Raw genomic sequence first — 66,199 nt, 5'->3', positions numbered from 1 at the left:
GCCTATATTATGCCATGACTTTATGACATGACTTTATGACAGCCTACATTATGACAGCCTACATTATGACAGTCTACATTATGACATGACTTTATGACAGCCTACATTATGACATAACTCTATGACATGACTTAATGACAGCCTACATTATGACATGACTTTATGACAGCCTACATTATGACAGACTACATTATGACATGACTTTGTGACATCCTATATTATGACATGACTTTATGAAATGACTTTACGACAGCCTACATTATGAGAGGACATTATGACAGGTTCATGACAAGTCACAACTATAGCAGCAGCTCAGTATAAACCATGTAGCCTTTGTGACCATAATTCCATCTATGGTGAGATACAATGGCCATCATCCTTCACTTGGCCAGGGCTGGGTGTAACTGATTACACACAGTTACTTTACCAGTAGAAATACTGTAATCAGATGACAGATACTTTTGAAAAACTAGATGATTACTTCTTGGATTTTTAAAAAATTCATAAAGGATGTTTCTGTAAAAAAAAAAAAAGATTATGACAGTTTTCTGTGTTCTGAATGACATTCAAATCAGCATCGAAAAAAATGTGAAAATTTGTTCCACATGAAGGGAGTCTGACCACAAGTCCGAGACCAACCACTATGATGACACACTAAATGCATTTGATGGATCCTGGACTTCCTCTAATGCCGCTCAAGGGGAATGTAATCCAAAAGTAACGTAATCAGATTACGTTACTGAGTTTGGGGTAATCCCAAAATTATTTTACTGATGAAAATGTTGGACAGGCAACTAGTAACTAACGGATACCCCAACGGATTATTATTATTTAGAAAGTAACCTACCCAACTCTGCACTTGACCCTGCCTCACACGGCACAGTGCATTGAACACAGACCTTAAACTAACTAAACCATAATCTATTATAGAACATTTTCCCCCGTGCACTTGTTTCAGCGCAGTTACCATCTCCTTTGTCATGCATGCTAATAGATGTTTCGCTGATTGGTTCACCCACCTCTTCACCACGCGGTCCAGGCTCCGTCGTTCACGACTACTGTCTGCTCCAGTTCAATGGGAATGTGGTCCTGTGGCTTTCCTCAGCGTCCCAGACCAGTTTGACTTCTGCCACGAACTCCGCTCTTTACAATCAGTTCAACAGCGAGGGAGGCGAATTGCCTTCTTCATGTTACGTCATGAAAGCAGGGACAGTATCAGTAGATTCATTTGTTTCCATTCATAAAGCGTGCTGTTTGAATGCACGAGATGTTCATAGTGTTGACGAAAGAAAACAATGAAAACAAAAAATAAAAAGCAATAAAGAAAATACGAGTGGACATTCAGAGAATAATAGCCAATGGATTTCTGGGAACATTAACCCACTAAAATGTAAATTAAATTATATATGCAGTGTCCTACATAAATTATATTATTATGTGTATTGTTACAAACACTTCCTTGAGCAGATTTTCTAATAAACTATTGAATAGCTTAAAATTGTGAATGACCGTAGAAAATCTGTGTTTGTTCAATTTAATGTGACTGATGCTGAATTTGTGTATGATAGCGATTCTAAGAACAATTTACGTGCGAAGGATGCCACACCTTGACTTCATTCTTATCCCAGTAATAGCTTTCAGTTAGCTCTGGTCCATGGTGTTAGTGCGCGTTCGTCTAGGTCTAGGTCTACTGGTGGAGAAACGCGTACTAACGCCCTGGACCAGTTTTGCCCCTGTTCCAGATTTGAGAAGTCTTTCTCGATAGCTACAGTAAATGAGGGAAACAAATAAAAAATAAATAGATACCTTCACTGTTCAGGTAATGGATACTGAATAATGACTAGGCCTAGGCCACTATATTCAATGCATTATGTGATAAATGTGTGGATGACGTTCACACGTTCACGGGGCGGCAGGTAGCCTAACGGTTAGAGCAGTGGGCCAGTAACTGAAAGGTTGCTGACCCAGAAGGACAGGTAAAAAGATCTGTCCTTCATGCCCCTGAACAAGGCAGCTAACCCACTGTTCCCGAGGCCGTCGTTGTAAGTAAGAATTTGTTCTTAACTGACTTGCCTCATTAAATAAAAAATATCGGGACTCATTTGATTGCTCTGAATTCCCTTGAGAAAAATATATCCTATTCTAATTTGTTATTAAGTCACTGCAGATGTTATTAACCTTTATTTAACCAGGAAAGTCAGTTAAGAACAAATTCTTATTTTCAATGAAGGCCTAGTGGGTTTACTGCCTGTTCAGGGGCAGAAGGACAGATTTGTACCTTGTCAGCTCTGGGGTTTGAACTTGCAACCTTTCCGTTACTAGTCGGTTAACACTCTAACCACTAGGCTACCCTGAAGCCCCCTGTATTACAGAAGTAGAGCATCCAGTTGAATGCACCTCACAGCAATAAAACCCAGAGACTAGGGTTTTACGTCCCAAATGGCACCCTAATCCCTATATAGTGCACTACTTTTGACCCGAGTCTTATGGGGCCTGGTCAAAAGTAGTGCACTGAATACGGACTAGGGTACCATTTGGAACGTACCCTTGGTATCGCTGACTTCAGATACCAGGTATTCTGGTTTCCTGATTACATATCCAGTTTCAGCAAGCACCATGGAAAGTGATGTCATCTTTTACCTCAATCAGCTGCTAAGAATGAGTGCCATTTGGGGACTAGGGGAAATAGCAGAGGGGAAAATCCAGTAGTTCTGATTGTTCTTCAGATCTTAATGTTGAACTCCGTACATGATACAAAGAAGGAGATTTGATCTGATTCTTTAATTCACTCATTGGTTGGTTGAAAGACAGACACAGGTTCACACAGTATGTTTTCATTTGGTATAAGTGTGTTAATAACAGTCTTCCAAGTACATTTTTGTCGAGCTCTTCTACTTCACCGTCAGATAAAAGGATGACTATAAGGAGTATGGGTATCTACAACCCTCTAGTGGCAAGAATGTCCATTTCTGCTTCTCTCCCATCTGATCTCAATGGCCCGTATTCATAAAGCATCTCATGAGTATAAGTGCTGATCTACAATAGGTTGAGTTTTGCCTTTTAGATCCGAATAAATAACATTAAATGGACAGGGACCTGATCCTACTGTAGATCTGAGACACTTTGTGAATACGGGCCAGTATGTCCTTGTCGCAACCCATGTAATCGACACTCTCCTCAACAAGCAACTGATGGTGTGACATTAATACCACAGTTTAGACACTGTCCGTCATACATTCAAACACTGTCCCTTGAGTGATACAAGACATAACCATTGATTCAAGACAGGTAAAACATGATCAAATCAATACAAAACAAAGGGAAATATATATTATAATTGTTTTACTTTCTGCTTTTATGGCATCACTTAAAGGTCCAATGCTGATGTTTTTATATCAATATCAAATCATTTCTGGGTAACAATGAAGAACTTTATTGTAATAGATTTCCATTAAAATGGGCAAAAACATATTTCTCAAGCAATATTTTTTTTTTTATCTAGGACTGTCTGTGAGTGGTCTGAGTGAGGATGGGAAAACTGACCTAGCTGTCATTGGTAGAGAGGTTTGGAACTCTCTTTGTTATTGGTCTATTAACCAGTTTACCGCATTGGTGATGTCACCATGGAAAGACGGAACTCCTGCCCATGCTAACGTGCTGATTAAAAGGTCCAAGTGTAGATTCTATTTTCAACCAGCAACTATCAGGAAATAATACTGATTCAAAAAAAAGTGTTTGATTTTTACAGTGATTTTCACACAATGTTTTTTACAGTGTTGATTTCATCAGCTGTTGACCATTATGATACAAAAGACAGGATAAACTGAATTTTGACTGCTCTGGACCTTTAAAACCCTAGTCCTGGTGATGAGTTTCTCTCCAATTTAGGTAAGAAAGATATTCACTTGAAAGTGTGTGTGCGTGTGTGTGCGTGTGTGTGTGTGTGTGTGTGTGTGTGTGTGTATGTGTGTGTGTGTGTGTGTGTGTGTGCGTGTGCGTGTGTGTGTGCGTGTGTTTAGAGAGGAGGGCAATATGGTCCATTGAAGCGTGGGGAACAGCAAGCTGTCTGAGGCCTGTTATCTGGAAGGATTAAATAGGTTGAGATTCAGGTCATTGGCCAATGAGGATCGACTTAACCAACACAATCACCATCAACACTCATAAACATAACCAAAGCATTGTTGACTAGGAGCCATCAAAAGATGATGCTTCGTTTAGGGTTAGGTGTCCAGAACCTAGTCAAGTCACTTAATCAATGATAACAGCACATTTAGTCAAATTTGGCAGATTTCCAGTACTGCACAGAACCATAATATTTTCTGTATTTCTACATTCAAATAAAATCAAATCAAATTCAGTGCTATTCCCAATGCTTGTCATTTTCCTCTTTATATCTTTTCAGATATCACTTGGGTTAGAGCTATTACTAATGCATAATAACAATTCGATGTTGTTGTTGTTGTTGTTCTCTCCATTTCACAAAACCTTGAAAGGGGACGACCAGCAACATCAGTAGGGCAGACAAATCTCAAAGCAAACAAACAAAAATGATATCCAACGATATTATCAAGAAACTTAACCACACAAATAAAATGGACAATGGTGACAACAAAATGTAGCAAAATGACTTTAAATAAACAGGAGTCAGGATCGATGATTACATCCCTGCCCGTGTGATAAAGGAAGCTGTGGTCAACAAACTCAATGCAAGATCCTTTAGCCAATCGGATACAGGGAAGAAGTTTGACCGGAATTATTTTGTTGTGTCTTCTTTTCCCAATGTCTAGATTCTGGAATGTCCATTAAAGGCCAAATCTGTGATACATGTCCTAATGTTCAATAGTCAATTCAATGAACTCTGCCCGTTGATTATGGAAGAATAGAACTTTTGCGAGTTGCTTAATTTATTTTTGTGAGCTCACTACAGCTGACTTCACCTATCTTAACCCAAATCTAAAGTAAAATGACCCCATTGTTCATGTTTTTTTGGTTCCATTTGAGCATTTGTTTGTAACAATGTATATCTTCAAAATATATTTAAAACCATCATTTCGATCTCATGGACTGTCAGACCATAACCCCATGAATTTTGGGAGTGGTCACATTTAGCTACGCCCTCCCCTTTCAATGGCTTCAACTCCCTCCTAGATATAGCTGCGTTGCTTGTTGTCCTGGCCCTTTCTAGCGTGAGCTTTGTTCTTTGTGTCAGTTGCCCTGTCTAGATGTGTCCTTTTTTGTCTATGTCTCTTGTTTTTATTTAGAGATTGTTTTTTAAATGAAATGTGCATTATAAATTCAATGTATTATTATTTTAAAACAGACTCCAGATTGTGACTTTAATGTCCATAGCTCATTAACACTCATCGCCAACATTGGTCCATTGGCATGAGGATGTTAGTTATATTTGCTACTATAAAGGCCTTCTTTCTTATTCAATATACATTACATTATATTCCATACATTATGGAACCACTATACCATCATAGATCCTCTGAATGAAGGGTGCCATGAAAACAAACAGCAGGAAGTAGGATGTTAATCACGGTGGCAGGGGATGGATCAGGTAGTTTTTAATATTCCTTTCTACCCGGCAACACTTTCTTGTGACCAGAGCACATCAGAATCAGCCCTTCCTGGGTTTCTTTCTCCCTTCTGTTCATTGAAGCACAGACAGATCTTGCCTAGGGCTTAGCTTGGTCTCCTTCTCAAAGTCTGTTTAAAAAAAGAGGCTGGGTGGAATGGATTAGTTGGATCAGTATTAGAAAAGAGAAGAAGAAGGAAAGAAAGGATGCCTTTTGGGACACAGACAAAGAGTTTAGAGTTTGTATGTGAACTCAGGAGAGGAATCTTTCCACTGACTCCAGTAGCTCTGAAGAACAGCTCCGCAGGCCCACCAGCAGTTCTCCCTCCTCGTGACTCATCATGGCTCCCTGCTTCTCCACTAAGGACAAGTTGTCATCTGATATTAAGCTGCTCTCCGACGTTGGGCTGATGATGATTTGCGGGATACTGGAGATGTGAGAAAGCTGGGCTCGTAAACTAGGGGAGTCCAAGGTGCTCCTGCGCCCGCTGCCGCTTTCGCTCTCTGTCGTCTCTCCTCCGTTGGTTAGCTGGACACTCTGGCTCCTCTTCGATAAGAGCAGCAGGGGGGCGGCTGCCATGCAGACGGAGCCAGACACTACCTCGTGTTCACTGGCGCTCATAGACTCCTTCAGTGCGTGGCTGGGCTGAAACACAGATACACAGATACATGGTCATGACGACAGTAAATACAGGGCTGAGGTTTCATGTGGTCCTGTGTGGCTCAGTTGGGAAAGCATGGTGCTTGCAACACTAGGGTTGTGGGTTTGATTCCCGCTGGGGCCACCCATATGACAAAAAAAAATGCATGTACTACTATATTTGGATAAAATGTTTTCTAAATGGCATAAAGGCACCACAATGTCCACCAATCAAGTAGTACAATTCAGATCAATGTGTGGTCACAACACGATGTTCAATGACTGAGGAGAAATACCAAACCAATGGCAAAATAAAAGGCTAACAACACCGCAAGTATCTCTGCTCTCTCACCTTCTCTGCAGCACAAATAATCTTGGTCTTGCAACATTTGTCTTTGGGCATTTTAAAGGACGAGGTGCTTCTGAAGGAGGAGTTGTTACGCTCTGGAGGATCCAGCACCACATCCCCAAACACCTGTGGTTAGGAACCATATATGGATTTAGTTCAACTGTTTTTTTCTCAACTTTTGACAAGAAAAACCTTAGGGAGCCATAATCTTCAAAAAGCAAAGAGGATTCTTCTGAGATGCCTGTGAGGGTAGCAGCAGGGTCGAGCCAAGAAAAGACACACATGGCACAATGCCTTGTCTGGGATCAGTGCTCATATTAGATAACATTTAATTTGTTTCACCTACAGCAACAGAAAACCCCCCATTCCAATATATTGGTAATAAACAGGGTCCTTCTTCCTTAAACTGAAGTGTTTAAACATTGACCCTGTGTACTCTATTTTGGTCTAAAGTACCCCATTGTTTATGTTTTTGGGATCCATCTGAACATTTGTTTGTAACAATGTAGAGCTTCGATCTCATATGGTTTTTGAATGCCAGTAGTTTACAGTGAAGTTCTGCTAGAGGGAATGATAATATTGATAATGATAATGTTGACCTGAAGTCAAACCTACGCCATTGATCTTACTTTAGCTCCAGGGTGAAGTTTCCCCTAGGTACAGATCTAGGATCAGCTTCCCCTCCCACAATCATAACCTTAACCATTCATGGGGGAAATGCACAACTGACCCAGCTTCAGCTTACACCTTACCATACTGGAGGAGATGGAGGATGTGGCGCAGAAATGGGTCCTTGAGACGGACGACTGCCTGCTGATAGTGGAATCTCGGAAGGATGACTCGCTGTTGAAGTCCTTTTTGTCCTTTCTCGGTGACAGACATCTCAAACAAGGTACCTTCTCTGCCAACGTGGCCCTGTAGATGACATGGAGGACCAAAAAACACTTGAAACACGTATTTATTTTGATTTTTTAGAGTAGCACAGAGCAAAGTGAATTTTCCTAGTCAGGGTTGATAAAACACATCTATTCATTCATTCAGTCATTTTGTTTGCTTATTTAATTATTCATTAATGAATTGGATTTTCGTAACACACAGTAGTTTACCTGTACTTTGTGTGTATAATGGCATAAATAAAAGGATTGTAGATGGTAGAGGCTTTTGCTATAACTGCAGGCACGGCTTTGGAGTAGGGTGATAGAATGTTGGCGTGTCTGAAAAGACAGAAGACAAGTAAGTCATCTCTCCATTATCCAGTAACGAAGGCAGTGTTGGGATTATCCAAAACATCTATCAACAGCTGGACCAGGGTTTATGTACCTTCCAGTGCAGATGGAGAGAAGTATTTAAATGTTATACAACGAAGCCTCTGTCTCAGTAGTAATGGGGGAAAACACATGGCTAAAGATTTCAGGACAATTTCATTCAATTAACGAAGAGAAGAGGTTAGTTACCTAGTTGTTGAATGTATTCATTTAAATCTTTCAATTTTATATATATATATATTTTTTTGTTTGTTTATTTTTGGGGGGAGGGGGTATTTGAACTTTTTGGGGGTGACAGAGATATATTGGAAATGAGAGAGGTGACAGAGAGAGAGGGGCGGTGGGGCTGGAATTAATTCCCAAGATTATAGAAAACAAGAAAATCCCCCCACATTTTTGGAAACAAGAACAGAAATGCCAAGTTTGGTGGTAAATCTAATCTTGAAAAGTGCAGAATACCTCCAGAATGATCTGAATGTAAAGCTAGTGAAAATAAAAATACCCCTCAAGGCATGTTCATCAAAATGACAACGTAAGACAAACATGCCCACGCACGGTACATCCAGTAGCTCTAGAAATATATTACAGTAATGATCTACGGACGTCCACGCACGGTACATCCAGTAGCTCTAGAAATATATTACAGTAATGATCTACGGATTTACACGCACGGTACATCCAGTAGCTCTAGAAATATATTACAGTAATGATCTATGGACGTACACGCACGGTACATCCAGTAGCTCTAGAAATATATTACAGTAATGTTCTATGGACGTACACGCACGGTACATCCAGTAGCTCTAGAAATATATTACAGTAATGATCTACGGATTTACACGCACGGTACATCCAGTAGCTCTAGAAATATATTACAGTAATGATCTATGGACGTACACACACGGTACATCCAGTAGCTCTAGAAATATATTACAGTAATGATCTATGGCCGTCCACACACGGTACATCCAGGCTACACTAGTATCTTGGAAACCTGGACATTGCTACATGTCAAAAATAATTACATATAGCCATTGTAGATATGCACCACCGTTCAAAATGTTGGGGTCACTTAGAAATGTCCTTGTTTTTGAAAGAAAAGCAATTTTTTTATGTCCATTAAAGTAACATAAATTTGATCAGAAATATAGTGTAGACATTGTTAATGTTGTAAATAACTATTGTAGCTGGAAAATGCATATTTTTTATGGAATATCTACATAGGCGTACAGAGGCCCATTATCAGTAACCATCACTCCTGTGTTACAATGACACGTTGTGTTAGCTAATCCAAGTTTATCATTTTAAAAGGCTAATTGATCATTATAAAACCCTTTTGCAATTATGTTAGCACAGCTGAAAACTGTTGTTCTGATTAAAGAAGCAATAAAACTGGCCTTCTTTAGACTAGTTGAGTATCTGGAACATCAGCGTTTGTGGGTTTGATTACAGGCTCAAAATGGCCAGAAACAAAGATCTTTCTTCTGGAACTCGTCAGTCTATTCTTGTTCTGAGAAATTAAGGCTATTCCATGCGAGAAATTGCCAAGAAACTGAAGATCTCGTATAAACACTGTGTACTACTCCATTCACAGAACAGTGCAAACTAGCTCTAACCAGAATAGAAGAGGATTGGGAGGCCCCGGTGCACAACTGAGCAAGAGGACAAGTACATTAGAGTGTTCAGTTTGAGACACAAGTCCTCAACTTGCAGCTTCATTAAATAGTACCAGCAAAACACCAGTCTCAACCTCGACAGTGAAGAGCCGACTCCGGGATGCTGGTTTTCTTTCAAAAACAAGGACATTTCTAATGACCCCAAACTTTTCAACGGTAGTGTATATGTCAAATAAAATAAAATAAATCAAATCAAATTTGTTTTGTCACATGCGCCGTATACAAGTAAACATTTCACCTTACCGTGAAATACTTACTTACAAGCCCTTAACCCACAATGCAAGTTCAAGAAATAGAGTTAAGAACAGATTTACTAAATAAACTAAAGTAAAAAATGTAATAACAAGCAACACAATGAAATAACAATAGCAAGGCTATGTACAGGGGGTGCCGGTACCGAGTCAATGTGCGGGGGTACAGGTTAGTCAAGGTCACCCAAGCTTTTATATAGTTTGTATATACTTACCCTGCCCAGGATATCATGGTGACGGTGGCATACGGCGACCAGGACAGCACATACACAACAATGACCACAAAGGCGATTTTGGCCAGCTTCCACTCATTCCTGATGCTCTTCTGTTGGATCAGTGTGCATTTCCTCACATGTGTCCCCAAGTTCTCCACTTCCCTGCAGGAACAAACAGAGGAGCCTGGCTGTTAGCTGGAAACAATGACACAAAGGACAACCCACATTAAAAAAAATACTACAGTTTGCTATATAATACTACAGTACTTACTATGGAATTCTATAGTAAACTGTAGTATACTGTAGAATAATATACTACACTCTGTAGTATCCCTCAATCAATTGTAGAACTTACTAGAGGATGTTGCATTCAGTGGAGGCTGGTGGGAAGAGCGATAGGAGGACGGGCTCATTGTATTGGCTGGAATATAATAGTTGGAACAGAGTCAAACGTGGTTTCCGAATGTGATGTTTTTCATACTGTTCTATTGATTCCCATTCCGGCCATTACAATGAGTCCATCCTCCTATAGCTCCACCCACCAGCCGCCACTGGTTGTAGTATACCGTAAAATTCTATGGTAAATACAATAGTATTATCCGCAAAAAAACACTGTAGTAAATATTACAGTAATGTCAGCAAAAATACAACAGTCTGCAAAAACAGTAACGTTTTTTAACGATAGTAATAGTACAAGTATTTAATTTGCATATACCCTGCCCATGCCCCTCCCCCACGTTCCAAATTGTGCCACCCATAACTGAGAAACCTACATGCCAAGTATAGATTATACATTGTGTTCCCTACAAATTATAGGAATGAGCAGAACTTTTGGATTATCTGTTCAGACCACAGGCTTACCTTTCTAAAGGTTATGGACAATGTGCTCTTAGTATTTGCCCAGTAGGTTCATTCTGTATCTAGAGGACTGACAAGTAAATTATAGTTTTTGTTCTTCATCTGTTGTTGTCTTGTGCTGTCTTTTTGCCAGCTAGGACCATCTACTTAAGTGCTGCCTGTCTTCCCAGTGTCCTACTTGGTGTGTGAAGTGCTGACTGCTCATAACTTGACACATCAATCCGGATTAAGGGGCAGGGCAATTTGTGACTTGTTTTGGTAAAACTATACGGAAGGGGGGGGGTTTCTCCTCTTCTAGGCAATCAGCAATTAGTGTTAGCACTTCAGTCTCTCCTGGTTTCTCAGCTGTAATCGGCGGCCTCGTTGGCAAAACTAAGACCGTCTCCAAAACAAAGACGGTTCTGCTGAGTTGTTCGAGGAAGGTAAGGGAGGAGGTCTCCACACCACTCTCTCACTCGAGTACCTAGTAAATTTCTGTTCTCATTTTGCTCTTTTGTAGCTTTGGTAATTATGTGTGTGTTTTCTATACCTGTTAATTCCTGTCCCTGTAGGCTTTACAGACGCTCTCCACCCACTGGCTGCAACCCTTCTAATTTAGTGTACCCTGCTCACACAACCCATGTGGAATCATCTCAACCTCCCGACGTCTGCCTTCGATTAATTTCTTTCCAACTCTTTCTTTCCCCTTCTAGCCTTTTTTGACCTCCCCTTTCTCAATCACCAATCACCTCCAATTTACAAGGCAGGCAATACGCTTGACCTCATCTTTACTAGAGGCTGACAGCCTACTAATCTCACTCCAAGTCTCTGATCACTACTTTCTTTACTGTCTCCCTCTCCTCTGTGCCATATTGCTTAATAAGGCCATGCTCATGAAAATAAAAAACTGTCCTCCCTCATCTTAAACGGCACAGACCGCCACTGGTGTGGAAGGAGGTGAAGCAGCAATAGCTGGCATTTCACTCCCTGACTGTCTCGAAGCATGGCATTTGATTAGCTACGGCAGGGCATTGCCGGAGTATTTACATGACATACATGTTATGTAATGTTTTTTGTTGTCGTCAGGGTTTAAAGAACAAATAAACTCGGGATGTCCTCTGTATTATGACCACACTATGAGATGGATGCCCAGCACTGTGAACATCCTGATAATTCATCCTGATTATAGTGGTCGTCTATGAGATGGATGCCCAGCACTGTGAACATCCTGATAATTCATCCTGATTATAGTGATCGTCTATGGGATGGATGCCCAGCACCGTGAACATCCTGATAATTCATCCTGATTATAGTGATCGTCTATGGGATGGATGCCCAGCACTGTGAACATCCTGATAATTCATCCTGATTATAGTGGTTGTCTATGAGATGAATGCCCAGCACTGTGAACATCCTGATAATTCATCCTGATTATAGTGATCGTCTATGGGATGGATGCCCAGCACCGTGACCATCCTGATAATTCATCCTGATTATAGTGATCGTCTATGGGATGGATGCCCAGCACTGTGAACATCCTGATAATTCATCCTGATTATAGTGATCGTCTATGGGATGGATGCCCAGCACTGTGGACAACCTGATAATTCATCCTGATTATAGTGATCGTCTATGGGATGGATGCCCAGCACTGTGAACATCCTGATAATTCATCCTGATTATAGTGATCGTCTATGGGATGGATGCCCAGCACCGTGAACATCCTGATAATTCATCCTGATTATAGTGATCGTCTATGGGATGGATGCCCAGCACTGTGAACATCCTGATAATTCATCCTGATTATAGTGGTCGTCTATGAGATGAATGCCCAGCACTGTGAACATCCTGATAATTCATCCTGATTATAGTGATCGTCTATGGGATGGATGCCCAGCACCGTGAACATCCTGATAATTCATCCTGATTATAGTGATCGTCTATGGGATGGATACCCAGCACTGTGAACATCCTGATAATTCATCCTGATTATAGTGATCGTCTATGGGATGGATGCCCAGCACTGTGAACATCCTGATAATTCATCCTGATTATAGTGATCGTCTATGGGATGGATGCCCAGCACTGTGAACATCCTGATAATTCATCCTGATTATAGTGGTCGTCTATGAGATGAATGCCCAGCACTGTGAACATCCTGATAATTCATCCTGATTATAGTGATCGTCTATGGGATGGATGCCCAGCACCGTGAACATCCTGATAATTCATCCTGATTATAGTGATCGTCTATGGGATGGATGCCCAGCACTGTGAACATCCTGATAATTCATCCTGATTATAGTGATCGTCTATGGGATGGATGCCCAGCACTGTGAACATCCTGATAATTCATCCTGATTATAGTGGTTGTCTATGAGATGGATGCCCAGCACTGTGAACATCCTGATAATTCATCCTGATTATAGTGATCGTCTATGGGATGGATGCCCAGCACTGTGAACATCCTGATAATTCATCCTGATTATAGTGGTTGTCTATGAGATGGATGCCCAGCACTGTGGAAAACCTGATAATTCATCCTGATTATAGTGATTGTCTATGGGATGGATGCCCAGCACTGTGGACAATCTGATAATTCATCCTGATTATAGTGATCGTCTATGGGATGGATGCCCAGCACTGTGAACATCCTGATAATTCATCCTGATTATAGTGATCGTCTATGGGATGGATGCCCAGCACTGTGAACATCCTGATAATTCATCCTGATTATAGTGATCGTCTATGGGATGGATGCCCAGCACTGTGGACAACCTGATAATTCATCCTGATTATAGTGATCGTCTATGGGATGGATGCCCAGCACTGTGAACATCCTGATAATTCATCCTGATTATAGTGATCGTCTATGGGATGGATGCCCAGCACTGTGGACAATCTGATAATTCATCCTGATTATAGTGATCGTCTATGGGATGGATGCCCAGCACTGTGAACATCCTGATAATTCATCCTGATTATAGTGATCGTCTATGGGATGGATGCCCAGCACTGTGAACATCCTGATAATTCATCCTGATTATAGTGATCGTCTATGGGATGGATGCCCAGCACTGTGGACAACCTGATAATTCATCCTGATTATAGTGATCGTCTATGGGATGGATGCCCAGCACTGTGAACATCCTGATAATTCATCCTGATTATAGTGATCGTCTATGGGATGGATGCCCAGCACTGTGAACATCCTGATAATTCATCCTGATTATAGTGATCGTCTATGGGATGGATGCCCAGCACTGTGACCATCCTGATAATTCATCCTGATTATAGTGATCGTCTATGATCCTAAGGTGTCCCGTGGCATAACGTTTCCATGTTACAGATACATTAGCAGATATATTCTTAGCCTTCATCGAGGTGGATGTGGGTGGACATAATGTATGCTAGAATAACCATTGTGTAACCATTTGTAGTTACAGTATATGTCACACAAGCTGACATATTAGTTGTTCATTACTTGTCTAATTACATATTCGTTATATGTCACAAAGCATGGCTAGGTTTAGGGACAGGTTCATGGTTAGGGTTAATGTCTTGGGTGGATTTAGGTGTCCCAGCCTGAGAGAGTGTGGCTTCTCAGTTATAATATGATGGGCGGCAGGGTAGCCTAGTGGTTAGAGCGTTGGACTAGTAACCGGAAGTTCAAATCCCCGAGCTGACAAGGTACAAATCTGTCATTCTGCCCCTGAACAGGCAGTTAACCCACTGTTTCTAGGCCATCATTGAAAATAAGAATTTGTTCTTAACTGACTTGCCTAGTTAAAATAAAGGTAAAAAGGTAAAATCAAAAAAATAACATGATTGTTATGATTAGTGGTGTTATGCCACCCAAGAAACTGGCACAATAGTCCCACCTGCTGGCAGTGCGGATAGCCAGGAACATGAAGAGGTAGCAGTAGAAGATGACTCCCAGTGGGATGAAGAAGGTAAAACAACACAGCATCATGGTGTAGCTCTGGTTGGCGTACGTGTATGTGACATAATCCCAAGTGCAGGAAGTCATGAGGCCCTCTGGGATATAGGAGCCTGTAAGTGCCGATACAAAACAAAGACACACAGTGTAAGTCCTGGCAGGTACTGGATGTCTTGGATAGGGTCGGATAGCATAGGATAGGATAGATGTTTCGTTTAATGGGTTGGGCGCAGCACAGCCCATGAAGCATTTTAGTGGTTAAACGCTTTGCTCGAGATCACAACAGCAGAAATATTGGTGCCAGCGACCCTCGATCCCATCAGCCTGGCAATCATACATTTTTACATTTACTTCTTAGCATATGAGGATGTGAATTTGAGTTGTTGGTGAAAGGACTTACTCCAGCCAATGAGTGGGGCAAAACTCCAGGCAAAAGAGTAAAGCCACACCATTAGTATTGCCAGGGTGGTCCGACGCCTTGACGACCGACCGAGGGCCTTGAGGGGCTGGGTGATGACCAGGTAGCGGTCTATGGAGATAGCCAACAGGTTGATCATGGAGGTGATGCCAAAGAGAGCCCCACAGAAGGCATACATTTTGCATCCTGCAGACACACAGTTCCAATGCAGGTCAAAACCAACAATGTTCAGAGATTCAGATTGTAACCGTTGATTAGAAAATGATCAATTATCAAACATGAACAAATAGCATCAAAATAATGTTTTGTGTTCCTCTTCGGGAGTTCACTGTCACCGTCTACTATGGTGGCTGAATACAATGGGCAACATTTTCGTAGTGCAAAAAATTTATTGTGCAAAGAAATACCATAAACCTCATTATAATCTCACCGGTTGTAACGGTTTTCTTCTATCTCCTCCTCTGATGAAGAGGTAGAACAAGGATCGGACCAAAATGCAGCGTGTCGATTGCGATCCATGTTTTAATAAACAAACGTAAAACACGAATCAATACAAACACTACAAAATAAAGAACGTAATGAACGTAACGAAAACCTAAACAGCCTATCTGGTGAAAACACATAGACAGGAACAATCACCCACAAACACACAGTGAAACCCAGGCTACCTAAATATGGTTCCCAATCAGAGACAATGACGAACACCTGCCTCTGATTGAGAACCATATCAGGCCGAACATAGAACTAGACAAACTAGACATGTAACATAGAATGCCCACTCAGATCACACCCTGACCAACCACAACATAGAAATATACAAAGTAAACTATGGTCAGGGTGTGACAGTACCCCCCCCCCCAAGGTGCGGACTCCGGCCGCAAAACCTGAACCTATAGGGGAGGGTCTGGGTGGGCATCTGTCCGCGGTGGCGGCTCTGGCGCTGGACGTGGACCCCACTCCATAATCGTTTTAGTCCACCTCCTTAGCGTCCCTAGATAGGTTACCCTCCTTAATGACCGCTCGGGACAGAGGGACAGCTCGGGACAGAGGTAGCTCGGGACTGATGGGTAGCTCAGCACTGAGAGGAAGCTCAGCACTGAGAGGAAGCCCAGGCAGATAGTTGGATCTAGCAGATCCTGGCTGACTGGAGAATCTGGAAGAGTCTGGTCGACTGGCAGATCTGGAAGAGTCTGGTCGACTGGCAGATCTGGAAGAGTCTGGTCGACTGGCAGATCTGGAAGAGTCTGGTCGACTGGCAGATCTGGAAGAGTCTGGTCGACTGGCAGATCTGGAAGAGTCTGGTCGACTGGCAGATCTGGAAGAGTCTGGTCGACTGGCAGATCTGGAAGAGTCTGTTCGACTGGCAGATCTGGAAGAGTCTGGTCGACTGGCAGATCTGGAAGTGTCTGGTCGACTGGCAGATCTGGAAGTGTCTGGTCGACTGGCAGATCTGGAAGAGTCTGGTCGACTGGCAGATCTGGAAGAGTCTGGTCGACTGGCAGATCTGGAAGAGTCTGGTCGACTGGCAGATCTGGAAGAGTCTGGTCGACTGGCAGCTCTTGCTGCTCCATGCTGACTGGCTGCCCCATGCTGACTGGCAGCTCTGGCTGCTCCATGCTGACTGGCTGCTCCATGCTGACTGACAGCTCTGGCTGCTCCATGCTGACTGGCAGCTCTGGCTGCTCCATGCTGACTGGCTGCTCTGGCTGCTCCATGCTGACTGGCTGCTCTGGCTGCTCCATGCTGACTGGCGGCCCTGGCTGCTCCATGCTGACTGGCGGCCCTGGCTGCTCCATGCTGACTGGCGGCCCTGGCTGCTCCATGCTGACTGGCGGCCCTGGCTGCTCCATGCTGACTGGCGGCCCTGGCTGCTCCATGCTGACTGGCGGCCCTGGCTGCTCCATGCTAACTGGCGGCTCTGGCTGCTCCTTGCAGACTGGCAGCTCTGGCGGCTCCTTGCAGACTGGCAGCTCTGGCGGCTCCTTGCAGACTGGCAGCTCTGGCGGCTCCTTGCAAACTGGCAGCTCTGGCGGCATCCTGCAGACTGGCAGCTCTGGCGGCTCCTTGCAGACTGGCAGCTCTATGCAGACTGGCAGCTCTATGCAGACTGGCAGCTCTATGCAGACTGGCAGCTCCTTGCAAACTGGCAGCTCCTTGCAAACTGGCAGCTCCTTGCAAACTGGCAGCTCCTTGCAAACTGGCAGCTCCTTGCAAACTGGCAGCTCCTTGCAAACTGGCAGCTCCTTGCAAACTGGCAGTTCTGAACAGGCGGGAGACTCCGGCAGCGCTGTAGAGAAGGAAGGCTCTAACAGCGCTAAACAGGCGGGAGACTCAGACAGCGCTGAAGAGGAGGAAGGCTCTGGCAGCGCTGAACAGGCAAGGCGCACTGTAGGCCTGATGCGTGGTGCTGGCACTGGTGGTACTGGGCCGAGGACACGCACAGGAAGCCTGGTGCGGGGAGCTGCTACCGGAGGGCTGGGGTGTGGAGGTGGTACTGGAAAAACCGGACCGTGCAGGCGCACTGGAGCTCTTGAGCACCGAGCCTGCCCAACCTTACCTGGTTGAATGCTCACGGTCGCCCTGCCAGTGCGGCGAGGTAGAATAGCCCGCACTGGGCTATGCAGGCGAACCGGAGACACCGAGCGCAAGGCTGGTGCCATGTAAGCCGGCCCAAGGCGCACCGGGCTATGCACCCGCACTGGAGACACCTGCGCACCACTGCATAACACGGTGCCTGTCCGGTCTCTCTAGCCCCCCGGTAAGCACAGGGAGTCTGCCCAGGTCTCCTACCTGGCGTAGCCATACTCCCTGTTAGCCCCCCCCCAATACATTTTTGGGGCTGCCTCTCAGGCTTCCATCCGCTACGTCGTGCTGCCTCCTCATATCTGCGCCTCTCAGCTTTCGCCGCCTCCAGTTCTTCCTTGGGGCGGCGATATTCTCCAGGCTGAGCCCAGGGTCCTTTACCGTCCAGTTCCTCCTCCCATGTCCATTTCTCCAGGTGGTGCAGCCTCTCCCACTGCAGCTGCTCCTGCTGCTGCTGCCTCTGTTCCTTCTCCTGCTGCACCTTGATGCGGCTACACTCCCCTGGTTTAGCCCAGGGTCCTCTCCCGTCGAGGATTTCCTCCCATGTCCAGAAATCCTTACTATGTATCTCCTCTTTTCGCTGCTGTTGCTGCCTGTTGACACGCTGCTTGGTCCGTTGGTGGTGGGTGATTCTGTACCGGTTTTCTTCTATCTCCTCCTCTGATGAAGAGGTAGAACAAGGATCGGACCAAAATGCAGCGTGTCGATTGCGATCCATGTTTTAATAAACAAACGTAAAACACGAATCAATACAAACACTACAAAATAAAGAACGTAATGAACGTAACGAAAACCTAAACAGCCTATCTGGTGAAAACACATAGACAGGAACAATCACCCACAAACACACAGTGAAACCCAGGCTACCTAAATATGGTTCCCAATCAGAGACAATGACGAACACCTGCCTCTGATTGAGAACCATATCAGGCCGAACATAGAACTAGACAAACTAGACATGTAACATAGAATGCCCACTCAGATCACACCCTGACCAACCACAACATAGAAATATACAAAGTAAACTATGGTCAGGGTGTGACACCGGTAAATTTTATTTAAATTATTTTTCAACAATGTACATTATTAGGAGACGATTCTCTAACTAGAGTTTAGTAAACTGAGCAATACGTAAATAGTAGCTTCTTTATAGCGAACATTGTAGGAGAAAAGTTGCACCAGCTGCTAGATTATAATGAGGTTTATGGTATATTTTGCACAATTCTTTTGAACTATATGACAAACAATGATTGAGATGGTGCGGTGAAAAAAATGAGAGAAAGGGGGATAATGACTTACCGTACTCGCCAAAAATCCACTCTTTATAGAGACAGTTAATGAAGAAGATGGGCGACTGTGTAAAAGCCATGAGGAAGTCGCTCACCGCCTGGTTCATGATGAAGTAGTTGGGCAGATTACGCAGTTTCTTATTACTGTAACACAGGTAGGTGGGAATACGTTGTTATTATATATTATTATATATTACCACATTTCAAATCCATGAGCACACAAATGGCATAGACCCATACAAATTAAAAACAAAAATGTTTTAAGTGAGAATAGACATTGGTCTGAAGCTGAAAAAAAGAAAGGAAATTCACATGAGCACCATGATGCCTATTCCACCCATGCTCTACCAAGGTTTTCCAGCACACAGCTTTGACCTACTACAGTAGCTATGTTGGTATTGTACTTCAAACTATGTGTATGCAGGTTGCTTAGGATTCAAACCTTCTCAAACAGCCTAGTTCATACTCTTAGAGGAGGTGCTTCCACAATGATGTCATTTGTACCTCATCCAATAATTGACCTTGATTGCGCAGCATACAGTTCACACACCACAGTAAGACATTATCCCATTACACTACAAGTGAAAGCAAGCTTTGCTTTTATTCTTACAACACCATCAGGCTTGATTGAGCTGTTTTGTCTTATAGTAGTAATGTGGTGCATGCCTGTATTTCCTTAAACCTTTTATTTTAGCAAATAATGTAATTTAAATAAATTATTAGAATATATATTTTTTTGGTCAATAGGTGCCCAACATAACAGGTGGTGGTGTGGTGTTGGACACAGTAGTTCAGATAAATACAGCCTGTCTGTATTCCTGGTTTCTGTAACTCTTACCTGTGCAATATTGAATTAAGGTCAGAAACACTTGTGTTTCAAACATGGTCCTGTTTTATCAATTGCTGTGGTGATAAAGGGACAGTTCATTACCTCTGTCAAAATGACGTGTAGTTTAAAGTTATATTTGTACTTGCAATAAAGATAGTGATGTAACAAAAATACACATTTACAATAGGCCTACAGTATATGGAAAAATACATACAGCCAAATTGTGTGTGTGTGTGTGTGTGTGTGTGTGTGTGTGTGTATGTATATATATATATATATATATATATATTACACACACACACACTACCGGTCAAAAGTTTTAGACACCTACTCATTCAATAGTTTATCTTTATTTTTTAAAACTATTTTCTACATTGTAGAATAATAGTGAAAACATAAACTATGAAATAACACATATGGAATCATGTATTTTTTTTAAAGTAGCCACCCTTTGCCTTGATGACAGCTTTGCACACTCTCGGAATTCTCTCAACCAGGTTCACGAGGAATGCTTTTCCAACAGTCTTGAAGGAGTTCCCACATTTGCTGAGCACTTGTTAGCTGCTTTTCCTTCACTCTGCGGTCCAACTCATCCCAAACCATCTCAGTTGGATTGAGGTCAGGTGATTGTGGAGGGCAGGTCATCTGATGCAGCACCATCACTCTCCTTCTGGGTCAAATAGCCCTTACACAGCCTGGATGTGTGTTTTGGGTCATTGTCCCGGGAAAATATTTATTATATGAAGAATCTCAAATGTAAAATATATTTTGATTTGTTTAACACTTTTGGTTATGTCATGATTCCATATGTTATTTCATAGTTTTGATGTCTTTACTATTACTCTACAATTTAGAAAATAGTAAAAAATAAAGAAAAACCCTTGAATGAGTAGGTGTGTCCAAACTTTTGACTGGTACTGTGTATATATACTGGTATACGTCATTTTAATAGCAGTCCGTTATCTCTCTAAAGAGTATGGAGTATGAACTTATTTTTATAAGAAACAATGCGTTGGAAATCCCAAATTGTTTGCATAGTCAACTCACACACAACTCTGACACACACACTTACCTCACCAAACATGCCACCAGGGGTCTTTTCACAGTCCCCAAATCCAGAACAAATTCAAGAAAGCGTAAAGTATTATATAGAGCCCTTATTGCATGGAACTTCCTTCCATCTCATATTGCTCAAATAAACATCATATCTAGTTTCAAAAAACAGGTAAAGCAACACCTCACCACAACGCCTTTCCCCTATTGGAGCTGTTCTTGTCTAAAGATGTTCTGTGGACCCCAGGAAGAGTATCTGCTGCTTTTGCAACAGCTAATGGGGATCCTAATAAAATACCAAATTAGGCTGTTTGACAAGGTTTGAATCCTAAGCAAACTGCCTACACATAGTTTGAAGTACAATACCGACATGCAGTAGCTACTGTATTAGGTCAAAGCTGTGTGCTGGAAAACCTTGGTAGAGCATGGGTGGAATAGGCATTGTGCTCATGACTTTCCTTGCTTTTTCGGCTTCAGACTGCCACCAGTCAGTGTTTTTAATTTCCGTGTTTTTTACACCGGAAGGTGATTATGCAACATTATTAATACAACATTATAATACAGCATAGCACAGCAATAAAAGTTAAGTACACAATAATGACAAATGGCAACAGAAATAATGTAGTTATTTGTATTTTAGTTAATATTAACAGCTGATTTTCCATAGGGAAGCAAAAAAAAACAGAAACCCATTTAAGCCAATATGGAGTAAACTGGGAAAATGTTCCCTGACCTCTATTAAGACAATCAAGAAAACTCCTGGAAAATACACACATAATCAACATGTACCCATGAACTATTTACATGAAAATGTACCTTATAGTTTACTGAAAAAAGGCCTAGTACTGCATTACCTGTAAACAAAGGTGAGTTATCACTAAATATAAAAAGTACAACCAAATGTACATTCATCAGATATAGTCAACTTTGTAACTACAATTCAGGGATGGCCACAATTGCTCTTGACAAGCTACATGTTTATGCAGGCTTTTTTGTTCAAGCCCAGTTCATGGTCTCGATGAACAGCTGAGGTCTGGATGAACAGCTGAGATCTCGATGAACAGCTGAGGTCTGGATGAACAGCTGAGGTCTCGATGAACAGCTGAGGCTATTCTATGAACAGCTGAGGTCTGGACGAACAGCTGAGGTCTCGATGAACAGCTGAGGTCTGAATGAACAGCTGAGGTCTCGATGAACAGCTGAGGTCTCGACGAACAGCTGAGGTCTGGACGAACAGCCGAGGTCTGGACGAACAGCCGAGGTCTGGACGAACAGCTGAGGTCTGGACGAACAACTGAGGTCTGGATGAACAACTGAGGTCTGGATGAACAGCTGAGGTCTCGATGAACAGCTGAGGTCTCGATGAACTGCTGAGGTCTCGATGAACAGCTGAGGTCTCGATGAACAGCTGAGGTCTCGATGAACAGCTGAGGTCTGGATGAACAGCTGAGGTCTCGATGAACAGCTGAGGTCTGGATGAACAGCTGAGGTCTGGATGAACAGCTGAGGTCTCGATGAACAGCTGAGGTCTCGATGAACAGCTGATGCCTGGATGAACAGCTGAGGTCTCGATGAACAGCTGAGGCCTGGATGAACAGCTGAGGCCTGGATGAACAGCTGAGGCCCGGATGAACAGCTGAGGTCTCGATGAACAGCTGAGGTCTGGATGAACAGCTGAGGCCCGGATGAACAGCTGAGGTCTGGATGAACAGCTGAGATCTCGATGAACAGCTGAGTGGTAGAATCAGGTGTGGTAGCACTGGGTTTGAACAGAAAAGCGTGAATAACGCTGTGGATCATCGAGCAATTTTGATAACTCCTGATACAAACACTGCTACAAATGACAAACTGTTGAGAAACGCCTGTTGAGAAACGCCTGTAAAATACAGTCATTAGACAAATTATAGACATATTTACACATCTGAAACTGGATAAATTCTTGAATCCAAAACTTCAGCTACAAATGTCCTAAGTAATGCTGTACACAGCTGTCCAACTCCAGTAAAATAGTTGTCTTCATTAATAAATGGCAGTAAACAGTAAATATGAAAACAGGTGGGAGTACTCACAGATTTGGAACAGAACATTTATTTTAACTATTGATAGTGTGCGAAGTACCATGAGCGTGCATTTGAATTGGCATAAGTTGTTTGTCAGTTCCACATGGGCCAGCTTGCATTTCTCTGTGACAGGCGCACGCCCTCAATCCGTCACTCTGACATATAGCACAGTGTCCCTGGGCAGTACTGTAGGGATGGCGTGCATCTCACGGATGAGAGCAACGACCTCTTTCTTCCTTGAGGGTCTGAGAGCTGGTCTCTCCGTCGTTCTAGGAAGATGCACACAGTAAAACACACCACCAACACACTCACTGCCACTTGGCTGCCACTCCATGAACCCAAAGGTTATTTTAATAAATACAAAATAAGCACTGTGTGTCAAAACTACACACTAAAGAGAATGGTCCAAATGTACCCTCCTTCAGTTCCGAAGGCAGTGACACTGACCATTAAACTACGAACCTTGTTATAAACATGTCAACTTGTCAACACACTATTCAACTGGACAATCTGGTGATGACAGAAAGCTTTCGTTGCACAGTTTTTGTTGTTAATTCACTCAGTACTGATTGAATGTTTATTTATCTTGTTTAGTTAAAAATAAATCGTCTGAAACAGTTGATGTGTTGAAAACAATCTCATTTACAGTGCATTCGGAAAGTATTCAGACCCCCTGACTTTTTCCACATTTTGTTACGTTACAGTCTTATTCTAAAATGGATTAAATAAAACCTTTTCCTCATCAATCTACACACAATACCCCATAATGACATCACAATACCCCATAATGACATCACAATACCCCATAATGACATCACAATACCCCATAATGACAAAGTGACAACAAGGTTTTAGAAGTTTTAGCAAATGTATATAAAAAAAATACAGAAATAACTTATTCACATAAGTATTCAGACCCTTTGCTATGAGACTCGAAATTGAGCTCAGGTGCATCCTGTTTCCATTGAGCATCCTTGAGATGTTTCTACATCTTGATTGGAGTCCACCTGTGGTAAATTCAATTGATTGGACATGATTTGGAAAGGCACACACCTGTCTATATGAGGTCCCTATAGTTGACAGTGCATGTCAGAGCACAAACCAAGCCATGAGGTCGAAGGCATTGTCCGTGGAGCTCCAAGACGGGATTGTGTCTAGGCACAGATCTTGAGAAGGGTACAAAAACATTTATTCAACATTGAAGGTCCCCAAGAACACAGTGGCCTCTGTCATCATTAAATGGGTGAAGTTTGGAACCACCAAGACTCTTCCTAGAGCTGGCCACCCGGCCAAACTGAGCAATCGGGGGAGAACGTACTTGGTCAGTGAGGTGACCAACAACCCAATTGTCACTCTGACAGAGCTCCAGAGTTCCTCTGTGGAGATGGGAGAACCTTCCAGAGGACAATCATCTCTTCAGCACTCCTCCAAATCAGGCCTTTATGGTAGAGTGGCCAGATGAAAGCCAATCCTCATGAAAAGGCACATGAGAGCTGCTTGGAGTTTGCCAAAAGACACCTAAAGACTCTCAGACCACACCATGAGAAACAAGATTCTCTGGTCTGATGAAACCAAGAATGAACTCTTTGGTCTGAATGCCAAGCGTCACATCTGGAGGAAACCTGGTACCATCCCTACAGTGAAGCATGGTGGTGGTGGCAGCATCATGCTGTGGGGATGTTTTTCAGAGTCAGGGACTGGGAGACTAGTCAGGATCAAAGGAAAGATGAGTGGAGCAAGATGAAAACCTGCTCCAGAGCGCTCAGGACCTCAGACTGGGGCGAAGATTCACCTTCCAACAGGACAACAACCGTAAGCACACAGCCAAGACAATGCAGAAGTGGCTTTGGGACAAGTCTCTGAATGTCCTTGAGTGGCCCAGCAAGAGCCCGGACTTGAACCTGATTGAACGTCTCTGGAGAGACCTGAAAATAGCTGTGCAGTGACTCTCCCCATCCAACCTGACAGGTCTTGAGAGGCTCTGCAGAGAAAAATGAGATAATCTCCCCAAATACAGGTCTGTCAAGCTTGTAGCGTCATACCCAAGAAGACTCAAGTCTATAATCACTGCCAAAGGTGATTCAACAAAGTACTGAGTAATGGGACTGAATACTTATGTAAATGGGATATTTCAGTTATTTATTTTTATTACATTAGGAAAAATGGCAAAAGAATGGCTGTTTTTGCTTTGTCATCATGGGGTATTGTATGTAAATTGATGAGCGACTGAAAGACAACTGTATTGAGTGACTAATCTAATCAGTAAAGAACAGACATACAAAGGGAGTTGTCCCATCAATGTTTTGTACACATTAAAGTGTACCAGTGCTTTAGTCTCCTGGTGGAGAGAGGGGTCCATTGCAACATAGCACACAGATCACAGTGATGGGTCAGTGATCTAGCATTGGTAATAGATCTTAAAGCACCGTGATACACTGTGTCCAGAGTTTGAGGTACTTGCTGAGGCCTGCATATAGACAATATCACCATAATCCAGCACTGATTTTTTTAAAAGTGCTTTGAACAAGATATTTTCTGACTAACATTGAAAAGCAAGATTTGTTCCTGAAACCCAAACCCAATAGAAATCCAATACAACTTCAGTTTCTTGGTCAAGTTATCAATATGCTGTTTAAAATTCAACTTTTCATCTAACCAAATCCCAAAATACTTATAGGAGGTCATCCTATCAATTTGCTGGCCTTTTATAGTTAAAATCTGCACGTGACTCCATCTGTTTACTTTCAGGGAAGAGAAAACCATAATCTTTGTTTTCCTTTCATTAAAGCACACGTTTCAATTGGAAAAGCTGCCTTTGAAAAACATGAAAGGCCGACTGTAACAATGCCCATTGCATGATGTATTCTAAATTAGCAGCGTGGCAGATTCCCAAAGTTTGGTGTTGACCATGAACTAGCTAGGTAGCTAGGTAGCTAGCTAGCTATGCTTTGTGGAAGAAGGTGGGATGTAAGTTATTGTTGAGTCGTTCTACACAAATATTCCACATGAAGGCAGTATTTAAGTCATGGAACATCTTCTACTGCAACGTGACCCTAATGAACTACCGTCCGTGCATGCATTATAACATTAGCTTAAATAGTACTCACACACAACTACTTAATGTTTCTAAATGATTTCTTTATTCAGACAAAGGGTACTGCTATGGGATCCCCCATGGCTCCTAACTATGCTCATTTGTATGTGGGTTACATGGAGAAACAGTCCATTCTCAATCCTCTAAAAAATATTTTCTTGCCTAACGTTATTATTTGGAGTTGGTACATGAATGATATTTTTGTTCTATGGAGGGGTGATGCAAAACAACTCCAGGCGTTCCATGCTTTTACTAACTCTTGTTCTGAGCACCTGAGATTTACTATGCAATCTGACACACATCAAATACGTTTCCTTGATCTTATGATCTTGTGTTAGGATAATGTTCTATGCACTGATCTTTACAGGAAATCTACTGATTGTAACAGTTTGAGGGCTGATAGCTGTCTCCCACTTCCTTTGAAAAACAGTTTGCCCTACAGCCAATTCTGTCGAATCGAAGGAATTTGCATTCAAGTAGAGGGGGTACACAAATGGTCATATTAGTACTGCCATTGATCAAATCCAAAACAAATTGAGACATGATGTCTTTCAAGGCCAGTCGCGCAAAAAGAAGCATTATTGTGTTAAAAGTTAAAAAGTGCTTTGAACAAATTAAGGGAATCGTTCACGAACATTGGCACATTCTAAGATCCGATGACAGTATCGGCAATGCGTTTTCGGACCCTCCCTTGGTCGTATTCTTGCGGTGCAGAAGCTTACAGATGGTAGGCAATTAAGGTCACAGTTATGAAAATGTAGGACACTAAAGAGGCCTTTCTACTGACTCTGAAAAACACCAAAAGAAACATGCCCAGGGTCCCTGCTCATCTGCGTGAACGTTGCCTTAGGCATGCTGCACAGAGGCATGAGGACTGCAGATGTGGCCAGGGCAATAAATTCCAAATGTCCGTACTGTGAGATGCCTAAGACAGCGCTACAGGGAGACAGGACGGACAGCTGATAGAACCCTGATCTGTTCACCGGACGTGCTACCTGTCCCAGACCTGCTGTTTTCAACTCTCTAGAGACAGCAGTAGCGGTAGAGATACTCTGAATGATCGGCTATGAAAAGCTAACTGACATTTACTACTGAGGTGCTGACCTGTTGCACCCTCGACAACCACTGTGAATATTATTATTTGACCCTGCTGGTCATCTATGAACATTTGAACATCTTGGCCATGTTCTGTTATAATCTCCACCCAGCACAGCCAGAAGAGTACTGGCCACCCCTCATAGCCTGGTTCCTCTCTAGGTTTCTTCCTAGGTTCGGCCTTTCTAGGGAGTTTTTCCCTAGAATCGGTACATCCAAACATCACAGCTGCGGGACAGGTACAGGATGGCAACAACAACTGCCCGAGTTACACCAGGAACGCACAATCCCTCAATCAGTGTTCAGACTGTCCGCAATAGGCTGAGAGAGGCTGGACTGAGGGTTTGTAGGCCTGTTGTAAAGGCAGGTCCCCACCAGATATCACCGGCAACAACATAGCCTATGGGCGCAAACCCAACGTCGTTGGACCAGACAGGACAGGCAAAAAGTGCTCTTCACTGATGAGTCGCGGTTTTGTCTCACCAGGGGTGATGGTCGGATTCTGATTTATCGTCGAAGGAATGAGCGTTACACTGAGGCCTGTACTCTGGAGCGGGATTGATTTGGAGTTGGAGGGCCCGTCATGGTCTGGGGCGGTGTGTCACGGCATCATCGGACTTAGCTTGTTGTCATTGCAAGCAATCTCAATGCTGTGCGTTACAGGGAAGACATCCTCCTCCCTCGTGGTACCCTTCCTGCAGGCTCATCCTGACATGACCCTCCAGCATGACAATGCCACCAGCCATACTGCTCATTCTGTGCGTGATTTCCTGCAAGACAGGAATATCAGTGTTCTGCCATGGCCAGCGAAGAGCCCTGTTGGATCGGAGGGTGAGGACTAGGGCCATTCCCTCCAGAAATGTTTGGGAACTTGCAGGTGCCTTGGTGGTAGAGTGGGTTAAAATCTCACAATAAGAACTGACAAATCTGGTGCAGTTCATGAGGAGGAGATGCACTGCAGTACTTAATGCAGCTGGTGGCCACACCAGATACTGACTGTTTCTTTTGATTTTCACCCCCCCCCCCCCCCCCCCCCCCCCCCTTGTTCAGGGACACATTATTCAATTTCTGTTAGTCGCACATCTGTGGAACTTGCTCAGTTTATGTCTCAGTTGTTAAATCTTATGTTGAATATGTTCATACAAATATTTACACATGTTAAGTTTGCTGAAAATTAACGCAGGTAACAGTGAGAGGACGATTCTTTTTTTCTGAGTTTATATATAAAATATAGCTAGCTAGCCAACATTAGCTCTGATCTGACTGGTATTTTATTCTATCTATCAAATGTATGTAGTTCTGTCCTTGAGCTGTTCTTGTCTAATGATGTTCTGTATTATGTCATGTTTCATGTTTTGTGTTGGACACCAGGAAGAGTAGCTGCTGCTTTTGCAACAGCTAATGGAGATCAATTAATCTTAATGGTTGTACAGTCGTCTCAAATAAAACTGTGAAGGACCTCGGCGTTACTCTGGACCCTGATCTCTCTTTTGAAGAACATATCAAGACCATTTCAAGGACAGCTTTTTTCCATCTACGTAACATTGCAAAAATCAGAAACTTTCTGTCCAAAAATTATGCAGAAAAATTAATCCATGCTTTTGTCACTTCTAGGTTAGACTACTGCAATGCTCTACTTTCCGGCTACCCGGATAAAGCACTAAATAAACTTCAGTTAGTGCTAAATACGGCTGCTAGAATCCTGACTAGAACCAACAAATTTGATCATATTACTCCAGTGCTAGCCTCTCTACACTGGCTTCCTGTCAAAGCAAGGGCTGATTTCAAGGTTTTACTGCTAACCTACAAAGCATTACATGGGCTTGCTCCTACCTATCTCTCTGATTTGGTCCTGCCGTACATACCTACACGTACGCTACGGTCACAAGACGCAGGCCTCCTAATTGTCCCTAGAATTTCTAAGCAAACAGCTGGAGGCAGGGCTTTCTCCTATAGAGCTCAATTTTTATGTAACGGTCTGCCTACCCATGTCAGAGACGCAAACTCGGTCTCAACCTTTAAGTCTCTACTGAAGACTCATCTCTTCAGTGGGTCATATGATTGAGTGTAGTCTGGCCCAGGAGTGGGAAGGTGAACGGAAAGGCTCTGGAGCAACGAACCACCCTTGCTGTCTCTGCTTGGCCGGTTCCCCTCTTTCCACTGGGATTCTCTGCCTCTAACCCTATTACAGGGGCTGAGTCACTGGCTTACTGGGGCTCTCTCATGCCGTCCCTGGAGGGGGTGCGTCACCTGAGTGGGTTGATTCAGTGATGTGGTCATCCTGTCTGGGTTGGCGCCCCCCCCCACCCCCCTTGGGTTGTGCCGTGGCGGAGGTCTTTGTGGGCTATACTCAGCCTTGTCTCAGGATGGTAAGTTGGTGGTTGAAGATATCCCTCTAGTGGTGTGGGGGCTGTGCTTTGGCAAAGTGGGTGGGGTTATATCCTTCCTGTTTGGCCCTGTCCGGGGGTGTCCTCGGATGGGGCCACAGTGTCTCCTGACCACTCCTGTCTCAGCCTCCAGTATTTATGCTGCAGTAGTTTATGTGTCGGGGGGGTAGGGTCAGTTTGTTATATCTGGAGTACTTCTCCTGTCCTATTCGGTGTCCTGTGTGAATCTAAGTGTGCGTTCTCTAATTCTCTCCTTCTCTCTTTCTTTCTCTCTCTCGGAGGACCTGAGCCCTAGGACCATGCCCCAGGACTACCTGACATGATGACTCATTGCTGTCCCCAGTCCACCTGGCCGTGCTGCTGCTCCAGTTTCAACTGACCTGAGCCCTAGGACCATGCCCCAGGACTACCTGACATGATGACTCCTTGCTGTCCCCAGTCCACCTGACCGTGCTGCTGCTCCAGTTTCAACTGTTCTGCCTTATTATTATTCGACCATGCTGGTCATTTATGAACATTTGAACATCTTGGCCATGTTCTGTTATAATCTCCACCCGGCACAGCCAGAAGAGGACTGGCCACCCCACATAGCCTGGTTCCTCTCTAGGTTTCTTCCTAGGTTTTGGCCTTTCTAGGGAGTTTTTCCTAGCCACCGTGCTTCTACACCTGCATTGCTTGCTGTTTGGGGTTTTAGGCTGGGTTTCTGTACAGCACTTTGGGATATCAGCTGATGTACGAAGGGCTATATAAATAAATTTGATTTGATTTGGATTTGATCCTAATAAAATACCAGTATCTGTGGTGTATCATTACGTTAGCTAGTTGGCTAACATTACAGCTGCTGGCTAGCTGGGTACCTAATGTTAGCCAATCAAAACAAAACCACATTCAGGTCACTAACAACAACTAACCCATTTTTCAAGTTGGACAATTATCTGTATGCATTTATTGATTAACCTCAGCTTGAGAACCAACATATCTATCTATAGTAGCATATCTATCTATAGTAGCCTAGGTTTGTCCTGAACCACTTCCTATAATGGCTGGCTGCTGCCTGGATGGTGTTGTTGAGTTGCTGGCCCGGTTTGACAGAACTCTGAGATTCAGTTGAAAAGAGATGTTAGCATTGTCAAATGCTGCAAAAAGGTAACACATCGTTGGTTCTTAATGGACGGAATTGTGCACGTCACTTTATGGACGCTACGGTCTCATTTTAATCTGACGTCAACAATTTGAGCTAGCTAGCCGCAAGTAATACTCTTAAAACTCAACTGCTAACCACCCTATTAAAAAACCTGGTATGTTGTTTTCGGTAAAAGACGGACGGCACATGGCGAGAGGCTGGGAGTGCATTAAATCAGAGATCCATATAACGATGGGCCTTATTCAATACAATTGCTCATCATGTGTGGCTGAGATCATTCAAAAACATTGTTGTTATTGTTGTTGTGTAAGGATGTGATACAATGTGAGGGCCTACATTTGGACATCCACTCAACAAGCACTTGTTGAGCTTGAGGTGGCTAAAATCTTTTCACATGATCACCCCGTCCCTTAAAACATCCCCTACTCTCTGATTAATGGGTCACTATAAGTCTTAAATCTCCAAGGACATTTTTATTATATATATATATATTTACAAATTTTATACATTTATAAAATATGTATTATAGGCGCGGCAATAGCTGTTGGTTGAAGCTAACTGTTAAATTCAAATCGCCCTACCATGATATCTAAGCCAATATGACACCAAACTCTATGAAAATTTGGCAAATCAACTTGAATGGAGGTACACAACACGTGAAAACAGTCTGTCATCGATCCTCATCCACAGTAAAATGTCACCACTCCTACCCGCAGACTGCCCCCTTTCTTTTATAGAGTGCATCAAATCAAACTTTGTCACATGCGCCGAATACAATGTGTAAACCTTACCATGAAATGTTTACTTACCAGCCCTTAACCAACCGTGCAGTTCAAGAAGAGTTATGAAAATATTTACCAAATAAAGTAAAGTTTTAAAAAATTATTAAAAAGTAACACAATAAAATAACAATAACGAGGCTATTATACAGGGGGTACCGGTACCGAGTCAGTGTGTGGGGGTACAGGTTAGTCGAGGTAATATATACATGTAGGTAGGGGTGAAGTGACTATGCATGGATAATGAACAGAGTATCAGCAGTATATACGTACGTGACTGTGTCCTGACTTAATGAATGCATGCAGCACCATTTAATCTGGAGGAGAGCTGAAATATAAAAGCTTTCGGTAATACCTTCTACCTTGGGACCTGACCTAATTTCACAAATCAATTAACTTCAATAAAATAATAGACAAGACCAGGGGAAGAGTAGGTCGGCAATACTCTTTCTGGATCAGAGCGTAATCTTATCATGCATGACCAACTTTTCTTGACCAAATGTACTAACATGCATGGTCCTTTATATCCAATGGTGGAAAAAGTACCCAATTGTCATACCTGAGTAAAAGTAAATATACTTTAATAGCTAATCACTAAAGTGAAAGTCACCCAGTAAAATAGTACTTGAGTAAGTCTAAAAGTATTTAGTTTTAAATATACTTAAGTTTGAAAAGTAAATGTTAGTGCTAAAATATATTTAAGAATCAAAAGTAAAAGTATAAATAGTTTCACATTCCTTATATTAAGCAAACCAAACAGCACGATTTTCATGATTTGAAAATTTTACGAATAGCCAGGGACACACTCCAACACTCAGAAATATTTTACAAACGAAGCATTTGTGTTTAGTGAGTACGCCAGATCAGAAGCAGTGGGGCTGACCAGGGATGTTCTCTGTTTAGTCAGTCTGCCAGATCAGAAGCAGTAGGGCTGACCAGGGATGTTCTCTGTTTAGTCAGTCTGCCAGATCAGAAGCAGTAGGGCTGACCAGGGATGTTCTCTGTTTAGTGAGTCCACCAGATCAGAGGCAGTAGGGCTGACCAGGGATGTTCTCTGTTTAGTCAGTCTGCCAGATCAGAAGCAGTAGGGCTGACCAGGGATGTTCTCTGTTTAGTCAGTCTGCCAGATCAGAAGCAGTAGGGCTGACCAGGGATGTTCTCTGTTTAGTCAGTCTGCCAGATCAGAAGCAGTAGGGCTGACCAGGGATGTTCTCTGTTTAGTCAGTCTGCCAGATCAGAAGCAGTAGGGATGACCAGGGATGTTCTCTGTTTAGTGAGTACTCCAGATCAGAAGCAGTAGGGATGACCAGGGATGTTCTCTGTTTAGTGAGTCCTCCAGATTAGAAACAGTAGGGATGACCAGGGATGTTCTCTGTTTAGTGAGTCCTCCAGATCAGAAGCAGTAGGGATGACCAGGGATGTTCTCTGTTTAGTGAGTCTACCAGATCAGAGGCAGTAGGGATGACCAGGGATGTTCTCTGTTTAGTGAGTCCTCCAGATCAGAGGCAGTAGGGATGACCAGGGATGTTCTCTGTTTAGTGTGTCCTCCAGATCAGAAGCAGTAGAGATGACCAGGGATGTTCTCTGTTTAGTCAGTCTGACAGATCAGAAGCAGTAGAGATGACCAGGGATGTTCTCTGTTTAGTGAGTCCTCCAGATCAGAAGCAGTAGGGATGACCAGGGATGTTCTCTGTTTAGTGAGTCCTCCAGATCAGAAGCAGTAGGGATGACCAGGGATGTTCTCTGTTTAGTGAGTCCTCCAGATCAGAAGCAGTAGGGATGATCAGGGATGTTCTCTGTTTAGTGAGTCCTCCAGATCAGAAGCAGTAGGGATGACCAGGGATGTTCTCTGTTTAGTGAGTCTACCAGATCAGAGGCAGTAGGGATGACCAGGGATGTTCTCTGTTTAGTGAGTCCTCCAGATCAGAGGCAGTAGGGATGACCAGGGATGTTCTCTGTTTAGTGAGTCCTCCAGATCAGATACAGTAGGGATGAACAGGGATGTTCTCTTGATAAGTGTGTGCATTGGACCATTTTTCTGCCCTGCTAACCATTCAAAATGTAATAAGTACTTTGGGTGTCATGGAAAATGTATGGAGTAAAAAGTACATTATTGTCATTAGGAATGTAGTTGAGTATTTTTTTAAATGTTTTTATTTCACCTTTATTTAACCAGGTAGGTCAGTTGAGAACAAGTTCTCATTTGCAACTGCAACCTGGCTAAGATAAAGCAAAGCAGTGCGACACAAACAACAACACATGGAGTTACACATAAACAAACATACAGTCAATAACATAATAGGAAAAAAAAATCTATATACAGTGTGTGCAAATGAGGTGAGATTAGGGAGGTAAGGCAATAAATAGGCCGTGGTGGCGAAGTAATTACAATTTAGCAATTAAACACTGGAATGGTAGATGTGCAGAAGATGAATGTGCAATTAGAGATACTGGGGTGCAAAGAAGCAAAAAATACATAAATAAATAACAATATGGGGATGAGGTAGTTGGATGGGCTATTTACAGATGGGCTATGTACAGATGCAGTGATCTGAGAGCTGCTCTGACAGCTGATGCTTAAAGTTAGTGAGGGAGAATGAGTCTCCAGCTTCAGTGATCTGGTTTGGCGACGAATATGGCGACGAATATGAAGCGAGGGCCAGCCAACGAGAGCATACAGGTCGCAGTGGTGGGTAGTATATGGGGCTTTCGTTACGTAAAGTACAGCTACTCCAAAAAACTACTTAAACAGTACTTTAAAGTATTTTTACTTAAGTGCTGTACCCCACTGCTTATAACAGGCAACAGTAGCAATGGCTACCTGACCTGGGTTCAACTACTATTTACTGTATTTAAGGAAGTATTTAGACAACGTTTGTTTGAAAATACTAGTAGTTAAATGTTGGAATGTATTTACAACTACTTCAAGTACTAATACATACTGTTATACATGAACATAAATACATACTGTTAGACATAAACATAAATGCATACTGTTAGACATAAAGATAAATGCATCATGTTATACATAAACCTACACAAGTATTTGAACCCAGGTCTGAAATGTATAGGGGATGTTTTTTGTGTATTTTTTTGTACTGGCCGTAACTTTTTTTTGTACATAATGTTTCCGCCATCGTTTCCTTTGACCAAAAAGAGCTTCTGGACATCAGAACAGCGATCACTAACGTCAATTTGGATGAAGATTTCTACTTCAATGAGGCGGCAGCACAGGACACACTGCTCACTCCGGACCAGGCCCTGATCCCCGACACTCGGAAGAGAAAGAGACTGTGACATAAAGGCTGACGTGCGGGTTGATTCAACTACAGCGATGAGTAAATAATCCACCTCTACCCTCTGTTCTATTGGCGAATGTAGAATCTCTGGAGAACAAAATGGACGAGCTCCGTTTGAGACTTTCCTATCAACAGGACCTGAAGAACTGCAATATCCTATGTTTCTCTGAAACATGGCTGAGCAAGGACTGAAGCTGTTTTTTCTATGCATTGTCAGGACAGAACGGCAGCGTCGGGTAAGCTCAATGGGGGTGGTACATGTCTCTTTGTTAACAACAGCTAGTGCACAATCTCTAATGTTAAATCTTGAAGTTCTGCTCGCCTGAGTTAGAATGCCTCATGATAAGCAGTAGACTATACTATTTACCAAGAGAGTTTTCATCTGTAGTATATTTTTCGTAACTGTCATCACAAACCGATGATGGCACTCAATGAGCTGTATAGGGCCATAAACAAACAAGAAAATGCTTTAGTGGCCGGTGTTTTTAAAGCAGGAAAACTGAAATCCGTTTAACCTTATTTCTACCAGCGTGTCACCTGTGCAACTAGAGGTGAAAAAACTCTAGATCACATTTACTCCACACACAGAGAGGCATACAAAGCTCTCCCTCACCTTCCATTTGGCAAATCTGACCAAATCTCTATCCTCCTGATTCCTGCTTACAAGCAAAAACTCAGACAGGAAGTACCAGTGGCACGCTCAATGGGGAAGTGGTCCAGTGAAGTGGATGCTAAGCAACAGGACTTTCGCTAGACTGCAATATGTTCCAGGACTCATCCCATGGTATTGAGGAGTTTACCACGTCAGTCACTAGCTTCATCAATAAGTGCATCAACGATGTAATCCTTGACAGTGACCGTACATACATACCCCAAACAGAAGCCATGGATTACAGTCAACATCCGCATTGAGCTAAAGGTTAGAGCTGCCCGCTTCCAAGGAGCGGGACACAAATCCGGATGCTTATAAAAGAATCCTGCTACGCCTTCCTGACAAACCATCAAACAGGCAAAGCGTCAATACAGGACTAAGATCAAATCTTACTACACAAGCTCTGATGCACGGATTACAATGGGAAACCCAGCAACAAGCTGCCCAGGGACGCAAGCCTACTGTACCAGATATACTAAATGTATTCTATGCTCGATTCGAGAAAACAAAACTGAACCATGGGTGAGAGCACCAGCTGCTCCGGACGACTATGTGATCATGCTCTCCGTAGCCGATGTAAGTCCTTTAAACAGGTTGACATTCACAAGGCCACAGGGCCAGACTAATTACCAGGACGCATACTCAGAGCATGCGTTGACCAGCTAGCAAGTGTCTTCACTGACATTTTCAACCTCTCCCTGACCCCGTCTGTAATACCTACATGTTTCAGCAGACAACCATAGTCCCTGTGCCCGAGAATACCATGGTAACCTGTCTAAATTATTATATTATTATTATACTTTGAAAGGCTGGTCATGGCTCACATCAAGACCATCATCCCAGACACCCTAGGCCCACGTCAATTCACATACAGCCCCAACAGACACTATCTCTATTGCACTCCACTCTGCACGACAGTGGTAGTCTGATCACAGACGACGATGAGACAGCCTATATGGTGGAAGTCTGAGACCTGGCAGTGTGGTGCCAGGACAACAACCTCTGCCTCAATGTCAGCAAGACAAAGGAGTTGATCGTGGACTACATGAAACGGAGGGCCGAGCACACCCCCATTCACATCAATGAGGCTGTAGGGGAGAGCTTTAAGTTTCTCGGTGGCCACATCCTTAAGGACCTATCATGGTCCAAACACACCGACACAGTTGTGAAGAGGGCTCCTCTTCCAGGAGGCTGAAAAGATATGGCAAAGGCCTTCAGATCCTCTAAAAGTTCTACAGCTGCACCATTGAGTGAATCTTGCCTGGCTGCATCACCGCTTGATATGGCAACTGCTTGGCTTCCGACCGCAAGGCACTACAGAGGGTACGGCCCAGTACGTCACTGGGGCCAATCTATCTGCCATCCAGGACCTTTAAACCAGGCGGTGTCAGAGAAAGGCCTTATTTGACTCATCACATATGCTGCTGCTACTGTTTACTATCTGTGACTTTATTCCTAGTTATATGTACACACAGTATATCTAATGATGCTATAATTCTAAAATGAGTCAGCCTCTTTTTTGTTGTTGTCCCAAAACAATTGGTTCGATTGACGCCTGAGTGTAATTAATTAATAAATTACACTAATAAGAAGGTGTTTAATGACAACTTGAATAATTGATCAAGTCTGAAAATGATTGATGCGACTAGTTATAAGAATAGGCTGAAGACTTATAATTCTGGCAATACAAGACAATGACAAGTTGACTACACATTACAAAATGTCCCTGTACATTTACAGTAACATACTGGTAAACAGAGTTGCCAACTACATTGTAATTTTGTTTTACAGCAGGGGTACTTTACTGTGTTTTATAGCAGGGGTACTTTACTGTGTTTTACAGCAGGGGTACTTTACTATGTTATACAGCAGGGGTACTTTACTATGTTATACAGCAGGGGTACTTTACTGTGTTTTACAGCAGGGGTACTTTACTGTGTTTTACAGCATGGGTACTTTACTATGTTTTACAGCAGGGGTACTTTACTATGTTTTATAGCAGGGGTACTTTACTGTGTTTTACAGCATGGGTACTTTACTATGTTTTATAGCAGGGGTACTTTACTATGTTTTATAGCAGGGGTACTGTACTATGTTTTATCAGGGGTACTGTACTATGTTTTACAGCAGGGGTACTTTACTGTGTTTTACAGCAGGGGTACTTTACTGTGTTTTACAGCATGGGTACTTTACTATGTTTTATAGCAGGGTGTACAGGGGTACTGTACTATGTTTTATAGCAGGGGTACTGTACTATGTTTTACAGCAGGGGTACTGTACTATGTTTTACAGCAGGGGTACTTTACTGTGTTTTATAGCAGGGGTACTTTACTATGTTTTACAGCAGGGGTACTTTACTGTGTTTTACAGCAGGGGTACTTTACTGTGTTTTATAGCAGGGGTACTTTACTGTGTTTTACAGCAGGGGTACTTTACTGTGTTTTACAGCAGGGGTACTTTACTATATTTTACAGCAGGGGTACTTTACTGTGTTATACAGCAGGGGTACTTTACTATGTTTTACAGCAGGGGTACTTTACTATATTTTACAGCAGGGGTACTTTACTATATTTTACAGCAAGAAAACCAGTCCTGTGATATGCAATGCAGAATATTACTTTGCTCTATTTTACAGCAAGAAAACCAGTCCTGTGAAAAAATCTAAAGAAAAAATCTACTTGGACAAAGTGTAAACCATAACTATGGTTAGGCATGCTGTTTTTTTTACCCTTAAAATATGTGTTGGGCAGGGAACAAAATGTAAGCCTATTCCCTCTAAAGTCCAGCAATGCAATTTTAAAAATATCCAAGTAACTTACGACAAAATCAAATGCAATAGTCATGTTTATGCCCCGGGAGGCTATTTTCCTCCTTTTTCAGGAACTGTTAACTGTTAACTGGACTTCATCTCTCCTCAGTGAGTTAATGTTGCGTTGTGCATTTTTGGACTTTAAATTCATGATATACAGTATACCCATTGGTTCTTGAAGAATGTAACTTATAAATGCCTCATCTGCTTAGTTCAACTGTCATACCTCATCAGAACACAAAATATAAGCATGTTTTACCTCAAAGTATATGTCAATGTAAATGTAAACAAACACTGTATATCATTAAAACATGGTAAAAAAAACTATAGTTTTGATATCATGTATGGTCAGTCCTTGCATCCATAGTTCTGTCTATGAATCTGAGAGTGGTTACATTTCTCCAGGCCCACCCCTCAGCTTTTTACTGAAACAGAGGCGTGGTGCCGCATCGTTATTGTTTGAACTGCAGATTGCCTCTTTAAGCTTCCATAAATGGAGCACAGAGAGCAGCTGTGGCTACAGGCTAATGGAGTGCACAAACAACTGCATTTCAGTCAGCAGCCAGAGCTTATCGTGCTGAATTTTCTTTATTTAGGTCCTGTCCCCAGGAGTAGAATTCAAATAGATTTTCTAAATTCGGCATCATATGGAAAATCATTAGACAGCACATCACACTGCACGCACCATTATCTTGCACTACCTGTTGCATACCCTCATATTGCACTGTTCATTCAGTCCCTTCCATTCCTTGAAAATGACCACATTTGGCTCCCATCCTCTCACTTTGGCAACATCAATAGAAATGAACAAGACCACTGAGGCCAAATCAATTCTAACTAACAGAGAAGGAAGTAAATATCACACAATGTTGACAAACAATGCCCCCTGGAAATGTAAATTCACTTTGAAAGAGCTCCAAATAATATTTCATTGAATTTGATAGACCAAAAAAAAAAAAGACCACAGCATTGTATTCTCCTCATTCACGATAGACTCTCTGAGCGACTGTAAAACTGTAACAAATCATCCCTCATGCTTTCCCTCAGCCAGTCACTAACCTCCAGAAAGCGAACATGACCAATGCGTTCCCCGTCACCCCCAGTGTTCCAATGATACACACGAAGAAGGCCACGATGTAGTGGACATGGTCTGGGACGTCCACCTTCTTGAAGAAGCTGTGCTGGACTTGATGCTGCTCCTCCATGTTGCTCGCCTGGCCCTGGACCATAGGGGTACCAGCATCTGTCCAGTCCACTCCAACGTTCCCCAGCTCCCTCTCGCTGGCTCTAGTCGCACTCTCTCTCTCCCTCTCTCAAACTCCCCCCTCTATTTTTCTGTATCTCTCTCTCATACACACAACCACTCTTTGTCTCCATCTGTCTCTCTATCTCAGTCCCTTCCCTCTTTCTCATCTCTCTCTCTCTCTCTCTCGCTCTCTCTCTCTCTCTGTCTTTCTCTCTCTCCAAGCCACCTCACGCAAAGCAGATTCAGTCCCATCACTGTGTGCGATTATGTCAGACCCATAATGTCATCCACCAGCTACAGGCAGCAGGCAGGCAGCAGTAGCCCGGACACAGACAGGCAACAACCCTAACCCGAGCCCAACGACCCTAACCCGAGCCCAACGACCCTAACCCGAGCCCAACGACCCTAGCCCAATGACCCTAACCATAGCCCAACAACCCTAGCCCAACGTCCCTAGCCTCAATGACCCTAGCCCAATGCCCCTAACCCTAGTCTAACAACCCTAACCAACAACAACCCTAGCCCAATGACCCTAACCCTATCCCAATAACCCTAGCCCAACGTCCCTAGCCTCAATGCCCCTAACCCTAGCCCAACCACCCTAGCCCAATGCCCCTAACGCTAGCCCAACCACCCTAGCCCAATGCCCCTAACCCTAGCCCAACCACCCTAGCCCAATGACCCTAACCCTAGCCCAATGACCCTAACCCTAGCTCAATGACCCTAGCCCAATGACCCTAACCCTAGTCTAACAAACCTAGCCCAATGACCCTAACCCTAGCCCAACCACCCTAGCCCAATGACCCTAACCCTAGCCCAACCACCCTAGCCCAATGACCCTAAGCCAATGACAGTAAACCTAGCTTTTTGTGCGACCTGACCAAATTCACATAGACATTTGAGTTATAGATCTGGCATTCTCATTGAAAGCAAGTCTAGGAAGCGGTTGATCTGTTCTATGTGCACTTCCTGTTCTAAGTTTTTGCATCTTTTACTTTCGGTTTTGTACACCAGCTTTAAACAGATGGGAATACAATATTTTTGGTTATGGAAAAGGTATTTCACAGCAGTTTCGATTGTACATACATTTTCTGAAATATTCTTATTTATTTTGTCACATTTTGTCACATTTGTCACAACCAGGAAATGTGGGTGCAATTTCTGCATAGTGCACCTTTTAATATACACTATATATACACAAGTATGTGGACACCCCTTCAAATGAGTTGCTGTTCGGGACCGATGTGTGCTGAAGCGTGTTAAAATAGTCTGTTCTTGGTTGCAACACTCACTAGCGAGTTCCAAAGAGACCCATGACCTTAACCCCATCGAACACCTTTGGGAAGAATCCGACTGTGAACCAGGCCTAATCACCCAACATCAGTGCCCAACCTCACTAATGCTCTTGCGGCTGAATAGAAGCAAGTCCTCGCAGCAATGTTCCAACATCTAGTGGAAAGCCTTCTCATAAGAGTGGCAGCTGTTCATAGCACCAAAGGAGGGACCAACTCCATATTAATGCCCATGATTTTGGAATGAGATGTTTGCTGAGCAGGTGTCCGCATGCTTTTGGTAATATAGTGTATCTGAATATAGTTACTTAAAATGTGATTTTGTAGTCATTACTCAAACCGATAGTCACAGTGACCCTGAAGGTCTGTATCACAACCAGCTGTGATTGGGAGTCCCATAGGGCAGGGCACAATTGACCCAGCGTAGTCCGCGTTTGGTCCGTGTAGGCGTCATTGTAAATAAGAATGTGTTGTTAACTGACATGCCTAGTTAAAGGTCAAAACAAATGTTTTTAAATATGTAAAAGGGAAGTGGTTCCCAAACTGGGGTCGCGGCCCCATATTATAATACCTTACATCTAAATGAAAATGATTCCAATCTAAAAGATCTAATTCAACCAGAGAGCGCCCTTAGATCATGGGATATGGCCGCACATGACCATTGCACTTGAGTCATTCCCACCGTGAGTGGCTAGGCCTGCTACGTTATGAAACCACACACTACTGCAGAGACTTTGATATTACCCGACACAATTGATATGGTGAAAACAATGTGTGGGGGAGGCAGAGGCACAGAAACTCAAATCAATGCCTTCGTCAGATAACACTGTTAAACTAATAATGTCGCGGTACATGTCGGGGGATGTTATTCACGAGGACCTATTTTTCTGTCTCACGATTCCCGAGCATGAAACGGCACAGGGGGATGTTCAATGTGCTGCGTGGCCACATTGACGATAAACAGAGTCCACGAGATCAAATGGTGGGCTTTTGCACAGATGGGGCTCCATCTATGGTGGGACTGCGGTCAAGCCTCTGCACTCTAGTTATGAATGAGTCTCCCTCTGCGATATAGACGCATTGTATGATAGATAGCAATTGGCGGCAAAAGAGCTGAGCACGCCTTTTCGCAAAACTATGTGGAGATATGCATGCAGGGAAAATACAAAAACATTCTACAGATGAGTGACCGAATCAGTGTATTCAGAGGGAAGAATTCTAATTGGAGAGTCTTTCAAACGCGAGCCCCTTTCCCTCGGCAGTGCATGTTTCTAACAGAAAACAGCATCACCATGTGTCCCACACGGGTGTTGACTGCTCACCTCCAACGCTTGGAAGAGCACTTTGGGACATACTTCACAATCCGTTTGACTGTGATCCTGTCTCAGTTGACATGCCGGTAAGTGAAATCGAACAGCAAGCAGATCGAGCTGTCATTTGACCAAATGCATTCACGGGTCACTACGGAATTTTGCGTTAAATGCCGCGTTCAAAACAACTGGGAACTCGGAACTGGGAACTCTGAAATCAATTCTAGGCGTTTTATTGGCATGGGAAACATATGTTAACATTGCCAAAGCAAATGAAGTAGATAATATACAAAAGTGAAATAAAAAATAAAAATGAACATTACATGAAGTTCCAAAAGAATAAAGACATTTCAAATGTCATATTATGTTTATTTACATTGTTTTAACAATGTACAAATGGTTAAAGTAAAACAGGTAAAACAAATAAGCATAAATATAGGTTGTATTTGCAATGGTGTTTGTTCTTCACTGGTTGCCCTTTTCTTGTGGCAACAGGTGACAAATATTGATGCTGTGATGGCACACTGTGGTATTTCACCCAGTAGATTTGGAGATGATCAAAATTGGGTTTGTTTTCAAATTCTATTAGGATCTGTGTAATCTGAGGGAAATATGTGTCTCTAATATGGTCACACAAGTGGCAGGAGTTTAGGAAGTGCAGCTCAGATTCCACCTCCTTTTGTGGGCAGTGTCCCCATAGCCTGTCTTCTCTTGAGAGCCAGGTCTGCCTACGGTGGCCTTTCTCAATAGCAAGACTATGCTCACTAAGTCTGTACATAGTCAAAGCTTTCCTTAAGTTTGGGTCAGTCACAGTGGTCAGGTATTCTGCCATTGTGTACTCTCTGTTTAGGGCCAAATTGCATTCTAGTTTCCTCAGTTTTTTTGTTAATTCTTTCCAATGTGTCAAGCAATTATCTTTTTGTTTTCTCGTGATTTGGTCTAGTTGTGCTGCTGTCCTGGGGCTCTGTGGGGTGTGTTTGTGTTTGTGAACAGAGCCCTAGGACCAACTTGCTCTTCTCCAGGTTCATATCTCTGTTGGTGATGGATTTGTTATGGGAGGTTTGGGAATTGCTTCCTTTTAGGTGGTTGTAGAATTTAACAGCTCTTTACTGGATTTTGATAATTTGTGGGTATCGGCCTAATTCTGCTCTGCCTGCATTATTTGCTGTTTTACGTTGCACACTGAGGATATTTTTGCAGAATTCTGCATGCGGAGTCTCAATTTGGTGTTTGTCCCATTTGGTGAATTCTTGGTTGGTGAGTGGAACCCAGACCTCACAACCATAAAGGGAAATGGGTTCTATAACTTTTCAAGTATTTTTAGCCAGATCCTAATTAGTATGTCAAATTTGATGTTCCTTTTGATGGCATAGAAGGCCCTCCTTGCCTTGTCTCTCAGATAGTTCAAAGTTTTGTGGAAGTTACCTGTGGCACTGATGTGTAGGCTGAGGTATTTGTTGTCCTGGCAATTGGACCTTTTTGGAACAACATTATTTTTGTCTTACTGAGATTTACTGTCAGGGCCCAGGTCTGTCAGGGCCCAGGTCTGTCAGGGCCCAGGTCTGACAGAATCTGTGAAGAAGATCTAGGTGCTGCTGTAGGCCCTCCTTGGTTGGGGACAGAAGCACCAGATCATCAACAAACAGTAGACATTTGACTTCAGATTCTAGTAGGGTGAGGCCGGGTGCTGCAGATTGTTCTAGTGCCCTCGCCAATTCGTTGATATATACATTGAATAGGGTGCTCCATGCTGACTGGCAGCTCTGGCTGCTCCATGCTGACTGGCTGCTCCATGCTGACTGGCAGCTCTGGCTGCTCCATGCTGACTGGCTGCTCTGGCTGCTCCATGCTGACTGGCTGCTCTGGCTGCTCCATGCTGACTGGCTGCTCCATGCTGACTGGCTGCTCCATGCTGACTGGCGGCCCTGGCTGCTCCATGCTGACTGGCGGCCCTGGCTGCTCCATGCTGACTGGCGGCCCTGGCTGCTCCATGCTGACTGGCGGCCCTGGCTGCTCCATGCTAACTGGCAGCTCTGGCGGCTCCTTGCAGACTGGCAGCTCTGGCGGCTCCTTGCAGACTGGCAGCTTTGGCGGCATCCTGCAGACAGGCAGCTCTGGCGGCTCCTTGCAGACTGGCAGCTCCATGCAGACTGGCAGCTCTATGCAGACTGGCAGCTCCTTGCAGACTGGCAGCTCCTTGCAGACTGGCAGCTCTAAGCTAACTGGCAGCTCTAAGCTAACTGGCAGCTCTAAGCTAACTGGCAGCTCTATGCTAACTGGCAGTTCTGAACAGGCGGGAGACTCCGGCAGCGCTGTAGAGGCGGAAAGCTCTGACAGCGCTAAACAGGCGGGAGACTCCGACAGCGCTGGAGAGGAGGAGGGCTCCGACAGCGCTGGACAGGCGAGGCGCACTGTAGGCCTGATGCGTGGTACTGGCACTGGTGGTACTGGGCCAAGGACACGCACAGGAAGCCTGGTGCGGGGAGCTGCTACCGGAGGGCTGGGGTGTGGAGGTGGTACTGGAAAAACCGGACCGTGCAGGCGCACTGGAGCTCTTGAGCACCGAGCCTGCCCAACCTTACCTGGTTGAATGCTCACGGTCGCCCTGCCAGTGCGGCGAGGTGGAATAGCCCGCACTGGGCTATGCAGGCGAACCGGAGACACCGAGCGCAAGGCTGGTGCCATGTAAGCCGGCCCAAGGAGACGCACTGGGGACCAGCTGCGTAGAGCCGGCTTCATGGCATTAGGCTCGACGCTCAATCTAGCCCGGCAGACACGCGGAGCTGGAATATACCGCACAGGGCTATGCACCCGCACTGGAGACACCGTGCGCACCACTGCATAACACGGTGCCTGTCCGGTCTCTCTAGCCCCCCGGTAAGCACAGGGAGTCTGCTCAGGTCTCCTACCTGGCATAGCCATACTCCCTGTTAGCCCCCCCCCAAGAAATTTTTGGGGCTGCCTCTCAGGCTTCCATCCGCGTCGCCGTGCTGCCTTCTCATACCAGCGCCTCTCTGCTTTCACCGCCTCCATTCTAGGCTTAATCTGCATCCCTGTCTCACCCCACGGCCCTGTGGGAAGAAATATGTGTGTTTGTTGCCAATTTTAACCGCACACTTGTTGTTTGTGTACATGGATTTTATAATGTCGTATGTTTTACCCCCAACACCACTTTCCATCAATTTGTATAGCAGACCCTCATGCCAAATTGTGTCAAAGTTTTTTTTTAAATCAACAAAGCATGAGAAGACTTTGCCTTTGTTTTGGTTTGTTTGTCAACTAGGGTGTGCAGGATGAATATGTGGTCTGACGTACGATAATTTGGTAAAAAGCCCATTTGACATTTGCTCAGTACATTGTTTTCACTGACAAAATCTACGTGTCTGCTGTTAATGATAATGCAGAGGATTTTCCCAAGGTTTCTGTTGACACATAGTAGTTAAATTGGGGTAAAGTTTGTCTCCACTTCTGTGGATTAGAGTGATCAGTCCTTGGTTCCAAATATTGTGGACGATGTCAGAGCTGATGATGATGTTAAAGAGTTTAAGTATAGCCAATTGGAATTTGTTGTCTGTATATTTTATAATTTCATGGGGATACCATCAACACCACAGGCCTTTTTGGGTTGGAGGGTTTTATTTTGTCCTGTAGTTCATTCAAGGTAATTGGAGAATCCAGTGGGTTCTGGTAGTCTTTAACAGTTAATTCTAAGATTTGTATTTGATCATGTATATGTTTTTGCTGTTTGTTCTTTGTTATAGAGCCAAAAAGATTGGAGAAGTGGTTTACCCATACATCTCCATTTTGGATAGGTAATTCTCTGTGTTGTTTGTTTATGGTTTTCCAATTTTCCCAGAAGTGGTTAGAGTCTATGGATTCTTCAATTATATTGAGCTGATTTCTGATGTGCTGTTCCTTCTTTTTACGTAGTGTATTTCTGTATTGTTTTAGTGATTCACCATAGTGAAGGCATAGACTCAGATTTTCTGGGTCTCTATGTTTTTGCTTGGACAAGTTTCTCAATTTCTTTCTTAGGTTTTTGCATTCTTCATCAAACCATTTGTCATTGTTGTTCATTTTCTTTGGTTTTCTGTTTGACATTTTTAGATTTGATAGGGAAGCTGAGAGGTCAAATATACTGTTAAGATGTTCTACTGCCAGGTTTACACCTTCACCATTACACTGGAACATTTTGTCCAGGAAGCTGTCTAAAAGGGATTTGAATTTGTTGTTGCCTAATTGTTTTTTGGTAGGTTTCCACTCTACTTTCCTTCCATCTATAGCATTTCTTAATATTACTCAGTTCCTTTGGCTCTGATGCCTCATGATTGAGTATTACTCTGTTCAAGTAGACTGTGATTTTGCTGTGATCTGATAGGGGTGTCAGTGGGCTGACAGTGAACGCTCTGAGAGACTCTGGGTTGAGGTCAGTGATAAAATAGACTACGGTACTACTGCCAAGAGTTGAGCTATAGGTGTATCTAGCATAGGAGTCCCCTCGAAGCCTACCATTGATTATGTACATACCCATCGTGCGACAGAGCTGCAGGAGTTGTGACCCGTTTTGTTGGCTATGCTGTCATAGTTGTGCCTAGTGGGGATTTGGGGCAGTGAATGCTGTCACCTCCAGGAAGGTGTGTGTGTCCCTGTGTGCTGAGGGTGTCAGGTTCTTGTTCGGTTCTGGCATTTAGGTTGCCACATACTAGTACATGTCCCTGGGCCTGGAAATTATGTATTTCCCCCTCCGGGATGGAGAAGCTGTCTTCATTAAAGTATTGGGATTATAGGTAGCACACAGGACATTTTTCTCTATTAAGATAATTTACTTTTGAATTTCTAGCCAAATGTAAAATGTTCCTGTTTTAGGTCTGTATACCCCCTGAGTCCCTTCCATGTTTCACACCTGGTAGTTTGGTGGATGGGACTACCAGCTCTCTACAACCTAGAGGACAACCAGTGGGTCCGTCTCCTCTACACCAGGTTTCTTGTTGGATGACAATGTCTGTATTTCTGATTTCTTTGATGACGTCCAGGTTCCTGCTCTTTAGGCCAAAGGCAGATGACCTCAGGCCTTGGATATGCCAGGATGAGATAGTGAAGGCTTTGTGTTCCATAAAGTGTCCAATGTTGTTGGTTGTGGGTTTGGCCTCAGGACAGTTAGTGTGAGCAGAGCCTGCTGAGCCTCTGGTACATTCCATTGGCTTGGGCTAGTGTAAGAGTGGGCGTTGGGCCTGTTTTCCCCCTCACTGCCTGGGTGTATGTGTGACTTCCATGTTGAGGCCCTCTTTGCGGGACAGGAGGCATGGGGTGGGCAGGAGGCGCATAGGTCTGATCTGAGGGGGCAAAAATGGGGTGTGGGCATGGTTGACTTGGGGGGATGTTGGGGTGGGGGTGGGGGATGTGGCTGGTGGTGTAGTGGTCTGGATGTAGGTCCTCTCGGTGTGGGTCCTCTATGTGTAGGTCCGGAGGGGGGGGTCTCGCTGGTCTGGGCGGGGTGTCTACTGAACTGTTGCTGTGTGAAGTGTTGGGGCAGAGTATAAGAGCGATGTCCTTTAGGATCCAGGCGAAGGTGAGTACTGCTGCCTTGTATAGCTGGACCTGGTCGTAAAGGCTGTTCAAGTCCAGGGTGGAGTGGTGGGCCATGAAAACATTTGGTTTTGAGGCACGTTCACGGGAAATACATTGTATGGTAGCAGGGTGGAAGTATTTTCGTGGTAACAGGTTGGAAGTCTTTTTGTAGTAGCAGGGTAGAGATTGTGCATTGGGGAATGTAGAAGAAGCTTTTTCAATCACTCCATTGAGTGCTGTGGCCACCCTTTCCTGCTGTGTTCTCAGGTCGTTTGTGCCTGTGTGTATTATTATGTGGCTGGGTGAGCCTAGTTTGGCCTCAGACAGAAGGTCTAGAGTGTGCTGGGTGTTTGGACACCAAAGTTTAGACACACTGTGTTTGGGGGAAAGTTTTTTTTCTTGTATATATTTCCCATTTGAGTCCATAAGGAATACAATCTGTGTCTTGTGTTTGTCCTCAGTCGGTGTGGGGGGGTTGTCAGGAGGGCTATCTGGGTGGCTGTCAGGGGGGATTCTCAGAGGGGGTGGGGTCCCCTGGGCTTGGGGCTCTTCATTTGTTTGTCCTGCTGTGATGTAGGCGCTATGATCAGGGTCTGGTGTGGACTGTTCTGCTGTGGTGTTAAGACTTTTGTCGGGAGCTGAGGTGGGCTGTTCTGCTGGCTCTCTGCGGGGGTGGCCACCTCTCTAGTGGGTTGTTCTCTGTCACACGCCATCCCCCTCACCCTCTCCTCCAGCCGTCTGATCCTCTCCTCTAGTGCTCTGTTCTTCTCCTGCTCTTTCTCCTGTAGGTGTTGTCTCACTACAGTCCAGAGTGCAGATATGTCTCTCCACCTCCAGCTCTCCAGGTCTGGTTAAGGGGGGTGTTGTTGTGCTGGACTGTTGTCTGGGTCTGTGCTGACTGGAGTGAAATCACCTGCTGTTCCAGCTCCACCTGCCTTACCTCCAGCTGTGTGAATGTATCCCTCATTTCAATGAGGGAGTAGTACTCTGTGCTGGGAGGTTGACTTTCCACTTGGGGTTGCTCGTGTGTGGATTTTTTAAATGAAGAGGTCTGGTCTGACCCACTCTGAGTGGGGGTATCTTTCTCAAGGGAAAGCTTCTCCTGCTGAGCTATTTCTTTGATTATGTGAAAGTCCAGCTGAAACTGTTTGCGGTTGCCCTGTACCAATACTGAGAATTTTGAGACATCAAAATGGGGTCGTGAGAATTTAGAGACATCGAAATGGGGTCGTGAGAATTTAGAGACATCAAAATGGAGTCGTGAGAATTTAGAGACATCGAAATGGGGTCGTGAGAATTTTGAGACATCGAAATGGGGTCGCGAGAATTTTGAGACATCAAAATGGGGTTGCGAGAATTTTGAGACATCAACATGGGGTTGTGAGAATTTTGAGACATCAACATGGGGTTGCGAGAATTTTGAGACATCAACATGGTGTCGTGAGAATTTTGAGACATCAACATGGGGTCGCGAGAATTTTGAGACATCAACATGGGGTCGCGAGAATTTTGAGACATCAAAATGGGGTTGTGTCCAAAAAAGTTTGGGAACCCCTGCTGTAAGGGAACCAGATTTGATTCAGCTCCCACTAAGCCACGCCTCCAATATACAGTGAGCTCAAAAAGTATTGGGGAGGTGACACTGTTTGGTTTTGTTTTGGCTCTGTACTCCAGCACTTTGGATTTAAAATTACATCACTTTTTGTACAAAGTCCCCCCCCCCCCCATTTTAGGGGACCAAAAGTATTGGGACAAATTCAATTATGTCTATTAAAGTAGTCAAAAGTTTAGTATTTGGTCCCATATTCATATCAGATATCACAAGTCTACATCAAGCTTGTGACTATACAAATTTGTTGGATGCATTTTCTGTTTGTTTTGGTTGTGTTTCAGGTTTTGGGGGGCCCAATAGAAATGAATGGTAAATAATGTATTTTGACATTTTGGAGTCACTTTTATTGTAAATAAGAACAGAATATGTTTCTAAACACTTCCACATTAATGCTGATGCTACCATGATTACAGATAATCCTGAATAAATCGTGTATAATGATGAGTGAGAAATTTACATAGCATTTTTTGGGGGTATGATATTTATGCCTAACTTCCCCTGTTATTGTAATGGAGAGAGGTTAGAATGTCTTGGGGGTATGATATTTGTGCATCTGGAACTTTCTGTCATCCTTATTCATGATTAATTCAAGGCTAATCAATTTTATTTTCCAATGATTGCATGTTAGCAAGAAGAATGGAAGGCTTTGTAGTTTACTCGCTGACCTCCGAATTCTCAGAAGGGTGCCCGATCTGCTGCCTCATTTCGGCGTCTTTTCTCCATGCAAAAGGCGTGGATCTGGGCCTGTTCCAGTGAAAGCAGGATATCCTTCTCCTTCTATCCGGGCTCGTTAAAGGAAAAAGTTTCTACCAGTCTGCGGTGAGTAATCGCTTTTCTGATGTCCAGAAGTTATTTTTGGTCTTAAGACACGGTAGCAGCTACATTATGTACACAATAAGTAAAACAATAAGTTACACAAGAAGCAAAAGAAATGACAAAATTGCACAATTGGCTGGGAGAATGTAAAAACGTCAGCCATGTTCTTCGGCGCCATCAATACATTCAGTATATATATATATCCAGTGGGGAGAACAAGTATTTGATACACTGCCGATTTTGCAGGATTTCCTGCTTACAAAGCATGTAGAGGTCTGTAATTTTTATCATAGGTACACTTAAACTGTGAGAGAAATCTAAAACAAAAATCCAGAAAATCACATTGTATGATTTTTAAGTAATTCATTTGCACTTTTTAAAATTAAAAAAGTTGCCTATAAACTTTTACAAATCACTTCAAACTACTTTTGTAAACCAACTTTAGGTACTAATAAATGTTAATAATCGATCAAATTGATCACGGGGCGATCTGTATTCGATAGCAGCAAGTCTTGAAATCATCGTCCATTTTTTTCACTTTCATAATTTCCTCTGTGCGCCCGAAGTGCCTACACGTCATCCCACCAAGGATAAATCTACAATGAAATGCCAGTACTGTCGATATCGTGTGGAAGCTGTAGGCATTGTAAACGGGACCTCATCTTTTTTGTATCGCCTTAGACAATTCGACTGGCGGATGAATATTTGTTTTGTGTTTTTGGTGAACAGTTTTCCCTGGGATTTTTACTCCTGAACACGTTCTGTTATAGCCACAGACATGATTTGACCAGTTTTAGAAACTTCAGAGTGTTTTCTACACACACATACTAATCATATGCATATACTATATTCCTGGCATGAGTAGCAGGACGTTGAAATGTTGCGCGATTTTTAACAAAAAGTTGCGAAAATTCGCATGATCTCTAACAGGTTTTTTAAATTAATAAAAACAGGAACATTTTACAATCAAAAGGAAATGATCTCAACAGAGAAAAATGTCCTCCTGTGTGTTACTTATATCCCCTCACTAGAATCCCAATACTTTAATGAAGACAACTTCTCCATCCTGGAGGGGAAAATCAATCATTTCCAGGCCCAGCGACATGTATTAGTGTGTGGCAACCTAAATGCCAGAACCGGACATGAACCTGACACCCTCAGCACACAAGGGGACAAACACCTATCTGGAGGTGACAGCATTCCCTGCCCCATATGCCCCACTAGGCACAACTACGACAACATAACCAACAAAAACGGGTCACAACTCCTGCAGCTCTGTCGCATGTTGGGTTTGTACATAGTCAATGGTAGGCTTCGAGGGGACTCCTATGGTAGGTACACCTATAGCTCATCTCTTGGCAGTTGTACTGTAGACTATTTTATCACTGACCTCAACCCAGAATCTCTCAGAGCGTTCACAGTCAGCCCATTGACACCCCTATCAGATCACAGCAAAATCACAGTCTACTTGAACAGAGCAATACTCAATCATGAGGCATCAAAGCCAAAGGAACTGAGTAATATTAAGAAATGCTATAGATGGAAGGAAAGTAGTGTGGAAACCTACCAAAAAACAATTAGGCAACAACAAATTCAATCCCTTTTAGACAACTTCCTGGACAAAACATTCCAATGTAATGGTGAAGGTGTAAACTTGGCAGTAGAAAACAAAAACAGTATATTTGACCTCTCAGCTTCCCTATCAAATCTAAAAATGTCAAACAGAAAACCAAAGAAAATGAACAACAATGACAAATGATTTGATGAAGAATGCAAAAACCTAAGAAAGAAATTGAGAAACTTATCCAACCAAAAGGATAGAGAAACAGAAAATCTGAGCCTACGCCTTCACTATGGTGAATCACTAAAATAATACAGAAATAAGCAAAGAACAAACAGCAAAAAAATGTGAGTAAACTATTAAAGACTACCAGAACCCACTGGATTCTCCAATTACCTTGAATGAACTACAGGACAAAATGAAAACCCTCCAACCCAAAAAGGCCTGTGGTGTTGATGGTATCCCCATGAAATTATAAAATATACAGACCACAGATTCCATTTGCTATACTTAAACTCTTTAACATCATCCTTAGCTCTGGCATCTTCCACAAGGACTGATCACCCCAATCCACAAAAGTGAAGATGTATTTGTCCCCAATAACTACTGTGGGATATGTGTCAATGGCAACCTTGGGAAAATCCTCTGCATTATCATTAACAGCAGACTAGTTCATTTCCTCGGTGAAAACAATGTACTGAACAAATGTCAAATTGGCTTTTTACCAAATTACCGTATGACAAACCATGTATTCACCCTGCACACCCTAATTGACAAACAAACAAACCAAAGCAAAGGCAAAGTCTTCTCATGCTTTGTTGATTTCAAAAAAGATTTTGACTCAATTTGGCATGAGGGTCTGCTATACAAATAAGTGGTGTTGGGGGAAAAACATAAGACATGATAAAATCCATGTACACAAACAACAAGTGTGCGGTTAAAATTGGTAACAAACACACACATTACATTCCACAAGGCCGTGGGGTGAGACAGGGATGCAGCTTAAGCCCCACCCTCTTCCACATATATATCAACGAATTGGCGAGGGCACTAGAACATTCGGCAGCACCCGGCCTCACCCTACTATAATCTTAAGTCAAATGTCCACTGTTTTCTGATGATCTGGTGCTTCTGTCCCCAACCAAGGAGGGCCTACAGCAGCACCTATATCTTCTGCACAGATTCTGTCAGTCCTGGGCCCTGACAGTAAATCTCAGTAAGACAAAAATAAGGTGTTCCAAAAAAGGTCCAGTCTCCAGGACCACAAATACAAATTCCATCTAGACACCATTGCCCTAGATCAAACAAAAAACTATACATACCTCGGCCTAAACATCAGCGCCACAGGTAACTTCCACACAGCTGTGAACGAGCTGAGAGACAAGGAAATAAGGGCCTTCTATGCCATCAAAAGGAAGATAAATTCGACATACCATATAGGATCTGGCTAAAAGTACTTGAATAAGTTATAGAACCCATTTCCCTTTATGGTTGTGAGGTCTGGGGTCCTCTCACCAAACAAGAATTCACAAAATGGGACAATCACCAAATTGAGACTGCATGCAGAATTCTGCAAAAATATCCTCAGTGTATAACGTAAAACACCAAATAATGCATGCAGAGCAGAATTAGGCTGATACCCGCTAATTATCAAAATCCAGTAAAGAACCATTAAATTCTACAACCACCAAAAGGAAGCGATTCCCAAACCTCCCATAACAAATCCATCACCAACAGAGATATGAACCTGGAGAAGAGTCCCCTAAGCAAACTGGTTCTGGGGAACCAGAGGAAACTAGAATGCTATTTGGCCCTAAACAGAGTACACAGTGGCAGAATACCTGACCACTGTGACTGACCTAAAGGAAAGATTTGACTATGTACAGACTTAGTGAGCATAGTCTTGCTATTGAGAAAGGCCACCGTAGGCAGACCTGGCTCTCAAGAGAAGACAGGCTATGGGGACACTGCCCACAAAATGAGGTGGAATCTGAGCTGCACTTCCTAACCTCCTGCCACTTGTGTGACCAAATAAAGACACATATTTCCCTCAGATTACACAGATCCTAATAGATTTCGAAAACACACCCAATTTTGATCAACTCCAATATCTACTGGGTGAAATACCACAGTGTGCCATCACAGCATCAATATTTGTCACCTGTTGCCACAAGAAAAGGGCAACCAGTGAAGAACAAACACCATTGTAAATACAACCCATTCTTATGTTTATTTATTTTCCCTTTTGCACTTGAACTATTTGCACATTGTTACAACACCGTATATATAGATATAATATAACATTTGAAATGTCTTTATTCTTTTGGAACTTCTGTGAGTGTAATGTTTACTGTTAATTTTAAATGGTATATATTCACATTTTTGTTTATTATCTACTTCACTTGCTTTGGCAATATTAACATATGTTTCCAATGCCAATAAACCCCTTAAATTGAAACTGAATTGAATTGAGAGAGAGAAGGGGGTTGGATGAGAGGTTCATCTTTCTACTCCCCCCCCCCCCCCCCCCCCCCCCAACACTCATATAATGGATGCTAGCTCAATAAAATGGACCTAAGCAGGTCATGAGAGAATCAATCAATTTGGACCCTAAACTGGATGTATTCTACATAGAGGAAGGGCTGTACATTGATACTGTCATTCCTGTCATTTACTGTCAATTTTTTTGTGGCCCATGATGCCAATGTGCGCTGCAACATACCCAACACTGGCCTAGAGACTACAGTGAGATACGCACACACATCAAGGCAGAGAAATACACACACACACGCATTTTTAAACATAAATACACACACAAACCACAGGCCCATGATGAGCAGTTTGCTTCCTTTTATCTACTGATCCAAACACAATCTGCAGTGTGGAAAGAACATTAGCCATTGATGGAATTCATGGAATACTTGTGGGGAGCACTGCATGAAGTACAAATTAGCATTGACTGGGTTCAGTCCTATGGCCCTCATGCCCCAGGCCCTACATAGTAGCTACAGATATATGGAATAAATCAACTCCACCGTGGAGCTCTATGGTGGCCAAATGTGTTCTACAAAAGCATCATCCTTCAAACCAGTTTTATTCACGTTTTTTTCCCGAACACATTGAAATAGAAACAGCAAAAAATTAAAATCCTTTAAACTCATATATTAGAGAACTTAAACGACAAAACAATTAGGATTCTTCAAGGTTAGGATGGCATAGTTTCATTGTTCACGTCATCAAGGTGGATAGATTGCTATTTTGGATGGTTCAGCAGTTTGATAAAACCATGGATGAGTCTCTAGATCTGTACCACAAGGTGAGATGGAAAGAGATGTTTACGCAATAATGCTCGAGGGGGTGTGGCATATGGCTAATAATCCGCTGCTAAGGACTGTTCTTAAGCATGATGCAACGCGCAGTGCCTAGATACAGCCCTTAGCCGTGGTATATTTGCCATATACCACAAACCCCAGAGGTGCATTATTGTTATTATAAACTGGTTACCAACGTAATTAGAAGAGTAAAAATACATGTTTTGTAATACCATCTGATATACCATCTGATATACCACAACTTTCAGCCAATCAGCATTCAGGGCTCGAACCACCCAGTTTATAATACAGACAATACAACTGTTGGGTCTAATCGTAAATGCTGATTGGTTTAAACCACATTCCAGCCGGTGTCTATTCCACAAATGACCACCGGCTAAATCTATGATGTTAAAATTCCTTTTTACACGGTTCCATCGGACTGCGCAATCCACTGTCTCATCAGCCCAGCCAAGCAATTAAAACACTTGATCTCCACTATAAAAAGCATCTAGACATTATCTCACATTTCTTTTAGACTAACATTTAGATTTCAACAGCGGAGGTTTGTATAAACGTTACTGTCTGTCTAGATGTATAAACGTTACTGTCTGTTTTTAAACTCCTCTTAAAAACAGTGGCCTGATGAGTAAGCGCATTTTCTATGCTAGGCGAAATCAAACCTCATTAGCTCATTGTTATGGATGTATCCAAATAAATGTCACTAGAAATAGTTTAACCTCTTGATGCTAGGGGGCACTATTTTATGTTTGGAAAAATAACGTTCTCAAAGTAAACAGCCTATTTCTCAGGACCAGATGCTAGAATATGCATATAATTGACAGATTAGGATAGAAAACACTCTAAAGTTTCCAAAACTGTCAAAATATTGTCTGTGAGTATAACAGAACTGATGTTGCAGGCGAAACCCTGAGGAAAATCAAACCAGGAAGTGGCTTCTATTTTGAAAACTCCATGTTCCATAGCCTGCCTTTGCTCCATTTAAAGGCATATCAACCAGATTCCTTTTCCTATTGCTTCCTCAAGGTGTCAACAGTCGTTAGACATAGTTTCAGGCTTTTATTTAGAAAAATGAGCGAGAACGATAACATCGCGTCATTGTATGCATTTTGTTTGCGTTACATTTGCGGTTGATATATTATCGATTATATATTTTAAAAACAACCTGAGGATTGATTATAAAAAACTTTGACATGTTTCTGTGGACATCGTCTGCGTTGTCGTGACCCCTCTTTCCTGTGGATTTCTGAACATAACGCGCCAAACAAACGGAGGTATTTTGGATATAAAAATAATCTTTATGGAACAAAATGAACATGTATTGTGTAACTGGGAGTCTCGTGAGTGAAAACATCCGAAGATCATCAAAGGTAAATGATTAATTTGATTGCTTTTCTGATTTTCGTGACCAAGCTACGTTGATGCTAGGTGTTCATAATGTTTTGTCGAGCGATCGATAAACTTACACAATTGTATAGCGTTCCCAACTTATTTGGCGGACACGTTTATGGTAACTGAAATATTAGGTCAAGATAGAGTTGGTTCACTAGGATCTATTTCTTTAAATAATGGATGACAGTTTAGCTAATCAGGTAGCATAAATAGAAGGCCAGAGTTGGGGACCAGAACAAGTAGCCATATAAGTTGAAGATATACTAGCAGAACACATGAAAAGACTGTTTGTTAACCAAACCCGTATGTCTAAGATTTTATGCTCTACAGGTGAATTAAAGGAGAAGGTGATTTACTCAATCCAGTCCCTGAGGAGAATAGACGGGAAGCAGCCCCATTGGGAGGGGCCATACCAAGTACTCCTGGTGGCAGCCTTCGCGGTGAGAATAGCTGAAAGAGCTACCTGGGTTCATACCACACATTGTAAGAGGGTAAGACACTCTGACACTGTCGAACAATCACAGAGTTAGGAGAAGAACCGAATACCAATAGGGTTCGGGGTTACCTCTCTAACGAAGATTCCCTAACCTCGCCCTATCCTCCCTGTGTGCGTTCATAGAAGTGAAAGTATGGGCGGGCCTCTAGCTGATGATATGTTCTCCGGGAAAGGGCGGGGCTTTACAGGAGTGCTGATTGGTCTGAGCTGTCTTATTGTGGGAGCCATCTTTCTAATACACCATGACCCATCCGATAATGCAGAAGGTGGTAACTTAACTCATAGTTTAGGCGATGAGGATTGTGTATTAACCAAGCATAAGAGATCACTTGATCTGGATAAACAGGAAGTGAGATTGGAGATTGGGAAGGATGTCTCAGTGGAGTTCTATGTAGACCAAATGGGGTCTCTGACTCCTTGGCAGTTTAGGACTATGAGCCATTATGGAAGATATCTGTCCAGGTCCCTGTGTAGTTCATGGAAACAGGTCGTAGCTCACACCGAGAGAGAGGGCTACATAAATCCACATACCCAGTATGGAAGAAGATGGAGTGTAGTGAAGGTGAAGGTTTTTGACTGTAATCCTGAGCAGGGGAAATATTGCGAAGAGGTACGAATTACCATTAAAAACATAAAAGAAGAGGATCTCGGGTTATGGTATGTTGGATTTGATCAGGTTTCAGTGGATACCCTAGTGCCATTCCGGGTAGAATAGGTTAGGGCAGGTGATAGCTCTATAGTCAGCCAGAATACAAGCAGAGGCCCTGACAAAACAGATACTGACAGCAGAGTCGTCCAGAGCCAGGGGCCGGTGCGGATAGTGCAGACGAAAGATCTTAAGGAAGTGATTGAGGTGGAAACTGGTTAAGGGGATTCTAACCTATGGTTAGAATGGATTCAGTATACAGCCAGATCAGTAGCGAAAGAAGAATGTTATGCCTGCGCCACAGCAAAACCTCAGTTGACAACCATTCCCTTCCCATTTGAAGGAATTGATACACCCAGGGGAATTGCCTGTATGGTAGTATTTGTGCACTAGTGCAGGTAGTCATGCCCTTCACCTTTATCAAATACAAGGACCTAGAGCCAGGTAGAAGAGAGAGAAGGAGTGCTCCTCAGGATCTTTTGACAATAGAGTTTACATTGATATCATTGGAGTTCCAAGGGGGGTGCCTGATGAGTTCAATGCTAGGAATCAGATATGGGCTGGATTGGAATCAAGCATCTTCTGGTGGTCAACTCTCAATAAAAATGTAGATTGGATCAATTATATCTACTACAACCAACAGCGTTTCATCAACTATACTAGAGACGCGATAAAAGGTTTAGCAGAACAAACCGCAGCGACGAGTTTAATGAATAGGATAGCATTGGATATGTACTGGCTGAAAAGGGTGGTGTGTGTGTGACATTCGGAGCAGAATGCTGTACTTTCATCCCTGATAACACAGCTCCAGACGGATCAGTGACCAAGGCCCTGGCTGGGTTAACAACATTAGCTCACGAATTGGCAGAGAACTCTGGGGTAGATAATGCTCTAACAAATTGGTTTGATAGTGTGTTTGGGAAATGGAAAAATGTCATAATCACTGTGTTGTGGGCACCTTTCACCTGTATGAGTGTCTTGGCTCTGTTTGGATGTTGTTTGGTCCCCTGTGTGAAAGGTTTGCTTACCAGGACTCTGGAGAGGTCAATCACGCAACAGATGGTGAGGTATGGACCGATTTCGAGCTCCGGCCAGTGTGATGACGAATACGGGCCTCCAGGCCTAGGAGATGGCTCCCTTTCTTTTAACTACGAGGAGCCCATGTTGGATGAGACTGTTTTTGAGGGTTAAGACTGTTTTTTTATGAATATTGTAATAGCAATCCTAACAGGAAGCGCTATGATTGGATATAGCCTATAACAGTCATAGATGGATATCGAATGTACATACATGTATTGGTTTGAAATGTTCTTGAATACCATGTATGTTTCCATATAGTATATGAGGTATCAGTGTGTATTATTTAATCATTAAGGGTGGATGTGTTGATGGAATTTATAACTTTAAAGGAATGCTTAGAATACTCTCAGAAACCAATACACTCAGAAACCATATAATTGTAGAAATTGACTAGAATCATAAAGTTATAATTGAATGATGTGTGTAGTTTTAGTCAGTCAAACAATATGTCTATTATAGTGTCTTGAGCACAGACTGTCTGAGCAAGATTCGGGGCCGACCTTGGCTAGGGGCCACTGAGAGATTGGGGAGAGGACAGGGAGTGATTCTCACAGTCCCTAATCTTTGTCGGCTGGGTAGCAGGACATTGTGTGAATGTGTGTGCGTATGTTTGTGTGTGCGTGAGAAGCAAGTATACAATGAATTGTTTTGTACAAGAGGCTAGCGCGCTCTCGTAAATAAATGTTCTGACTATCGTAGCTGGGCCTCCGTCTGATTCATTTCAACCAGTTTCCTACAAATTCACGGTTTCAATCTGAGTAGTTAATTGAATTGGGTTTATGAACAGTGAGAACATAATTCTCGTGACACTGCCATTATTGTAAGTAAGCCTGCCACACGCACACTATACGATACATTTATTAAACATAAGAATGAGTGTGAGTTTTTGTCACAACCCGAATCGTTGGAAGTGACAAAGAGCTCTTATAGGACCAGGGCACAAATAATAATATATTTGTTAATCAAAAGGTGTAAATAACTCACCACAGGTTAATGAGAACGGTGTGCTTGAAAGGATGCACATAACTCTACAATGTTGGGTTGTATTGGAGAGATCTCAGTCTTAAATAATTTTCCACACAGTCTGTGCCTGTATTTAGTTTTCATGCTAGTGAGGGCAGAGAATCCACTCTCACATAGGTACGTGGTTGCAAAGGGCATGAGTGTCTTAACAGTGCAATTTGCCAAGGCAAGAAACTGAGCGCAGTCCTATCCATAAATCTGTCAGTAGCTTCTGATTAAATTCAATTTTCACAGGACCGCTTGTTCCAATTTTAATGAGGCTCTCTTGTTCAGATGTGGAGATTGTAGTAGACTGGAGGCAGGGCATGAAAGGGATAACGAATCCATTTGTTTGTGTCATCCATTTTGGGAAAGTACCTGTGTAATTGCGAACCCAGCTCACTCAGATGCTTCGCTATATCACATTTGACATTGTCCGTAAACTTCAGTTCATTTGCACACACAAAATCATACAATGATGGAAAGACCTGCGTTATGTCCTTGTTAAATGCAGACAGAAAAGACCTCCAACTTTTTAATCATAGCCTCAATTTTGTCCTGCCTATTGAATATAGCTGTGGAGAGTCCCTGTAATCATAGATTCAGATCATTCAGGCGAGAAAAAACATCACCTAGGTAGGCCAATCGTGTGAGAAACTCGTCATCACGCTAGCGGTCAGACAAGTAAAAATTATGGTCAGTAAAGAAAACTTTAAGCTCATCTCTCAAAAAAACGTGTCAATACTTTGCCCCTTGATAACCAGCGCACTTCTGTACGTTGGAAAAGCGTTACATGGTCGCTGCCCATATCATTGCATAATGCAGAAAATACACGAGAGTTCAGTGGCCTTGCTTTAACAAAGTTAACCGTTTTCACTGTAGTGTCCAAAACGTCTTTCAAGCTGTCAGGCATTCCCTTGGCAGCAGGAGCCTCTCGGGGGATGCTGCAGTGTACCCAAGTGGTGTTGGGAGCAACTGCTTGCACATGTGTTACCACTCCACTATGTCTCCCTGTCATGGCTTTTGCGCCATCAGTACAGATACCAACACATCTTGACCACCAAAGTCCATTTGATGTCACAAAGCTGTCCAGTACTTTAAAAAAAATCCCCTCATGTTGTCCTGGTTTCCAGTGGTTTGCAGAAGAGGATGTCTTCCTTAACTGACCTCCCATAAACGTAACGGACATAAACCGGGAGCTGTGCCAGGCCCGCCACGTCTGTTGACTCATCCAGATTAACGCATATAATTCACTGGTTTGTATGCTAAACAGTAATTGTTTCAAAACATCTCCTGCCATGTCAATGATGCATTGTGAAGCAGTGTTGTTTGATGAAGGCATTGTCTGTATAGGTTGTTTGGCCTTTCCCCCCAGCATTGTCCCAGCCATATCCGTGGCAGCAGGAAGACTTAAATCCTCCACAATAGTATGGGGCTTGTCTGTCCTAGCCACTCAGTAGCTCAACATATAAGACGCGTCCAGACCCTTCTTATTACTGGTATCTGTTGCTTTTATTCATTTCTTACTACTCGAAAGTCGTCTTTATTCTCACTCAAAAAACTCCTGTGGCTTATTTTTCATGGTTCAATGGTCATGTTTCGTTTCTAAATGTCTGTGCAAGAGTGAAGGTTTCCCGCGAGAGAGTAACGGTTAATGTGATTGGATGTTAATTATTTGACTAGGCTACCTGTATTTGACATTGACTAGGCTATCTGTATTTGACATGGACTAGGCTATCTGTATTTGACACAGACTAGGCTATCTGTATTTGACACAGACTAGGCTATCTGTATTTGACATGGACTAGGCTATCTGTATTTGACATGGACTAGGCTATCTGTATTTGACACAGACTAGGCTATCTGTATTTGACATGGACTAGGCTATCTGTATTTGACATTGACTAGGCTATCTGTATTTGACACAGACTAGGCTATCTGTATTTGACACAGACTAGGCTATCTGTATTTGACATGGACTAGGCTATCTGTATTTGACACGGACTAGGCTATCTGTATTTGACACAGACTAGGCTATCTGTATTTGACATTGACTAGGCTATCTGTATTTGACACTGACTAGGCTATCTGTATTTGACACAGACTAGGCTATCTGTATTTGACATGGACTAGGCTATCTGTATTTGACATGGACTAGGCTATCTGTATTTGACATGGACTAGGCTATCTGTATTTGACATTGACTAGGCTACCTGTATTTGACATTGACTAGGCTATCTGTATTTGACATTGACTAGGCTACCTGTATTTGACATTGACTAGGCTATCTGTATTTGACATTGACTAGGCTATCTGTATTTGACATGGACTAGGCTACCTGTATTTGACATGGACTAGGCTATCTGTATTTGACATTGACTAGGCTACCTGTATTTGACATTGACTAGGCTATCTGTATTTGACATTGACTAGGCTACCTGTATTTGACATTGACTAGGCTATCTGTATTTGACATTGACTAGGCTATCTGTATTTGACATTGACTAGGCTATCTGTATTTGACATTGACTAGGCTACCTGTATTTGACATTGACTAGGCTACCTGTATTTGACATTGACTAGGCTACCTGTATTTGACATTGACTAGGCTACCTGTATTTGACATGGACTAGGCTACCTGTATTTGACATGGACTAGGCTATCTGTATTTGACATGGACTAGGCTACCTGTATTTGACATGGACTAGGCTATCTGTATTTGACATGGACTAGGCGATCTGTATTTGACATGGACTAGGCTACCTGTATTTGACATGGACTAGGCTATCTGTATTTGACATGGACTAGGCTACCTGTATTTGACATGGACTAGGCTACCTGTATTTGACATGGACTAGGCTATCTGTATTTGGCATGGACTAGGCTATCTATATTTGACATTGACTAGGCTATCTGTATTTGACATGGACTAGGCTACCTGTATTTGACATGGACTAGAGTATCTGTATTTCACATGGACTAGGCTACCTGTATTTGACATGGACTAGAGTATCCGTATTTCACATGGACTAGGCTACCTGTATTTGACATGGACTAGAGTATCCGTATTTCACATGGACTAGGCTACCTGTATTTGACATGGACTAGAGTATCCGTATTTCACATGGACTAGGCTACCCGTAGTTGTTATTTCACTGAACATTAGATGGTTTAATATTTTTTTGTTGCAGTGTAACAAGGCTACTCAGGCGAGAAAAAAACCTCACCCAAATGTATAGCCCTGTTGGAAAAATATAAATGTACTGTTTGGAAATGTAACAAAAAGTATATATATATATTAGGCGTACCCTGGATGGCATTGTGCAGGTATTCCCAGTTTGGGAATAACTGCACTACGCAACACACCTTCCATGTCTTTCATTATTTTCCATAGAACGCTTAGCCCCTCGTTGATTATACCTTACTTCGAAACCCCTGCCCAGCTATTAATGCACATAACATAGACTCCAAATTACATCAATGTAGTAGAATGGCTATCCTCTGTGCTGATTTGTGTTGGGATGCCTGAAAATAGCATTCCAGTCCATCTCTATATGGGCTGCAGTAGTTTCCTGGCGGGCTGGCGAATCTGCTGTCGACAGCCTGCTGCTGTTATTACGTGGATGAATTTGAGATCTAAATGTGAACGATTATGACCAACTCTCCCAACCCTAATCCCTTGTTGTGCTGTGTAAATGTACTATGTATTAAGATAACCTCATGCAACTGTACACAGTTAAACCTCGTTAATCGCACATTTAGCGCATTTCACACTGGGTAAAGGGGAATAGAATTGGCAATCTTATTTATACGGGTAATCCACCCCCCTCATATGCATCATATGACACTGCGAATTAATCAAGGCTAAAGTCTCGAAAGTGACAGACTTCCATTTGATGAGCCGTCGTTTGCATTTGATGAGAACGCGCGGTTCCATCAATCTTGACGGCCGTCTGTTCCTTCTGAACAAGGAGATTTGATTTGTGCGTGGGTAGGCTACTGTAAGTAAAAATACTTGTTTAATACCAGCACGAGGATCCCATCCCTTATTCCCTCATTTACAGAGCATCATCAGAGAAATTTCAGTGACATGTAATTCTATCTAAGCCTCTTAAGCGTGCCTGGCTTTCTCTTAAAATGGGGAATCTAGGCTTACGATCCAAACGACACCCTAGAGCCTTTATAATGCACTACTTTTGACCAATACCCTTAGGGCTCTGGTTAAAGTAGTTCCCTATATAGGGAATAGGGTGCCATTTTGGACATTGCTTAGGTTAGATCATGAGTGCTATGTGAAAAACATGATAGACAAGAAATGTGCTTTGATTAATACAATTTAGTTACCATGTCTAAAACCTGGACCGTACTGATGGGTCTATTCTATTAAAACATGGACTATAATGATGGGTCTGTTCTATTAAAACCTGGACCATAATGATGAGTCTGACTACTAAAATCTGGACCATAATGATGGGTCTATTCTACTAAAACATGGACTATAATGATGAGTCTGTTCTATTAAAACCTGGACCATAATGATGAGTCTGTTCTATTAAAACATGGACTATAATGATGGGTCTGTTCTATTAAAACCTGGACCATAATGATGGGTCTGTTCTACTAAAACCTGGACCATAATGATGGGTCTATTCTACTAAAACCTGGACCACAATGATGGGTTTGTTCTACTAAAACCTGGACCATAATGATGGGTCTGTTCTACTTAAACCTGGACCATAATGATGGGTCTGTTCTACTCAAACCTGGACCATAATGATGGGTCTGTTCTACTCAAACCTGGACCATAATGATGGGTTTGTTCTACTGAAACCCGGACTATAATGATGGGTTTGTTCTACTGAAACCTGGACCATAATGATGGGTCTATTCTACTAAAACCTGGACCATAATGATGGGTCTGTTCTACTGAAACCTGGACCATAATGATGGGTCTGTTCTACTAAAACCTGGACCATAATGATGGGTCTATTCTACTAAAACCTGGACCATAATGATGGGTCTATTCTACTAAAACCTGGACCATAATGATGGGTCTGTTCTACTGAAACCTGGACCATAATGATGGGTCTGTTCTACTGAAACCTGGACCTTAATGATGGGTCTATTCTACTAAAACCTGGACCATAATGATGAGTCTATTCTACTAAAACCTGGACCATAATGATGGGTTTGTTCTACTGAAACCTGGACCACAATGATGGGTCTGTTCTACTAAAACCTGGACCATAATGATGGGTCTATTCTACTAAAACCTGGACCATAATGATGGGTCTATTCTACTAAAACCTGGACCATAATGATGGGTCTGTTCTACTGAAACCTGGACCATAAGGATGGGTCTCTTCTACTAAAACCTGGACCATAATGATGGGTCTGTTCTACTGAAACCTGGACCATAATGATGGGTCTGTTCTACTAAAACCTGGACCATAATGATGGGTTTGTTCTATTAAAACCTGGACAATAATGATGGGTTTGTTCCACTAAAACCTGGACCATAATGATGGGTCTATTCTACTAAAACCTGCACCATAATAATGGGTCTATTCTACTAAAACCTGGACCATAATGATGGGTCTATTCTATGGGGAATGAAATGGTGTCATAATGAATTACATGGGGAATGGAATTGTGTCATAATAAAATGAATGTGCTTGATTTTGAGGGGATTAACCAATATTAATAAAAACAGATTAAACGGGTAAGAAAAAAATTGACCATAAAAAGCAGCCTTGTTGAGTGCAGTGATGTACACACACGTTTCTTTATTCAAAGCAGCGCAGGACAAGCAGCATCTGTATTCCATTAAGGGAATGTTACTATGTAAGAGATCCAGAGGTTGACTTAGTGCAGGTAAAGGTTTTCTAACAACAGCCACACCTACTGTAAACATTGGTACGATAAAGCGTTAACAATTAAATTCATATTCCATTTCTATTGGCCCTAAAAATCAGTCCATAAATTAGGGATTATCCGTTGTCTCTTTTGGATTAAGAGCCGAGATGAAAGCACATTGTAGTGGAGACCATTGGCAGAGCCATCCCTGGTTTCATCAGCAATAAAATGGAACGCATAGAATCATGTAAGGAACATAACTTCTTACTCTCAATCCAAGCTAACAGTTTTTAACATACATTATTCAAGTCGTTGGTCGTTTGAAGGACTCCTCAATTGTAATACTCTAGGAACTCGTGATATTTCTGGATTGAGCTGGTTGCATGGTAGTCTATTCCCTGGAGTCTGTTTTCTTCAGATTACTCTCATTTTACGTCAAGAAGTATTTTCACATTTTCAGCTCAAATAAATGATGAGCTGATCCTTTCTATTTTTAATCTCTTGTGAATTCTGCAGATGTCCCAACAAAGTGCAACAGAGGTGGGTGCGGACAGCTCAGTACATCACAGGGCTGAGCTCCTTCCCTGCCATCCTGTATCGGGTGAAGTCAGAGAAAGGCCTGAGAAATGTCCAAAGACTCCTTCCACCCAAGCTGTACACTGAGTGTACAAAACAACAAGAACACCTTCCTAATATTCAGGTGCACCCGTCTTTTGCCCTCAGAACAGCCTCAATTAGTTAGTCG

At 42.9% G+C, this 66,199-nt stretch overlaps 1 protein-coding gene across 1 annotated transcript; it reads right to left on the bottom strand.

Moving 5' to 3' along the window:
* Positions 1 to 5,462: 5,462 nt before the first annotated feature.
* Positions 5,463 to 39,540, bottom strand: LOC139411901 (opsin 4xb). The gene is made up of 9 exons (XM_071158653.1): positions 39,305 to 39,540; positions 19,055 to 19,188; positions 15,155 to 15,358; positions 14,696 to 14,867; positions 9,978 to 10,139; positions 7,677 to 7,784; positions 7,323 to 7,485; positions 6,574 to 6,696; positions 5,463 to 6,227 (listed from the first exon to the last, which is right to left on the bottom strand). Exons 1-9 carry the CDS (start codon positions 39,472 to 39,474, stop codon positions 5,835 to 5,837), a joined length of 1,629 nt encoding a protein of 542 aa, XP_071014754.1. The 5' UTR covers positions 39,475 to 39,540; the 3' UTR covers positions 5,463 to 5,834.
* Between the last annotated feature and the right edge of the window lie 26,659 nt (positions 39,541 to 66,199).

The sequence above is a fragment of the Oncorhynchus clarkii genome, chromosome 6 (genome assembly GCF_045791955.1).
Source record: "Oncorhynchus clarkii lewisi isolate Uvic-CL-2024 chromosome 6, UVic_Ocla_1.0, whole genome shotgun sequence".
Lineage (NCBI taxonomy): Eukaryota > Metazoa > Chordata > Actinopteri > Salmoniformes > Salmonidae > Oncorhynchus > Oncorhynchus clarkii.
The sequence above is the reverse complement of the archived record's forward strand: the minus strand, read 5'-3'. Positions and strand labels throughout refer to the sequence as shown.

Coding starts and splice junctions, on each gene's coding strand:
- LOC139411901 (XM_071158653.1), bottom strand. CDS start 39,474: ATGGTCCAGGGCCAGGCGAGCAACATGGAGGAGCAGCATCAAGTCCAG. Junction 15,359..19,054: donor GTGGATTTTTGGCGAGTACG/GTAAGTCATTAT, acceptor GTGTGTCTGCAG/GATGCAAAATGTATGCCTTC. Junction 10,140..14,695: donor GCTATCCGCACTGCCAGCAG/GTGGGACTATTG, acceptor TTGTTCCTGCAG/GGAAGTGGAGAACTTGGGGA.